Source organism: Oryctolagus cuniculus, chromosome 18 (assembly GCF_051225735.1).
Source record: "Oryctolagus cuniculus isolate XC-2025 breed Fujian yellow rabbit chromosome 18, ASM5122573v1, whole genome shotgun sequence".
Taxonomy (NCBI): Eukaryota; Metazoa; Chordata; class Mammalia; order Lagomorpha; family Leporidae; genus Oryctolagus; species Oryctolagus cuniculus.
The window spans coordinates 2,503,975-2,574,437 of record NC_142884.1 but is presented as its reverse complement, the minus strand read 5'-3'; the positions used below and the strand labels follow the sequence as shown (position 1 = coordinate 2,574,437).

The 70,463-nt window shown below is 44.5% G+C and overlaps 3 protein-coding genes and 1 long non-coding RNA gene across 13 annotated transcripts in view; 2 read left to right on the top strand and 2 right to left on the bottom strand.

Annotated features, from left to right (window-relative positions):
- The window catches only part of LOC100344275 (vomeronasal type-2 receptor 116), a 14,203-nt gene extending 2,089 nt beyond the window's left edge, over nt 1-12,114 (bottom strand). Inside the window, 6 exon segments of the mRNA XM_017338510.4 lie at nt 1,118-1,241; nt 1,943-2,170; nt 5,820-6,562; nt 6,565-6,619; nt 7,347-7,638; nt 11,960-12,114. Of these exon segments, the coding sequence (XP_017193999.4) occupies nt 1,118-1,241; nt 1,943-2,170; nt 5,820-6,562; nt 6,565-6,619; nt 7,347-7,638; nt 11,960-12,114 (1,597 nt within the window).
- Nucleotides 12,115-18,253: 6,139 nt separating this feature from the next.
- Nucleotides 18,254-19,058, bottom strand: LOC149120694 (uncharacterized). The gene is made up of 2 exons (XR_016225133.1): nt 18,772-19,058; nt 18,254-18,550 (listed from the first exon to the last, which is right to left on the bottom strand). It is a non-coding gene; the product is annotated as an uncharacterized LOC149120694 (long non-coding RNA).
- An 89-nt stretch (nt 19,059-19,147) lies between these two features.
- On the top strand, nt 19,148-35,472 carry ZNF471 (zinc finger protein 471). Of its 6 annotated transcripts, XM_089319958.1 has the most exons (6): nt 19,148-19,448; nt 23,385-23,471; nt 27,098-27,224; nt 29,853-29,948; nt 31,243-32,231; nt 34,933-35,472. In XM_089319958.1, the coding sequence occupies exons 2-6, from the start codon at nt 23,439-23,441 to the stop codon at nt 35,077-35,079; spliced, it is 1,392 nt and encodes a 463-aa protein (XP_089176084.1). In that variant the 5' UTR covers nt 19,148-19,448; nt 23,385-23,438; the 3' UTR covers nt 35,080-35,472. The 6 variants fall into 6 exon arrangements, with proteins under 6 accessions (XP_089176084.1, XP_069919552.2, XP_069919549.2 ...); XM_070063447.2 differs by lacking the exon at nt 34,933-35,472 and having other exon boundaries at nt 19,150-19,448; nt 31,243-34,751; XM_070063450.2 differs by lacking the exon at nt 34,933-35,472 and having other exon boundaries at nt 19,150-19,448; nt 31,206-34,751.
- Nucleotides 35,473-36,320: 848 nt separating this feature from the next.
- ZFP28 (ZFP28 zinc finger protein) lies at nt 36,321-65,303 on the top strand. Of its 5 annotated transcripts, none has more exons than XM_089319922.1 (8): nt 36,321-36,967; nt 38,228-38,313; nt 47,809-47,935; nt 48,084-48,179; nt 49,791-49,945; nt 50,540-50,651; nt 50,967-51,101; nt 58,759-65,303. In XM_089319922.1, exons 2-8 carry the CDS (start codon nt 38,284-38,286, stop codon nt 60,456-60,458), a joined length of 2,355 nt encoding a protein of 784 aa, XP_089176048.1. In that variant the 5' UTR covers nt 36,321-36,967; nt 38,228-38,283; the 3' UTR covers nt 60,459-65,303. The 5 variants fall into 5 exon arrangements, with proteins under 5 accessions (XP_089176048.1, XP_069919509.2, XP_089176047.1 ...); XM_070063408.2 differs by lacking the exon at nt 36,321-36,967 and adding an exon at nt 37,604-37,929 and having other exon boundaries at nt 50,967-51,062; XM_089319921.1 differs by lacking the exon at nt 36,321-36,967 and adding an exon at nt 37,604-37,929.
- The last annotated feature ends 5,160 nt before the right edge of the window (nt 65,304-70,463 follow it).

The window sequence follows — 70,463 nt, the reverse complement described above, 5'->3', positions numbered from 1 at the left end:
TTAACCATAGACTGACATTGCCAAGGACAGGCCAGGCCGAAGTCAGGAACCTAGAAGTGAATTCAGATCTCTCAGATGGGTGGCAGGGATCTGAGTACTCAAGTAATTATCTACTTCTTTCCGGGGCATGCATGATAGGAAGCGGGGGTGGGGGGATAGCCTGTGCCAGAGCTGGTCAAGCTGCTGCCCACAATGCTGGCATGCTCTATGCCTGTACCAGTGCCAGCTGCTCCACTTCCAATCCAGCTACCAGCTAATGTGCCTGGAATATCAGAAGAAGAGGACTCAAGTATTGGGCCCCTGGCACCTGCATGGGAGACCTGGATGGAGTTCCAGCCTCCTGGCTTCAGCATGACCCAGTCCTGGCCCTTATGGAGTGAATCAATGAATGGAAGACTTCTTTCTTTGTCTCTCCCTCTCCCTCTCTCTCTGCAACTCTGCTTTTCCAGTAGATAAAGAAATTTGAAACACGCACTGCAGCACAGAGCTGGCATGGAAGTGGAGGAGATGAGACTGGAACCAAGCATTCTGGTAGAAATGCACACATGTCAACATGAGTTAGCAGCTGTGCCCAACTCCCACTGGAGGTCTCTCTCTTCTAGGGTACTTCTTTCATTTAGACTATTTTCCCATGGCCAATCCCTATGTCCTGATTTCTAGCTGTGGACACTGGGAGAGTAAGCAGTCTCTCCCACACTCTGTTCCCTTTCAGGAAAGCTTGCATGTGTTCTGTGGTAAGTGCTGGCACCTGTTGTAGGGGAATAAAAGAATGCTGGGGTAGGCCGCTTAAAAAATAAATTAATAAAAACAGGGACCATTGTACCTGAGTGCCTACAGTCATGACTACACAGAGGCAAACAATGGGGTGAAACAGGCCAGAGTTTGGATTCACTTGCATCCCTCATGACCAATATGAGTGAGCAGGCAAAGGACAGTCAGGCTGAGATTGGTTCTCAGAAGCCTTCAAGTCCTCAACACATGATTTCACTACGCTCTTTCTCTCAAGACCCCAACAAATTTCAAATTTGCATCTCATGCTGTGCTTTCATGGTAGTCATAAGCCCAATTAAATTTAACTTAAATTAATGAAAACTACAGAGAATCTTCAATTCTGTACCTGTCTCATTAGAAATCTCATTCTCTGGACAAGGGGTACAGTCAAAGCAACAGGCAGCCTGTCCCTCCTGGTGGGTTTTCCTGAATCCTGGGCCACAGCTCTCACTGCACACAGAACGGGGAATCTAAAACAAATCAGAGAGTCTTGAGAAGTGTCATCATGGTTATCTGATTCTGTTCCCACTGTGCATTGTCAGAATATCCAGGTGGACAAGAAATCGGCACACTCCATTCGTGGCCTGGGCACTCTGTTTCAGCAGGTGACACTCAGTTATCCACAGGGAAACATTTTCTTGGACATTCAGTGGAAATCACCAGAGTAAGCAAAATGGCAGTGCAGAAGGGAAGTTGGCATGCACTTGTGTGCTGCTCTGCCATGCTCTCAGGACCTGCAGAATTCCCAGCATGGAGCTCTGTACTGAAGATCTCTCTGTAAGCACAAACTGGCATACTTTTGGAAAAGACTTATTTATTTATTGGAAAGGCACAGTTACAGGGAGAGAATGAGAGAGAGACACAGACAGACAGACAGACAGACATGTTCCATACTCTGGTTCACTCCCCAGACATTTGCAATGGCCAGAGCTGAACCGATCCAAAGTCAGGAGCCAGAGCTTCTTCCGGGTCCCCTACAAGGATCAGAAGCCCAAGCACTTAGGCCATCTTCTGCTGCGTGCCCAGGTGCATTATCAGGGAGCTGGATTGGAAAAGGAGCAGCAGGGACTTGAACTGACTCTCACGTGGAATGCCAGTGCTGCAAGTAGTACCTGTACCCCCTATGCCACAGTGCCAGCCACAAACCTGGTATTTCAACTGTGCAACTGACCTCTTTAAACTCCACATTCCACTCTATCATCTCCTCAGATATGGAAAGACGGTGACCATGTGGAGCCCGTGGTGAAAACTTTCCAACCTTCACCTGGAGGTGAAGGCCTTGAGGGAAATTCCAGTAGTTGAGAATGTCATAGTCTTTCCTAAAAACTCGTTCCTGATCCAGATTCACTTCATCACCAACACTGTTGTCAAATTTGATGTTCTTCAGAAAGGAGTTAAGCTTAAAAACAAAGGAAAGGAAGCACACTTACATAATTGTGTATTCAATTTAGATAGAGGAATCTCTGATTAAAGTCAAACTATTGAAGCTCATCAGAATTCTTGGTTTAAATTGTTACTGTTTAAAAATTGTTAAAATTATAATTATTAAATGGATAATACATTTGTAGCACATGGTTAAGGAGACTACATATGAAATGCACTATATACATCATATATGTGTCTTGTTGTGTATTACAATACACAGTCTGATAGTGGAAATATTACAGAATTAAAATGATATTGTCATCCTTAACTACTAGAAGCTCATAATTGTAATTATCTGTGTAAACTGGCTCTCTGTGGAGAAAACGAAGTTAAAATGACATCTTTGGTGGTTCCTGAATCCAGTCCGGCTGGCCTCCTCAGAAAAAGAAGGAGTCTGGACACAGTGTACACACAGGGAAGACCCTAGGAACACAGAGGGGTAGCATAGCCTTCTGGAAGTCGAGGAGGCCGACCTCAGAAGAAATCAACCCTAATGGCAACTTGGTTGTGGGGAGCAATCCGGACTAGACTAAGTTACTCGAATTAAGACTTATTCTATGCATCTGCTCTCCCACAATGTGGCGTTGGGAGAGAAGTAAACAGCTTCCGCACAGCTGCCTCCAGTTCAGCTAATAAACTGTAGGACTTGCTCCTGATTGGAGGAGAGCAGCGTACTCGGCGTGTGGGCAGCCGAGTTAGGATTGGCGGAGGAGGACTATAAAGGAGGAGAGAGACGGCATGCACCAGGAACATCTATGGGGAACATCTAGCTGAAGGAACACCTGTGCAGCCCCCGAGACGAGCCGGCCAGCGGTGTGCCGCTCCCCTGCGGAAGTGGGGAATGTGGCCAGGGGGAACTGCCCTTCCACGGAGGTGGAAGGGATAGTAGCCAACCCGGGAAGAACCAGCAGCAAACCCGGGGAGGGCCGAGCAGACGAAAGAACAGCGCAGGGTCCTGTGTCGTTCCTCCACGAAGAGGGGGAGCGACATAATGGTGCCGTGACTCGGATAGGAAACCTAGGACGGATAGGAAACTTAGGAGGGAAGAAACGGGAAGAAGCAGGAAAATACCGGAGAGAGAGACTAGCGAAGAGCCTAGGGGAAAGCCGGACGAGAAAGGTGCCGGAAGAAGCTATTGAAAGCCTAGGCATAGACTTGGATATGGACTGTGGGAAAGAAGTTAGGATTGAAAGCGAAAGTGAAAGCTTTCATAGACTCGGATGCGGACTATGGCGGGGAAGCTAGGAGATTGAAAGCGAAAGTGAAACCTGGAGGAGGCTTGGACTCGGATACGGACTGTGGGAAAGAAGTTAGGATTTAAAGTGAAAGCAAGAAGAAACTTAGACTCAGATACGGACTGCAGGTTGAAAGTGAAAGTGAAACCTATAAGAAACTTAGACTTGGATACGGACTGTGGGGAGAGGCCAGGAGAAATGAGGGAGGAATATTGTTGGAAGAAAACTTAGGGAAACACACCGGGTAGAGAAAAATGTTAGGGAGGATGAAGCCGCGAGTGCAGGCCAAGCCATCTTGGAATTCTTCAAGTCACCCTGGGGAGCAAGAGGCGAAGATCTGGAACCAGAGGCAGAGACGTGGGCCGCCAGGATTCGCCAGGTTAGTCCGGGGAACTTGGACTGAATGCCGGTGGTGGCGGAAACATTCGCGGAAGCCGCCGCGTGCAGAGAGAGCACGGGGCATTGGCGCGAGGCCGTGGTGCGGGCGTGAAGTGCGTGGAGACCGCGGAGCGTGCGCGCAGAGCCGGGAACCCGCCGGCGGGGCGAGGCGCCGGGAAGCCGCGCAGAGCCGTGAAGCTGCCGCGGGGCGAGGCGCCGGGAAGCCGCGCAAAGCCGGGAAGCCGCGCAGATCGGAGAAGCGCGGGCTGAAGAGGCTCAGAGCCAGGAAGCCGCCGAGAAGCAGTCTCGGGGCGGCCGCCGGGAAGCCGCAGGGATAAGAGAAACAGAAGTTTAGAAGTAAAGTGAGAGAAATAGGAATGCTGGAAGATGGAAGTAGAATGGGAGAAATAGGAATGCCCGGACATAGAGAAATAGAGAAATAGAAAGGCCTCCCCACAACATGGCAATTAGAAAGCTTGGGTTCGGTCTGCCCGATAAGTGAGGCGATGAGCACCTGCGGGCAGCTAGCAGCTTATGCGCCGCAGGTCACCGAAGACAGGCACGAATTAACATCAGTAAGGCTTCCCCACAATACAACAATATTAGGCTTGGATTCGGTCTGCCTGATTTAAGGCGGTAAGCACCAGCAAGCAGCTCGACCAGAGTATGAGCTGCAGGTCACCGAAGATAGGCACGAACCAACACTAATAAGTCTCCCCCACAATAAGGCAATGAGAAGGCTTGGATTCGGTTTGCCTGATAGGTCTTGTAAGTCCCCTGCAGGCAGAGCAGAGCATGCGCTGCAGGGCACCGAATACAGGCACGCATCAGCGCCTAAAAACCTCCTCACAACATGGCGAAGAGAGGACCCGGATTCGGTTTTCCTGATTGATAGGACTTGTAAGAGCCTGTGGCAACGCTAGCAAGTAGAGCAGAGTGTGTGCCGTGGGACACCGAAGACAGGCGCGTATCAACGCCAAAAAATAAAAAGAAAGGGGGATCTGTGGGGAGCAATCCGGACTAGACTAAGTTACTCGAATTAAGACTTATTCTATGCATCTGCTCTCCCACAATGTGGCGTTGGGAGAGAAGTAAACAGCTTCCGCACAGCTGCCTCCAGTTCAGCTAATAAACTGTAGGACTTGCTCCTGATTGGAGGAGAGCAGCGTACTCGGCGTGTGGGCAGCCGAGTTAGGATTGGCGGAGGAGGACTATAAAGGAGGAGAGAGACGGCATGCACCAGGAACATCTATGGGGAACATCTAGCTGAAGGAACACCTGTGCAGCCCCCGAGACGAGCCGGCCAGCGGTGTGCCGCTCCCCTGCGGAAGTGGGGAATGTGGCCAGGGGGAACTGCCCTTCCACGGAGGTGGAAGGGATAGTAGCCAACCCGGGAAGAACCAGCAGCAAACCCAGGGAGGGCCGAGCAGACGAAAGAACAGCGCAGGGTCCTGTGTCGTTCCTCCACGAAGAGGGGGAGCGACACTTGGTCATAGACTTCACCCACCAGAGGCATAAGGCAAGAAATTTTTTCTTTAAACTACCCAGTCTATACTATGAAACATGAATATGATCACTGTATATGGAATTCAGAAACCTCTCTATAATAAAGTTAAATTCCTCACCACCCACTTATTAGAGCTTGGTTACCTTCTATGCAAATTTACATAATAACATTTACTGCCTAAAACACTTGCAGAATTCCTTAAGGTCAGTTTTATTAGCCTTGCTGGTGCCTGGCATCATGTTGTCATGAACAGACTAGCTTCCCAGCTTCTGTAATGCCACTCAGTGTAAAATTCCTCAGTGCTAGAAGAGCTATAGATGTGGCACACTGAAAATGCCAGGGAATAATGGCCACACGTGCTGCATATTTTGTAACAACAGAGCTCTCTGTCATTCCCATCAAACCCTAAAGCAATTCACCATGTAGCTAAGTGTGAGCACAGACTCTGTACTGTGATAGGTCAACAAGGAACACAGCAAAGCTGCCTGGAGAAGATACAGTACCTGCCAGGGGTACATCATCAACCCATCTCCATTCCACACTGGCTGCACCTCTACCCGCTGAAGAAGCGTTTCATGAAGGGTGTGGGCCATGGCATACACAGCATTGTAGATGTGGTAACTCCCTTCAGACATGCTCATGTCAAAGACGTGCACTGGCAGATCCTCCAGAGAGGCATTCACAGAACAGCCCTGCAACGTCTCACAGTCAGACTTTGAAATCGAGCAGGGAACGTAAAGAAACCAAAATTTAGTGAGATAAAAGTCTTCTGGGTACACAGATGGATTCACTGTCTTGAGAAAATGCTTGAAACCAGGGATTTCATTGTGGGAGTGTGAAAAACTCAAAGTCCCATGGAATGTGTCCATCATGAGCTCCACATCACTGGTGATGAAATCCCATTGTGATGTCGTGATCCACACTTTCCAAGTCACAAGGAGCCCATATTTTGAGAAACTCAGGCTCATTAATGAGTTTGTGTCACCATAAATGACCACTACACTTGCAGTTGATTCTAAGATTCTAAAGTAGTAGTGCCAATCAGATGGTGCATTCCTCTTGCCCATGACAGAGAGCATTTCCACAAAGGCCACACAGATCTCGTTCTTGTTCATTTCATCTCTTATATCCCACAGGAATTGAATGCCCCTGGTGTCCTCAGCGATGACCAACCCCACCCACGTCCAGTGGAAATGCAGCATCAAGGACACCATGCCCAGGGCCAGAGATGATTCCCTGGGAGCTTCTGGTAGGTAAACTGATGATTTTCTCCCAGAATTTGATCAAAAGGACCATAGGTGAGCTAGAGTGAAAATGAGTTCTGCAGAAGCAAGACCTCAGAACGTATTGCAGGGAAGCACCACACTCCATGCACACCCTTGGCTCTAAGATTTCATTCAGTAACTGCAGGATGTTGATTGGAGGAAGTGTTGGAAGACAATTAATAGGACGTCACTCTCCCTACGAGTGTTACTGGAAGACTGAGAAAGCTTTGCAGCTCAGCACTTCAAGGTATCACAGTGCATAGACAATTATTTCTTGCTGCCTTTTACCCATAACCTCCTCTCCACCAGCAAAGTTGTGGTGGGGCAGCTCTATGTGTGCCTGTTTGGTTCCTGGCTGCTCCACATATGAACCAGCTCCCTGCTAATGTGCCTGGGAAAGCAAGGAAAATGGCCCATGTCCTTGGGTCCTGGCCACCCACATGGGAGACCCAGCAGAAACTCCTGGCTCCTGGCTTCAACCTGCCCATACCGTGGCTGTTGTGGACATTTGGGGAGTGAACCAGCAGATGAAAGACGTTCTCTCTCTCTCTCCTCTCTCTCTCTCTGTAGCTCTCTTTCCCCTTCTCTGTAACTCTGCCTTTTTAATAAAGCAATATATAAAAGGAAAAGTCCAATGAAGACACACACACAAACATACACAGTTATATTCTGGTGCTTTGAAAACACATAAACCCATTCACTTCTTATACTCTTGAAGCCACCTAAGAAGGCACCTGAAGAGGAAAGACATTTTTCTCCTCTTACCTGAGGGAATTTGTAGAGTTCCAACAGCACCCCTATCTGTGCTGAAATCGCCCCTGTGTTTCCTGTAATGACTGCCACAGACTTGCTTTTCCTCACACAGGTGTAATTAGGAATGGCCTTGCCCACGGCAGACAACCAGGTCAGGGTGCTCTCCAGGGTCTTCCATTCACTATGGATGGCGTTGTAGAGACCAAATCCCAGGGACACGTTGGGTAACAGGTGTGGGCTCCTGTTGACCTCTTCAATGGCAAATATAAAGGCCAGAAGGTACTGGTAACTTTTAAGTTGTAACCTGCAAGAAAGCATACCCAGACCTCACAAACAAGTTCATACCTTGTTCTTTGGAAACATCTGCTGTATACTCAAGTCATTCATTCCAAGAAAATCAATGCAGTGTTGGGGGCATTGTGGAAAATAATTAAAACTCACAAAAGGAGAAATGTCTTTACCAGATGCACTATGATAATTATGAATTAGAAAGAATATTTGATGTCCTCTGACCCTCACATTTAAGGTAAATGTGTCAGTGGAATTACTTTAATAAGTGCAATAAAACAGCCGACTCCATGGCTCACTAGGCTAATCCTCCGCCTTGCAGCGCTGGCACACCAGGTTCGAGTCCCGGTCAGGGTGCCGGATTCTGTCCCAGTTGCCCCTCTTCCAGGCCAGCTCTCAGCTGTGGCCAGGGAGAACAGTGGAGGATGGCCCAAGTACTTGGGCCCTGCACCCCATGGGAGACCAGGATAAGCACCTGGCTCCTGCCTTTGGATCAGCGTGGTGCACCGGCCACAGTGCGCCAGCCGTGGTGGCCATTGGAGGGTGAACCAACGGCAAAGGAAGACCTTTCTCTCTGTCTCTCTCTCACTGTCCACTCTGCCTTCCAAAAAAAAAAAGTGCAATAAAACAGACCAGTAAAATGGCCTTGAAAATATTTCTGCATTTGTAACAAAGCTTATATTTTATTTCAGTGGGGAAAAGTCGTCTAATCCTACAGATTAAACATGTGGAACATTTAGCCAAGTTAAATTCTTACTTCACAGATTAAACAAAACCAAATTTTAGTTGTTTCAAGGTACTTAAATTAAACATATACCTTTCTCTGACCCAAAAAGCCAGAGGAACAAAAGAAATTATGTATATCCTTTATTCTACATGCAAATTTATGGTACTTTCTGTGCTATCAAGATAACAAAAATACACAAATTGACACAAAAAATGTGAAATACTTGCTGGACATATACACATAACTCTTGTACAAATATATAAACTCAGGCCGGTGCTGCTGCTCACTAGGCTAATCCTCCACTGGCAGCACCAGCACCCCGGGTTCTTGTCCTGGTTGGGATGCCGGATTCTGTCCTGGTTGCTCCTTTTCCGGTCCAGCTCTCTGCCGTGGCCTGGGAAAGCAGGGGAGGATGGCCCAAGTGCTTGGGCCCTACACCAGCATAGGAGGCAAGGAGGGAGCACCTGGTTCCTGGCTTCGGATCAGCGCAGCGCACTGGCCGTAGCAGCCATTTTGGGGAGTGAACCAACGGAAGGAAGACCTTTCTGTCTTTCTCTCACTGTCTAATTCTGCCTATCAAAAGAAAAATAAAAAACAAACAAACATATAAACTGATCTCATAGAAACAAAAAGTGTGTGAGAAGGGCATCTAATCTAAAGATTACACAATACCCAATCCCACATTAAACTACTAAAGTGTAATTCCTGGCCCAAGCTCCTGCCTCCATCTTCATCTTAATGCAGACCTTGGGAGGCACCAGTGATGGTTCAAGTAATCGGGTTCCAGCCACACACTTAGGAGGCTTGGCTTAAGTTCTGCACTCCCAACTTCAGAACCCTGGATATAGTGGGTGGGAATAGATCAGTGAATGGGAGTACGCTCTCTATGCCTGTCTCTCAAACAGATTTTTATAAAGAAAGCAACACATTTGAGACTAACAGACGTAGGTTAAGGGAATAAAGGTAGGTCATGAGTAATCAGTCCTAAGTTAGGAACTACATGATAAAAAATAACAAAGGTAACCGACAGTATTTATGGTTCTCCCCTCATCATGTATCAGATTTGGTGAACATAAAATGAGTAATGACTTCCTGTAAGTACAGAATATGGATACTCATAAGTGTTCCTAGTGAGCATGTCAAACAGTGCATCTAGGAAGACTTAGTCTATTTGTGAAAAGTCAGAAGGAAGCTTGCTGTCCTCACTGCTCTATTAAGAGTTCATTTCCTGCACTCTCAGTGTGCAAAGATGTATCACCAAGTATGCTGCTGATACTTTTATTTATAAAACACCAAAAATGTCACTCAAGGGACTGGCATTGTGGTGCAGTGTGTAAAGCTCACCTGTAATGCTGGCACCCGTATGAGTGCCGGTTCTAGTCCTGGCTGCTCCACTTCAGATCCAGCTCTCTGCTATGGCCTGGGAAAGCAGCAGAAGATGCCCCAAGTCCTTGGGCCCTTGTACCCATGTGGGAGGCCCAGAGGAGCCTCCTAACTCCAGGCTTCCATCTGGCAAGCCCTGGCTGTTGCAGCCATTGGAGAGTGAATCATCAGATGGACGATTCTCTCTCTCTCTCTCTCCCCCTCTCCCTCTCCCTCTCCTCTCTCTCTCTTTTAACTCTGCTTTTCAAATAAAATAAATCTTCTTTAAAAAGTTACCCTATTATCCAAAAAGTATGTTGGACTAACTCTAAAATTGATAACATTAATGTTTATTGTTACAACACATACTTATGGTATGATGTTAGATAATAAAACCATACTAGGGGCCCGGCGCCATGGCTCACTTGGTTAATACTCTGCCTGTAGCACTGGAATCCCATATGGGCACCGAGTTCTAGTCCCAGTTGCTCCTCCTCTGGTCCAGCTCTCTGCTGTGGCCCAGGAAGGCAGTGGAGAATGGCCCAAGTGTTTGGGCCCCTACACCCGCATGGGAGGCCAGGAGGAAGCACCTGGCTCCTGGCTTCAGATCGACACAGGTCCAACCGTAGTGGCCATTTGGGGGATGAACCAATGGAAGGAAGACCTTTCTCTCTGTCTCTCTCTCTGTCTGTAAGTCTACCTGTAAAATGAATAAATAAAAAGTCTTAACAAAAAAAAAAAAAAAGAAAAGAAAACCATACTAAAGGAATTGTATTGAAAGCCACCCTGTTTTGGTTCATTATTGATATGTATATGTAGAAGATTAGATAAAAGTTTCCTATAATTTCAAGAAGATTATTGGAGCTCCAGGAGGCCTTGAGATGAACATGACCCTTCCTCAGGCATCCTCCTAGACCATGAGAGAGCGTCCTAAGGTCTCTCTGGTGGCTTGGACAAATCACTCATCTCTTCTGCCATCATACAACCCTGTCCAAGTCTAGACCAGTACAGGAAAGCACTCTGCTTTAGCTTTCTCGGATCCTCAACCAAGCCCCAGCACAATGCCAGCATCAGCAGCCACAGCACAACCTAAGAAGTACTTAAACATAATTCCACAGCAGTAGTAACAGCAACAACAACAACGTTATTTTAAAGGGCCCTCTGGGAGATACATGGAGGAGAAAGGATAGGAAGACATGGAAAAAAAGCTAATGATTGATGAACTATAAAGGGAAACCTAGAGAACATAGTAGCACATTGGAACAGAGCATGTCATGTCACCAAAAACACTGCAGCTCTTCCTTACAAAGATGCTTCTCCGTCTTCCCCCAAAACACTTTGATTGTGTCCTATGGAGAATTCTTATGGTGATGGATGGCCAAAGAAAGAAAAACAACACCCCAAACCAAAGCAGCAACAAAGGATAGCTGGAAACACCTCCCAACACACACAATAATTATATCAGGGATAAATTCAAAGGCCAGGGATACAGGAATGACACACACATCATTAAATACAAAAGAGAAGAAATTCAAGTCCCAGCACTATGAGAGCAGCTACATGGAAGCAATAACAGCTAGGGGAGCAGTGCTGTGTTCCTCGCCGGACTTCCAGCACTGCAGGTACACAGACCTCAGGCAGGAAGTGTATAAATGGATTCTAGAACTTTACAGCTCAAAGGACTTTAGCAGGCATCTGTTCCTGCTAGGGGCAAGACTTGGGATGTCTTGGTCTCTGTGCTAGCTGACAGCATTGAACACCTGTGGGAAAGGAACTCTGACAATTGCATGATACCCAATGGAAGGGAACTTTTGCTCCAGGCTCTTCTGCTATCCTATCAGCCAAAGTCTGGCATTGAAGTACTTGACTTGACACCATTTCAGGGATAACCACCAAAGTGAGACTACCGTTCAAATCCCAGGGTCTGAGTCTCTCTTTGTTTATACCCAGCCATGGGGGAAAGAAAGAACTGTGGGCATGGACTCCAGGCGAAGGGGCGAGGGTTGCAGGAATAGAAGGTAGACAGAATCTAAGCAAGAGGAGTTACTTTCTCTTCAGCTTTGAGGAACCCTGGCTACTGGGAGCAGGCACAATATTTAAACTCTGAGCATTGTGATACATAAGGGCAGGAAAGGTGCAGGGAGATTCATGGCATAGTTGACCTACTGCACGGTGTCTTTTTCAAAATCATCTGGAGATAAGTAGAGTTGGGTTTTCAAAAATAATCAAAGACAAATAAGAAATTTACCTGTCAAAATATAGTTCCTTCAATGCCTTTGGTTTGATAGCCAATTCATGGAGATTTGTATTATGTTGAAATAAATAAAGTGGGAAAAACCCTCCAACAATCAGATCCCCATCCTTGAGCAGCCGGGTCTTCATGCGGGTAACGCAGGAGAGCATCTCTAAGCTGCCAAGAGAGAGTGGGAAATGCAGGAGCAGAAGAAGGAAAGTACCAGCCAGCATGCCCAAATTGTCTTTAGAGACCGCAGCCAGAGACCCAGGCATGTGGATCAAGCAAGTGCAGATGCAGCTCACATTAACTACCCTGGGCTGGGATGAAGCAGCAGGTGCCCAACACACAGTTGTGGAAAAAGAGGACAATGTGTTTCAGACAACTGTCCAGGTCTGGGCAGTCCTGAGTACAGGATGCAGGAGTATTTAAGATGTGACTATTTCTTAGAACCTTAACAACACTTGGATATTAGGAAGCCATCTCACAAAAATCCCCCAGATAGGAGACCTGGGGCCATGTTGCCCTGAGCTCATGCATCTGCGTCTTGGTTCCCAGTGAAAAACACAAATGAAAAAACATGTTTGGAGTTTGCTACATCAAGCCCTCATGTGTCAATGTCTTAGACCCTTGGGCATCAAGCCTCCAGGACTGTGGTTTCCCTGAGCCAGAGGCTGTTTGGCCATGTTGTGTCCTCAACAGGTTGAAGCCGTGTTTGGGCTTTGAAGGGTCCTGAGTGAAGTGAGAAGTGAGGAGGGCTCCTGGGTCAGCAGAGTACTTCCCGGCATCCCACTCTCTGAGTCAAGGTAGAGGGCATGTCTGAGCCAAGGTGGCCTCACACCCAAAGTGTCTCAGTTCACTGGTCACTACAAGAAAATACCAGGAAATAGGAAGCTTAAAAAGTCAGAAAATTACTGTCACCTGTTTTAGAGACTGGAATTGCTGGCAGCTGTAGTCCCCCTGTGTGCTCAACCCTGGATTCACTGATGGTGCCTTCTCACTGTGCCCTCACACTGGGTCGGGGTCACAAGCTCCCAGGGGCCTGGTTTTTCAGGGCATGGATTCTGCTCTTCAAGACCCTGCACTGATGTCCTAATCACCTCCCCAGGAGGTCTCTGGGACATCCACCAGTATGTGGGACTTCCGCCAGATTTTTACATATGAGTTTGAGGAACACAATCATTCAGACAATAGCACAAGATGCATTGCAGCCCCACAACAATCCTCACTGTTCTTTTTTTTTTTTTTTTTTTTTTTGACAGGCAGAGTGGACAGTGAGAGAGAGAGAGACAGAGAGAAAGGTCCTCCTTTTTCCGTTGGTTCACCCTCAATGGCCGCCGCAACTAGCATGCTGCAGCCGGCGCACCACACTGATCTGAAGCCAGGAGCCAGGAGCCAGGAGCCAGGTGCTTCCTCTTGGTATCCCATGAGGGTGCAGGGCCCAAGGGCTTGGGCCATCCTCCACTGCACTCCTATGCCACAGCAGAGTACTGGACTGGAAGAGGGGCAACCAGGACAGAATCCAGTGCCCTGACCGGGACTAGAACCTGGGATGCCAGCACAGCAGGCAGAATATTACTCTATTGAGCCCCAGCACCGGCCTTTCATTGTTCTTGTTCCCAGAAACTGCCATGTTGATGTAAGGAAATGGGTTTCCAATAGGTCTTGGTCAGCGAGGAAATAAACATATCTTTCTCTTCATTTTCTTTTAATGTTCTGTCCCTTGACATTTTAAAGAAGGTGGTGGGTGTACACACACCATTTTTTCAGCTGAGTGATCCTTACATTGAATTTGCTGTTCTAGCATTCAGGGCTGGAATCTTTCTCCGAGTGTCACAGAATGAGCACATGTTCATCTAACACTCATTGGTGTTCACTTTGATCCCTGTGACAAGGTGCTGTCCATTTCCCTATCTATTTGTTCATTTCTCTATTATTTCATAACTTTCCCCTAGCAATATATAGTCATTCTGTGAGGAGACACTTCAAGAGATATAAACATCCTACCTACTTCATCAAATTTTCTAAGACCAGATTTTTCATCCATAACTTGGAACCCAAATCAGTGTTTACTATGATTATTTAAATGTTCCAACTCCAACATTCTCTCCACATATACAGGCAACATACTATAGGAAGCAGCATCCCTCCCTGTCGGTCTTTATTCATTTGTTAATTAATTTACTTTGTAAAGTCAAGAGCTCTTCATTATCTATGAAATTGACTGATGGTTAAATCTTGGTGCTCAGTGTTCCCAATGTTTAACCACCAGGAAATCCTTCAAGCTGTCTTTTGTGTTTTCTGTCATGTGCTCCTTACTTTTTTTTTAGATTTATTTATTCATTTGAAAGGCAGAATTAAAGAGAGGAAGAGAGAGAGAGAGAGGTCCTCCAACCACTGATCCACTCTCCATATGGTTGCAATGGCTGGAACTGTGCTGATCTGAAGCCAGGAACTTTCCCCGTGTTTCCCATGTAGGTGCCGGGACCAAGCACTTGGGCCATCTTCCACTGCTTTCCCAGGCCACAGCAGAATGCTGGATCAAAGAGGAGCAGCAGAGACTCGATGGTGCTCACATGGGATGCTGGCCCTACAGGCAGCGGCCCTACCCACCACACAAGAGTGCTGGTCCCTCCCAACTTTTTTTAAGAGCAATTTCTGATTTTATGGGATAACATGATGTTCCAGAATCACCTTATGTATGGCCTGACCCATACCTCAGATCAAGAATTGTGGAGGACTGTGGTTGCCTTCAGTGTAGGATGAAATGATACATCAAGATTGGGCATTAAGCTCACTCAGTGTTACTAGAGTGAATTGTTCTCTGCCTTTCAACAACAGCTAGGAAATATGTCCACGTGTCTGCTAAATGAACAGACACGTGTGTTTACAGACATAAACCCTTTTAGAGTTGTTTTTAAACTCAAAGAAAGTATTTTCATTTGTATATCAAAGACTCTAGGAAGTGATGCTTTGAGATGTTTTGAGATGGAAGATCCTTTTGTGTATGTACTTTCTTTTTTCTGGCGATTTGTAGCCATTGCTAAGAAAACCCAGGGCTGACATTATGGTGTAGCAGGTTAAGCCAACATCTGTAAAGCTGGCATCCCATATGGGTGCCGGTTTGAGTCCTGGCTGCTCCACTTCCGATCCAGCTCTTTGCTAATCGCCAGGAAGACAACAGAAGACGGCTTAAGGGCTTGGGCCCTTGACACCCATGTGGGAGACCCAGAAACAGCTCCCAGATCCTGACTTTGGCCTCGCCTATCCCACCTTAGCTGTTCCATACATCTGGGGAGTGAACCAGCCAATGGAAGATATCTCTCTCTCTCTCTCTCTCTCTCTCTCTCTCTCTCCTATGCTCTCTATCTCTGCCTTTCTTTTTTTAAGATTTTTTATTTATTTATTTGAAAGTCAGAGTTACAGAGAGAGAGGAGAAGTAGAGAGAAGAGAGAGAGAGGTCTTCTATCTGATGGTTCACTCCCCAGTTGGCCACAATGGCTAGAGCTGTGCTGATCCGAAGCCAGCAGCCAGGAGCTGTTTCTGGGTCTCCCACATGGGTGCAGGGGCCCAAGGACTTGGGCCATCTTCTGTTCTACTGCTTTCCCAGGCCATAGCAGAGAACTGGATTGGAAGTGGAGCAGCTGGGTCTCGAATCAGCACCCATTTGGAATGCCAGCACTTCAGGCCAGGGAGTTAACCCACTGCACCACAGCACCAGACCTCTATCTCTGCCTTTCAAATAAGTAAATAAAGCTCAAAAAATCCCAAAGATGTTATGCTATTTCTATATATGTTGACAACTTAGCGTGGTTTTCTTTGTAGCATAATATGTAATCAATGGTCATTAATTTTCCATGTTATTATTATTATTTAAAGATTTATTTATTTATTTCAAAGAGTTAGAGAGAGAGAGAGAGATCTTCCCTCTGCTGGTTTATTCCCTGCATTGCTGCAGTGGCTGAGGCTGGGCCAGGACAAAGTCAGGGGTCAGAGCCTCTTCTAGGTCTCCCATATAGGTACAGGTGCCCAAGCAGTCCGGCCATCCTCCGCTCAAGTACCTGAGTCCTCTTCTGCTGCCTTTCTAAGCACATTATCATGAATGTTCATCAGAAGCAGAGTAGCCAGGCCTTGAACCAGTATTCCCATACAGGAATCCGCTTAGTATCACTGAGGGTTTGGTTCCAAGACCTGCTGTAAGTTAAGAAATGCACAGGTAAAATGGCATAATGCTTGCCTGTAACCTACGCATATCCTTCCACATATTTTAAATCTCTCTAAATTATTACTTATAATACCTAGGGCCGGCGCCGCGGCTCACTAGGCTAATCCTCTGCCTAGCGGCGCCGGCACACCGGGTTCTAGTCCCGGTCAGGGCGCCGGATTCTGTCCCGGTTGCCCCTCTTCCAGGCCAGCTCTCTGCTGTGGCCCAGGAGTGCAGTGGAGGATGGCCCAGGTGCTTGGGTCCTGCACCCCATGGGAGACCAGGAAAAGCACCTGGCTCCTGGCTCCTGCCATCGGATCAGCGTGGTGCGCCGGCCGCAGCGCGCTGCCCGCGGCGGCCATTGGAGGGTAAACCAACGGCAAAGGAAGACCTTTCTCTCTGTCTCTCTCTCTCACTGTCCACTCTGCCTGTCAAAAAAAAAATACCTAATACAATATAAATTCTACATATGTAGTTGTTTTATTATATCATTTAGGGAATAGTGGCAAGAAAAAAGTACCTATTGAGTACAGATGCGGCCATTGTTGGCCTAACTATGTTGAATATAAAACATATATATATATATATCATATATAGCTATATGTATTGGTTTTGGACCACATTTCCTATAACCTTTGTAATTTCCTAAGTCACTGGAAGAATAAGTATTTTCTGTTAAAATATTTGGCCTTTTCTCCTAGGTTCCTGAAATAACCCCTTGCATAGTCCCAGAGCAACAAAGATAAAAGTCAGTCTTTTGCAATTGCTACAAGTGCGCTCCTTTCAACCACACCTGAGTTAACTGTTGGAAGTGCGTAGAAACCATCCTAACCTCAGATGTGGCATGTTTGCCAGGGGGACCAAGAGGTGCAGAGGTTGCGACTCACAGCCTTACCCACTCCACCTCCAGGGAGGAAGGTGGTGCTGAAAGTGACCCATGATCCAATTGTGTTGCCTATGTAATGAAACCTCTGTACAAATTAAAACAAAAACTAGAAGACTGAGATCAAGAGGTTTCCAGAAAGGTGAACAACATAGCCAGGTCCAGGGAGTGTAGAACACCTTAACTCCCTGGGATGGAAGCTCTCAGGCCTCAGCTTGCATGTCTCTTCATCTGGCTGTTCATTTGTGTCCTTTAAAATATACTTTATCATAAATTGGTGAATGTAAGCATATGCATCCCCGAGTTCTGTGAACTACCCTAGCAAATTATTGAGCCCAAAGAGGGGGTCATAGGAACCTCAGTTTATAGCCTATCAGCCACCTGCAAAGATAAAACGTGGAGTTTGGCTGGCACCATGGCTCACTAGGCTAATCCTCCAACTGTGGCCCCGGCACCCCGGGTTCTAATCCCGGTCCGGGCGCCGGATTCTGTCCCAGTTGCTCCTCTCCCAGTCCAGCTCTCTGCTGTGGCTTGGGAGTGCAGTGGAGGATGGCCCAAGTCCTTGGGCCCTGCACCCGCATGGGAGACCAGGAGAAGCACCTGGCTCCTGGCTTAGGATCAGCGCGGTGAACCAACAGAAAAGGAAGACCTTTCTCTCTGTCTCTCTCTCTCTCACTATTCACTCTGCCTGTCAAGCAAAAAAAAAAAAAAAAAAAAAAAAAAAGTGGAACTTGAGATTGGCATCAGAACTGGGGGAGGTGGGGCAGTAGTCTTGTGGGGCTGAGTCCTCAACCTGTGGGATCTGCTTCTGCCTCCAGGTAGACAGTGTAGACAGTGTAGACACACAGCCAGTGTTCCCTGCAGAAAGACTTTCTTAACAACTTCTTTATTTATTTGAAAGTCAGAGTAAAACAGAGAGAGAGAGAGACAGATTGAGAGAGAGGAAGAGAGAATCTTCCTTCTGCTGGTTCACTCCCCAGATGCACATAACGCCTGGGGCTGGGGCTGGGCCAGGTGAAGTCAGGTGCTAGGAGCCTCTTCCAATTTCCTTATGGGTGACTGGGGCTCAGACACTTGGACCATCTTCCACTGCTTTTCCCAGGCCATTAGCAGGGACCTGGATCGGCAGTGGAGCAGCCAGGACACGAGCCGACGTCCATGTGGGATGCCCGCTTGGCAGGCGGCAGCTCAATCCGCTATGCCACAATGCCAGCCCCAGAAAGACTTTTTAAAACATATTTATTTTCATTTTATTTAAAAGGCAGAGAGACAGGCAGGCACACAGAAAGAATGCCCATCTCTTGCTGCACCATGGCAGGTCCAAGTGGAAGCTAAGGTCTGGGAACTCTGGGTGTCCCATATGGGCGGCATGGGCAGAAGACTGGAATCAGGAGCTGGCTCCAGGATGGGCACGAGCAGGAAACTGGAATCAGGAGCAGAGCTGGGATTTGAGTGAGGCACTCTGATATGCCATACGGGAGTCCCAGGAGCTGTGCCAAACGCCGGGCCCTAGAAGTGACTTTTAAGATGTCAAAACATCAAATTATATAGAAAATAGGAAAAAAAAAAAAAAAAAAAAACCAGCACCGCGCACGGTTCCCTGCACTTCCACTCCTTGTAGCATTGCTTTCTCTGATTTGTGGTCCGCCCCTTCCACCTGAACAGAAGCACGGAACTGCGTCTGTTCTCTGCTGTGCCCCCCAAGTCAGGCGCTAGTCCCCAAACCGGGACCATTTCCACCGTGAGGAGGCGCAGCCCGGGGTCCCGTCCCAGCGGCGTGGCTCCCAACACGTCCATCTGGACACTGTGGCGTGCCCATTTTGCAGGTGAAAAAGGCACGAATTGGCTGGAGTCACGGGTGCCCCGGCACAATTCGGGTTCCCAGCCGCTTCGGGACGGCGAGGTCCCAAAGCCGCACCCAGGGGCGCGCGGGCGCTCAGCCCCCGCAGCCCGCGGAACGCGGTAACCAGGGACGCCTAAGGTCTGCGGGAGACCGGAGCTGGACAGCGTACTCTCTACGCATGCGCGCCCTGCCGCCCTTCCCGCCCGGCCCTCGAAATCCTGGGCCCCGCCCCCTCTGCGCGATCGACTACTGCGGTCCGGGCAAAGCCGCCTGAAGACACGCCCCTCTCCGCTAAGCCACGCCCACCCGCTGGCGTCCTCGTCTTTCCCCGCCTCCTCCAGGCGCCTGCGCACTGTAGGTTCCGGCGTCGGCTCCTGACGCCTGTGGGCTGAGTGTGTGGCTTCCGGACGGGGCTAGGGAGCCGCCGTGCGCGGTCTGGGAGTCGGAACCCGGGGATCTGCCGCGCAGGCTGCTCTGACCCGGGCTCAGGGAGCCCCGGGGGCTCCCGCCGTCTCCGGGCCGACATTTCCTGGAGGCTTGCGCGGCGCCGCGGAGGCCCGGCTCCGATCGGCAGGTGACTGGGACGGCTGGAGCGGGGATGTGTGCCTGTGCGTGACCGTGGGGGTCCGGAGTGAGACCAGGGCGAGGTGGTGTCAGCGAGAGTGCCCAGTGAGCGCGAGAGACGGCCGTGTGTGAAAGTCCGGTCCGTGTGTGAGGCTGGGGGGGGGGGCGAGTGTGTGTGTGTGTGTGTGTGTGTGTGTGTGTGTGAGAGGGAGACCCGTAGAGGTGAGTGTGAGAGCGCGGACTGGGAGAGTCCAGTGCGAGACCGAAGTCTGTGGGTGTGAATGTGCACAGCAAAGGGAAGGCTGTGTCTCCGTGATGACTGTGCAGCGCTCACACAGGTGTTGTTTGGGAGTGCACAGACAGCTCCTGAAATGCTTCTCATCTCCAGGCTGCGGCTGTTTTCTGTACTAGTGGTTGCTGTTGGCTCGCATCTCCTTGGTGGCGACTAGTTACAGGAAAGACTAAGGTAGGATTAGAAGGGTTAGGACTTTCAGCCCCACCTCTTCCCTGCCTCTGGGAGGGGAGAGGGGCCGAAGGTTAACATGATCACCAGAGACCAGTGATTGAACCAATAATGCTCACGGAATGAAACTTCCATAGAAATTCCGAAGGGTTGAGTTCGGAGACCTTTCAGGTAGCTGAACATACAGGGGTTCCTGGAGGATTGTGTGTCCTTTCCCACAAAGCCTTGCTCTATGCATCTCTTCATCTGTATCCATTGTAATGCCCTTTATAAAAAATCAGCAAACCTAAGTGTTGCTTTGAGTTCCGTAAGCCTCTAGCGGATTAATCACACTCAGGGAGGGAGTCTTAGAAACTGACTTATAGCCGATTAGTGAGAAGTACAGGTAGAATAATTTGGGATTCACTCTTGGCATAATGGGGGGGGGGGCAGTCTTGGGGACTGAGCCCTTAACCTGTGGGATCGGACATTATCTGCTAATGCATAATGTCAGAATTGAATTGAGTTAGGGGATGCCTAGCTGGAGGTTGCTGTAGGATTGATTGCTGGAAAAACTCCCAGGTATCTGGTATCGTAAGTGTTCTGTGTTGTAAGAGGAGAAGCGGAGCTTGTTTTTCCTTTATATCGTCCGTGTGTATTTCAGAGACTGGATTGTGAAAATTGAGAGTGGTACTGAGCTCTGTATGCAAAGGAGAAATTGCTACGCTTGTATGTGAAAAAGCAGCAACTATGTGAGGCTCCCTGGAGAGCCTGGGAGAGTGTGTGTGTGTGTGTATGACCACAATACTGGACTGGGAGAGTTCAGTTAGTGTGAGAGAGACACCAGTGAAACAGGAGGGTGTCTGTCTGGCCTGTGAGATTGTGTGAAAGTGTGTGTGCATCCCAGCACAACAGACTGGAGTGCTACAGTCAGTATGTCTATTGTGTGTGTGAGAAACCAGATGGAACATGAAAGACAGGATGCGTTTGCCTCTATGTGTGAGAGACTAGAGTATGTGGAAATCAGTGTATCTCTGAAAGATACTATTGAGTATGTGTGTGAAAGGCTGCCATGTTTTTGTGTGTGAGGAGAGGGGTTGTGTGAGATGAAAATGGATGAGAAAAAGACTGCGTGAACCAGGGTGTTTCACCAGAAGGCTTCATAAGTGTGGGTGTGTGAGCGAGAGGTAAGGAGCAATGCGGTGTGGGTGTGTGTGAGAGAGTAAGGGTCAGGAATATATGGGAATCTGTTTGTAAGTCACCGCAAATACTTGTACCCAGAGCCTTTCTGAGACCATGGCTCATGTGACTGTGTATGGTCTGCTTGTGATTATATCTTCTATGTGATCAGGAAGTATGAGGGTACTTCAGGAAGTTCTAAAAAAATAGAATTCGAAGATGTCTACTTTAGTGCCAAAATTTTATTTAAAGATTTATTTATTTGAAAGAGTTACAGAGAAAGAGAGAGAGAGATCAATCTTCCATCCACTTGTTCGCTCCCCAGATGGCCACACAGCCAGGGTTAGGCCAGGCTGAAGCCAGGAGTTTCATCCGGGTCTCCCACATGGGTAGCAGGGGCCCAAAATACTTGGGCCATTTTCTGCTGTTTTTCCCAAGCCATTAGCTGGTAGCTGGATACAAAGTGGAGCAGCTGGGACACAGACAAGTGCCTATTTGGGATGCTTGCATTGCAGACAGCAGCTTTACCTGCTACATCACAAGGCCATCACCCCTCCCCCCACCACCAAATTTTTAAGCCCATGCATACAAGCGGTTTTCAGAAGGTTATGGAAAAATGTGTACTATGAAAAATATGCATGAATCTCAGTATTTTGGGCACAAAATGAGCTTACCTTTTTATTCTATTTTTCTACAAACTTGAAGTACTCTCATATATGAGGATCTTTTGTTAGTATCTGTGTCATCTTTATGCTTGAAATTTTGTCACTGTATGGCTGAGATGTGTATGGGGAGACTATCTGGAAGACTGATAGTGTTGGATTCTTTATGTGTAGAGCTGTTTGGAATTTTGAGTTGCTGGAATGAGAATCCTGGAATAGAATTACCTGCTTCCAGGCTAAGAGTCCCGTTAAGAAGCAAAAGCTGAGGTGACTGGAGATCCTGACTAGAATAGGGAACACCCTCAAGTCTAAGTGCAGCAAGGGAAGTAAAGGAGCTGAGGACAGAAAGAAGGTTGCAGAACTGTGCTAAAGGTTGCACTGTTCCAAAGTAAGAGCAGAGTGAAGGACCTTGGAACAAGGGGAGAGAAGGCCGCCTCTGGTGGTATTTAGGAGTCAGGTTTTTGGTTTTTTTTTGTTTTGTTTTGTTTTTGTTTTTTTTTTTTTTAGATTACTTATTTATTTGAAAGTCAGAATTACACAAAGAGAGAAGGAGAGGCAGAGAGAGAGAGAGAGGTCTTCTATCTGCTGATTCACTCCCCAGTTGGCTGCAATGGCTGGAGCTGTGCTGATTCAGAGCCAGGAGCTTTTTCTGGGTCTCCCACATGGGTGCAGGGGCCCAAGGACTTGGGCCATCTTCCACCGCTGTTCCAGGCCATAGCAGAGAGCGAGATAAGAAGTAGAGCAACCAGGACTTGAACCAGCACTCATATGGTATGCTGCCACTACGGGCGGTGGCTTTACCCATTATGCCATAGCACCAGCCCCAGGAGTCAGGTTTTTTGACCTGTAGACTGTCAGAACTTGAAAGGCTCAGAAATAGGAATCTCTCCACCTTTACCTATAATATATAGGAAGTGATTATTTCAAAAATAAATTAACGTAATCTATTCCAAGTACCTACTACTTTCTTTTTTCTTTATTCCTTCCTTTCTTCTTTCCTTCCTTTTCTTCCTTTCTTCCTTTTATTTCCCTTCCCTTCCTCAATCCCTTCCCTCTTTCCTTTCCTTTCTTTTCTTTTATTTTCTTTCCCCTTCCCCTCCCCTCTCCTTTCCTTCCCTTCCCTCTTCTTTTCTTCTTTCTCATCTGACAGAGATTTACAGTATTCCTAGTTCACTCCCCAAATGTCCATAACAGCTGGGCCTGTGCAAGGATGAAATCACGAGCCAGGACCTCAGTCCAGCTCTCCCATGTGAATGGCAGGGACCCAGGTATTTGAACCATCATCTGCTGCCTCCCAGGATACACATTAGCAGCAAATGGAATTGGAATCGAGGCCAGGACTCAAATCCAGGCTTTCCACCATGGGATGTAGGCATCCTTAGCAGTGTCATCACTGTTAACACCAAATGCCCATCCTCTTATTTTTATTTGTAATAAAACCAAATAATGAGACAGCAACTTTTGAGAAAAAAATAAATTTAGATCATATAAGAAACAGAGGTATAGACTATACCCCCTCAGTAGTCACAATTGCCCATCATCACCCAGTGATGTGTGCATGGGACAAAGAAGGCTGAGAAGAAGGGTAAGACAAACTTTAGACTGGTGATCTGATTGTGCAGGGTGAAGGCCTCAACTCTCACTGTCCTTTCTCTTCTTCCAGCCTTGCATTCACAGGACACTGCTATCTTCAAGAGAGAAACCAAGAGAAAACAGAATGGCTGTTGAGCTAGTGAAAACCATGCCTCAGGTTGGTTGGTCTTTCTTTTCTTCCTCTTGAAAGTTTCTTGCTGCTTATGACTTGGTAATTGTTTTTCTTTTGAGCATTTGCTTTTGAACATTCTCTGATTGGGCAAGAGCCCAATTCCTACTTCTCTGAGTAACCACCCAGTGGGTGTGTAATAGCTGAAGATGATGAGTATGTACATTTTCGGTTCAGTGTTTACCATTGTGAAAAGATTCAGTTTGTCGTAATTGGAATAGAGGTACGGCAGTGTAAGTGAGATGGGTTCCATGTTTAATGTGCATACCTCTGTCCTTAATCTGGAGCCTGCAGTTGGCATTGAAAGTAGGGCGAGGTCATGTGAAACGAAGCCCTCACTCTGTGGGGTCTGATACTTTCTCCAGCTAGCTAGTGTCAGAATTGAATTGAATTAGAGGATACCCAGCTGGCATTTTCTGTAGAATTGATTGGTTGTTGGTGGGCAGAAATCCCCACACATCTTGATGACCAGAGGTCAAAGAACTATTTTGTGGTGTTAGACTATAGGAGAGCTGTGGCATAGCAGGTAAAGCTGCCTTCCTGTAGTGTTAGCATCTCTTATGGGCGCTGGTTCAAGTCCCAGCTGCTCTACTTCCAACCCAGCTCTCTGCTATGGCCTGGGAAAGCAGTAGAAGATGACCCAAGTCCTTGGGCCCCTGCACCCATGTGGGAGACCTGGAAGAAGCTCCTGGCTCCTGGCTTCAGATTGGCACAGCTCCGACCGTTGCAGCCAGTTGTGGAGTAAACCAGCAGATGGAAAACCTCTCTCTTTCTCTCTGCCTCCTTCTCTCTGAGTAACTCTGACTTTCAAATAAATAAATCTTAAAAAAAATAGGAGAAACTGTCGTATCCTGTCACTCATCCTTGAATTCTTAACTTCCATTTTTCTCTACCTCAACAGTCATTTTGCCTTCTCTTGGTTTCTCTCTTGAAGATAGCAGTGTAATTAATCAGTTCTGTAATGGCCTTAGTTTTTTTCTTGGCTTCTAAGTACAACTAGTGATTTCCTGTTGAAACCTAGCCCATTTTCATAGATTTATTTTATGTATTTATTATAAATATGTGTCTATAATAAATGTATGCTTTTTTAAAAGATTTATTTATTTATTTGGAAGGCAGAGTTACAGAGAGACAGAGAGAAAGAGAAAGAGAAAGGTCTTCCATCCACTGATTCACTCCCCAAATGGTCGCAACAGGCTGGAGCTGCACCAATCCAAAGCCAGGAGCCAGGAGCTTCCCCCGGGTCTCCCACACGGGTGCAGGAGCCCAAGGGTTTGGGCCATCATGTATTGTTTTCCCAGACCATAGTAGAGAGCTGGATCAGAAGAGGAGCAGCTGGAATTCAAACCAGTGCCCATATGGGATGCCATCACTACAGGCGGCAGCTTTACCCACTATGCCATAGTGCCAGCCCCAAAAAATCATGTATGTTTTTGAAATCATTACATTATATGCTATTTATGTTATGTCTTGATTTACTTCATGCCAGAATAGACTTAAATTTTGTCCATTTTTTAATGGAAGACTTGTAACATAAATGAAAGTAGAGGGACAAGTTTAGTGAAATTCCCCTGCTCCCTTTAATCATTACCAACCAGGACAGACTTTGCTAATGTTTGTTTTTAATTTCACATCTTCCCAGGGTTATGTATATTTACAAATGAAAGAAAAATTGTTACATCCATCAATTTTGTAGTTTCACTAGATCAATTTTAGAATACCTTCTTAGCAGGCTGAGACTGAATATTGTAACTATACTGAAGATTCTTAAATTCAGTACCCACTTCAATTCCCTTCTGGTGTACTGTGGTATACTAGGAAGTTAAAAACTGCATTATGCAAGCTCCCTTGCAAATAGGGTTCTATGTATGATTTACATACCCTAAGTGAAGGCTTCTGATACAAGATGTAGAAAGCAGAAGTAACAGGAATCAGAGATTGTGTGCAGTGAGATAGGATGTTAGGAACAGCATATTGGTAGAGGAGTTCAGTTCTTCTGGGGCAACACTGGCTGAAGTGCTATTGGTCAGATCACCCAGCATATTATGAGTGATACTGGGGAATGGGATTTTTGTTTGTTTTATTTATTTGAAAGACAGAGAGGTAGAAAGATCTTTCATCTGCTGGTTCTCTCCCCAAATGTCTTCAATGGGAGGTCCTGGGCCAGGCTAAAGCTGGGAGCCAGGAACTCAATCCAGATCTCCACTATGGGTAGCAGGGACCCAACTACTTGAGCCATCACCTTAGGGTGCACTTTAGCAGGAAGCAGGACTCAAACCGAGCACTCCTATACAGATGTTCTTAGCCAAACACCCAACCCCACAAAATAAGATATTTTGGAGGTGAGGAAACAAAATGTTGGTATAATTTTTTTTCTGACAGTATTATATCCAAACCTGGTTTTTCTGGAAATCCTGTAAGTTACCTGATTTAGAATTCATTTCATTGATTATAGGATTAACAGCTAAAAAAAAAAAAAAATAATCACTGGCTATGCATGTATATGGATAGATAACACATAAACATTTGGGAAAGGGTAATATAGATACTAAATTACTAACCCACAAGCACTAGCATCAGTAGCACTCAAATTAATTTTCCTATGACCAAATTATACCAATTATTGGAAAGAATGTGAGCACCATTTTCTTGCATTGATAAATTCATCTCATAATTTTGTAAGAACGTGTGGAATGATGGTTTTCAACCACCTGTCTAGAAGCTGAAAACTAGAACTCAGGAAAACCAGTAGTTCACAGTGAAGCTTAAAATTTTTTGTAATGTCTTTATGTGAAAAATAAACATTTTTCAGAAGGTATGTACATCTACTAAAGTCTCATACATTGAGTATCTTTACATTATATCTTTGTTCTATTATTGTTTAAGAGCAAATTAAGATATCTACATAGCTTTGCTTCTATAGTTAGTTCTCAATATATTTGGTAACCTTGCAAATCAGGCACTGAATTTAAGACGACTTTTGTTTCCAAAGGAAATAAGCTTGACGATGAGAAATTACCCATAATACTTACAAAAAAATTTCTTGCAACCTGCTGATTATCATAACTGGACATCAGCTTTTTTCTTAGAATGTTTAAATCTTTCATTTCGACAAGTCAAAGTATATATTGCTTTGTATTCAAAGTCAGTATACAAGTTGCAGGGTTGCACGCCTATGCCACATGATCTCATATTACTTTAAGCTCACTTGAGTATAGCATGCAAGTTGTAAATGGCACAGCATAAAAAAAAATGCATTCTGAATGTATTTGTTATTTGTATTGTTTTAGGAAAAAATTGGCCACATCATTTTAGTGTTCTTTTGGTTCTTCCCTGCCTCCCAAAAAACATTGGGATCCCATAGAGGATCTTTTGCAAAGGATCAATTTAGATGTACTTGTCTTCTTGGGGTTTTCTCGGTTGAGCCACAGGTATATGCCCTCAACTGAAGCCCTGTTTACTTCCCTGTGGCTGACCACCCATATTTCCCCATGCCACAAAGTAGAGATCATCACCATTGTATACCAGGCAGTTTAACACTTCAGTAAGTAAGTACTTTAACTTGGAGTCATGTGTGGACATGGTTGGTCAAGAAAGTATTTGTGTCATTTCAGGACTTGTTGACATTCAAGGATGTGGCAATATGCTTTTCCCAAGAGGAATGGGAATGGCTGAACCCTGCTCAGAGGCATTTATACAGCAGTGTGATGCTGGAGAACTATCAGAACCTGGTATCACTGGGTAAGGACCTTTTTCCCCATGCGTAATTGAGAGTCTACCTTATAAGACCATTTACATTTTTATTTATTGAACTGCTTTTATTACGTATGAGTCAGAATGGAATCTGGGAAACAAAGAGAATCTTCAGAGATTTGTTGAAAATTTCAAATTTAGAGTCTCTAAATTTGAGACATAATGGATATTCCATTGCTATATTCTCTTGGCACTTGAGAACACAGGACATGATGTAAATCTTAACAATCTGTGTGTTTCATCGTTCAGTCTGTCCTGCAGTATTATTGTTATCACGACTAGGCAGTAACAAGTTTGCTAAGAATGTAGCTAAATTACTATAAAGCCAGATTACTGCTTTTTTTTTTTTAAAGATTTTTTTTTGGGGTGGGGGGGAACAGGCAGAGTGGACAGTGAAAGAGAGAGAGACAGAGAGAAAGGTCTTCCTTTGCCCTTGGTTCACCCTCCAATGGCTGCGGTGGCCAGCACGCTGCAGCCGGCGCATCACACTGATCCGAAGGCAGGAGCCAGGTGCTTCTCCTGGTCTCCCATGGGGTGCAGGGCCCAAACACTTGGGCCATCCTCCACTGTTCTCCCTGGCCACAGCCGAGAGCTGGCCTGGAAAAGGGGCAACCGGGACAGAATCCGGCACCCCGACCGGGACTAGAACCCGGTGTGCCGGAGCCGCAAGGCGGAGGATTAGCCTAGTGAGCCGCGGCGCCGGCCAAGATTTATTTATTTATTTGAAAGTCAGAGTTACACAGAAAGAGAAGGAGAGGCAGAGAGAGAGAGAGGTCTTCCATCTGCTGGTTCACTCCCCAGTTGGCCACAATGGCTGGTCTGCACCAATCCAAAGCCAGGAGCCAGGAGCTTCTTCCAGGCCTCCCACATGGGTGCAGGGGCCCAAGGGCTTAACAAAACAAATAAGATGAGTATAGAGTCAGTGAGCTTAAAGTCAATCGAAAATTAAGCCAATAGAAATTACTTCATGTGAAAAACAGAGGAAAAAAAGGTTTTAAAATGTGAACAAATGACTAAGGAGCCTAGGGAGATTACTGACGCCATAAACAAGAGTGTCAAATTGTTAAATCAACAACAGGAGTCACTGTGTACTTAACTTCTCATGTGGGATCTGTCCTTAGTGTGTTGTCCAGTGTGAAGTAATGCTATAACTAGTACTGAAACAGTATTTTACACTTTGTGTTTCTGTGTGGGTGCAAACTGATGAAATCTTTACTTAATATATACTGAATTGATCTTCTGTATACAAAGATAATTGAAAATGAATCTTGATGTGAATGGAATGGGAGAGGGAGCGGGAGATGGGAGGGGTGTGGGAGGGAGGGAAATTATGGGGGGGGCATTGTAATCCATTAACTGTACTTTAAAAATTTATATTTACTAAATAAAAAAAATGGAAAAAAAAAAAGTGAACAAATCCTGTTACCAAAGGATTTAGTTTTGGTGTAAATGACGTCCCAAAAAGATGAGAGAGCAGAAAAACAACTTTGAAGAAATAATCACCAAAAGTTTCTATATTTGGTGAAAGACATAAAATACAGTTTTAAGAACTGCAATACAACACAAATAGGATAAAAAACCTCTCTAGAGAACAAAAAGCTGGCTTAGTGAGTGAGGTGCCCCAGAAGTTAGTTAGCATGTTAGCTTCCCTAAGAGTGGAAACTTGAAGCCATTTGCATAGTTTGTGTTTGACTGATTTACTTATTGCAATTTAACAAAGACACAGATTTTAAAAAGCAATATTCTGGGAGCCAGTGCTGTGGCATAGGAAGTCAAGCCGCTGATTGCAGTGCCGGCCAGTTTGAGACGCAGTTGCTCCACTTCCAATCCAGCTTTTTGGTATGACCTGGGAAAGCAGTAGAAGATGGCCCAAGTCCTTGGGCCCCTGCACCCATGTGGGAGACCCAGAGGAAGCTCCTGGCTCCTGGCTCCTGGCTTCAGATCCGCACAGCTCCAGCCATTGCAGCCAATTGGGAGTGAACCATCAGATGGAAGACCTCGCTCTGTCTCTCTCTCTCTGTGTCTCTATCTCTGTCTCTCTGTGTGTGTGTGTGTATAACTCTGACTTTCAAAAAATAATAAATCTTTTTTAAAAAATCCTATCTGCTAATTTCAGGGTCTGTATTATTCAATGTGTATATCCATGCCTTTTCTTCTGAATATAACTCATTTTTTCCTGTTTCTTATGACTAGTAATTTTGGCTTTTATCATAAACACTGTAAATAAAGCATTCTAGAGATGAGATTTTGTCATATTCCTCTGAACAATATTGTTTTTAGTTTTTATTTTTTTAAAGCAGGAATTTAATGACTCAAACTCAAAGTCTCTCTAAGGGCCCTTTAAAATACATAATTTAGTATTTTCTGATTAGCCTCAGAAAATGCTGGTCTAGATTTCTGTTCCCCAGCCCCTTAGAAAATAGATTAACTTTTATAGAGTTCACTCCTAGCAGTCCAGCTAGAATATTCCAGAGTTTTAAGTAATTTATCCTTCAAATATGTTTCTCTCTTTATCAAATCATTCCTAGAATTTCATTGCATCAGAATTAAGGAACTGGCTTATACTGCTGAAATGACCCAAAATATGGCCCATTCTCATATTTTCTTTATATGTAGGAGTTTGCATTTCTAAGCCATTTATGATCTCCTTATTGGAGCAAGGGAAAGAGCCTTGGAAGATGAAAAGTGAGATGACAAGAACCTCATTATCTGGTGAGTATAGGAGAACCAAATAGGGAAATCCTTTCTAGACAATGACTCAGCTTCTCAGAAATTCTTCTCTAGCCTTACATGCCTGTGGGGACAAATATGTGAAGCTTTACTAACTCAGCATCTTCTCTTCTGCTTAACTCCTTTCTAATAACGCATTTTGTAAAAATTCTTATCCAGCTCCTTCCCATTCCCTCACTCCCTTTACCATGAAGATTCAGGATTTCTTAAGCCTTTTCTTCATCCTGGATTTGATGCTGGTTACAACTCATATTGTTTAAAATCTTTCTTTGCTTTTCTGATGCAAATAGGAAAAACTCAAACTAGCACATTCTACATGATCAGCCTCATTTTAATTCTCTAACTTCATACTCTTACTTTTTAGCTTTTCGTTAGAGTTTAGTCCAGTTCTTTAAACCAAGTGAGGTACCCAGGTATGTTTCAAGTAAATTGTAGGTGTCCCAGGGCACTGAATCTCTCAACCTAGGAAAGACCAAATGGGTGTAGAGGAGTCTTGAGTTCCAAGTTTGGTTAACTCAGGACCACACACAGTATCGTGTTCTTCCCAAGGGAAGTTGCAGTGTATAAGTTATATGATTGCTGGGGTCTCTACAGATTTTTGAGCAGTAGTAATGATACCCTGGTGTTGAAACAAAGTTAACCTGGCTATGTATGAAAGAAAATAAATGAGTAGTGGGAGAGATTAGAGGAAGAGAGCTTAATTTACAGTCTTTTAGTTAATACAGGTATAAAATAACATTACTTTTACAGATTACTTTTCCAGGACCTCATTGTCCTATACTTGGTTTCCTTAATCACTTTTACATTTTAAAAAACAAATTTTTATTTGGGATGCAGAGAGACAGAGAGAGCACTCCAAACTTGATCACCTCAAATGCTTGGATTGACCGGAGTTTGGCCAGGAATAAAGGCAGGAGCCAGGAACCCAATCCAGATCTCTTATGTCATTACTGCTGCCGCTTAGGATCTGCATTAGCAGGAAGCTGGAGTCAGGAGCCAGAGCTGGAAATTGAACCCAGGTGTCTTATTGTGGGAAGTGGGCATTTTAATCAGTATCCGAATGGCTGTGCTAAACACCTACCACTTAATCACTTTTCCCATGTTCTTTTATAAGTTCTCATTATCTGGGATCTCCTTGTATATTTCCCACTTGAGATTTCCTGGGCATAATAGATGTTGTGGGATTCATTAAATAGCTTTGAATCCCCTTCCTCACTTTAGTTGTTTCATTTGTTACAGCTCATGATAATGGAAATTGTTCTCATACATCTTTCAGATGGAGAACCTCTGCATGAGACACAAGGGTCATCTCTGAAGCAGTTCATGTGTGATGCTATGTTAATGGAAGAGATTACCAGCTTTGGGCTTGAGTGTTCCACTTATGGAAGAAATGAGAAATGTAAAGACCTTTTTGGAAGGCAGATTGGAGATCAACAGACAATTAGCAGGCAAGAAGTAGTCACTCATAAAGAAGCCTTCACTAAGGAAACAGTCCGCAAGTACACCAGATCTCGGAAATTTGTCCATATGGACAATATAGAAGACAGTGTTTACAATCACAAGTCAAATAAGAGAGGCTTTTCCAAAAACTCCAAGGTACTAAAATACAAGAAAGTCTATGCGGGAAAGAAACTGTTTAAATGTATTGAATGTGAGAAAACCTTCACCCACAGCTCATCCGTTACTGTTCATCAGAGGATTCATACTGGTGAAAAACCATATGAATGTAAGGAATGTGGAAAAGCCTTCAAACAAAGTCATCACCTTGCTCAACACTGCAGAACACACACTGGAGAGAAACTGTTTAAATGTAAGGAATGTGGGAAAGCCTTCAGGCAACCAGCACACCTCGTTCAGCATCAGAAGATTCACACTGAAGAGAAACCCTATGAGTGTAAGGAATGTGGAAAAGCTTTCAGAGACAGCTCATCCTTTGCTCAACATCAGAGATGTCACGCTGGCAAACTACCCTATGAATGTAGTGAGTGTGGGAAAGCCTTCAGATACAACATGCCCCTTATCTCCCATATTAGGCGTTTCCATACTGGAGAGAAACCTTTTGATTGCATTGATTGTGGGAAGGCCTTCAAATGTAATGTGTGTGGAAAGTCTTCCCGCAGTGGTTTTTCCATGACCGTACATCAGAGAATTCACACAGGAGAGAAACCTTATGAATGTGATGTTTGTGGGAAAGCCTTTAGCCATCGTATGTCCCTCATTGGTCATCAAAGAGTACATTCTGGGGAGAAACCTTATGAATGTAAGGTATGTGGGAAAGCCTTTAGGCAAAGTACACATCTTGCTATTCATTTGAGAATTCATACTGGTGAAAAACCCTATGAGTGTAAGGAATGTGGAAAAGCTTTTAGAGACAGTTCCCAGCTGGCTGCTCATCAGAGAATTCATACTGGAGAGAAACCTTATGAATGTAAGCAGTGTGGGAAGGCTTTCAGACAGAGGGCGTATCTTGTAAATCATGAGAAAATTCATACAGGCGAGAAGCCGTATGAGTGTGAGCAGTGTGGTAAAGCCTTCAGCCATACTGCCAGCCTCATAAGGCATAAGAGAATTCATACTGGAGAGAAACCCTATAAGTGTGCTGAATGTGGGAAGGCTTTTGCTGACACATCTACCCGCGCTCAGCATCAAAGACTTCATACTGGTGAAAAGCCCTATATATGTGTTAAATGTGGAAAGGCATTTAGAACAAATACACATCTTAATTGTCATCAAAGATGTCATACTAGAAAGAAACCTTAAATGTAATGCTCATAGCAAAGCCTTTAACCATTGTTAGTCCTTTACTGAAAAACCGTTTGACTATTAGGAACATCTTCAACCAGATTGGACACTTTATGTGGAAGATTTTACACTGGCGAGAGATCTTAGTGGAAGGAATGTGGAAAAGTCTTTAGAAGAAGCACTCACATTGTTCATTGTTAGTTCGTGTTATCTTCTGAGGCGTCTGTTTCTTTCCTGCTACCCACTCCTGTGGATGTATCTACTAAATATTCGTGGAATTCACCTGCTGCTTTTGATTCCATTGGCCTTGTCCAAAAGATACTCATTTCACTATCCCAGTCAACTGTAACTGTTCTGTCACACCTTCTTTTTTCCCTTTTCAAGTTCATTTTTCACATTAGAACCACAGTGATCTTTTAAAAATATGAGTAGTTCTATTACTTTCAAAACTCTTGTTGCTAAATTTTAAAACTCTTTGATGCACATAAAGTGTTTAGCACCATGACTGTTACTGTCTTTAGGTGGAGAGCACCCCTCTAGTAATTAGGAAAGACATCTGCACACAGCACACCTGGAGGCCACAAATTCAGAGTTCAGGGAATACATGGAGATAGCAAGGGACATATGGGCAAATGCACTAGGGTATTATCCACAGATTTCCCTGTTGATTTCCAGGAGCTAATACTGTGACTGAAAAGTCACTGTGGCATATTTCCACAGGCCACTTAGGCCACTTTAAATCTGTGTGCAAACTCCTTGAGCGCTCTCTTTAAAGGAGGTAGTAGAAAGTTGATAGCCCAGTCTGCTAAGTGAGAAAGATGTTTCTAAGTTTGTATCTCTGGGCCAGCACCATGGCTTGCTTTGCTAATCCTCTGCCTGTGGCGCCGGCACCCCATGTTCTAGTCCTGGTTGGGGTGCCAGATTCTGTCCTGGTTGCTCCTCTTCCACTACAGCTCTCTGCTGTGGCCTGGGAGTGCAGTGGAGGATGGCCCAAGTGCTTGCGCCCTGTACCCACATGGGAGACCAGGAGGAGGCACCTGACTCCTGGCTTCGGATTGGTGCAGCACCAGCCATAGCGGCCATTAGGGGAGTAAACCAACGGAAGGAAGACCTTTCTCTCTGTCTCTCTCTCACTGTCTTAACTCTACCTGTCAAAAAAAAAAAAAAAAGTCTAAGTTTGTATCTCTGGCCACTAGCCTGACTTATCTGGGTATGTATAGAATTGGCAAGTGTTAAGTATGAGCCTTGATTCTGGTAGGGAAAAGTTAAAACGTCTACTTAAAATGCTGAGACAATATAAAATTCTAAGAATTCACTGTTTCATACTGAATGCTTGACAGATGTGAAGATCGTGGTTCTTCAGAGTATTTAAAATTTATTTTTAAACAGTGAACTCTAGAAAGCAGTGTATCTATACTAGGGGTTTTGGAATTGAACATCTTAAGGTGGATGATGATTAGCACATATGATATGTTTAAACTTTAATATAACAATGTAGTGGCTTTCTCATGACTAATGCTTTTTTCCCTGTTGATGAGGAAATCTGACCTGATACATAGAGCATGATTTGAGATGTAGCCAGAACTCTGGCCATGACTGAATTTTCTGGGAAGAATAGATGCATAATTATTTAGTCAAGGCAAACAGAAATTACCACTATTTAACTAAAGAAATAGAGAACTTGAGTGGTGTATTCCTATTTCAGGACCTACGTTCACAGATTTTAAATTCCAAGGATCCATTATGTTGTTTTGGAATATAGAACAAAGATTAAAGTGTCCTAGTATCAAACTGAGGAAAATAAAATTACAGATGAATATACTCAGGATTTTATATATAGTAAAGAAATAATTAACCTTTATGGACAGAATAGAACTTTTGAATAAACAAAGTAATTTATTCCTGGAAGTTTGTTTCAATATTGTAAAGGTGTCGGTAAATTTACTCAATTCCAACTACAATGTAATTGCAAAATATGTTGACATTTCTGAAAACCATATAGAATGGTAGTTGGCAAGCATAATAAAAAATTTTTAAATGTCATATACCCATGAGTTTAGTATGTTACAAAAGTGACATTTTCGATGTGTTAGTGGGAAAGACATAATTAAATGATCTTTGACAAGTATAGATGATTTGCCGAGTGGTTAAAATGTAGGTTTGATTGCCTATGTCTAGTATCAGAGTGCTTGGGTTTGAGTCCTGGCTCTGTTCCCAATTACAGCTTTGTGAAGTGATAATGCAGACCCTTGGATTCAGCAGGTGGATGGCTCAGTACTTGGGTCCCTACCACCCATGTGGGAGAACCGGATTGAGTTCTTGGCTCCTGGTGTCAACCTGGCCCAGCCCTGGGCCATTACAGGCAAGTTAAGTGAACAAGGGGGTGGGAACAGTGTCTCTCCTTCTCTGTGTCTGAACCTCTCAAAACAATGAATATTTTTAAAATGACCTTTGATAGTTATCCAACTGGAAATAGCTTCACATTTTACCTCTCCTAGAGAAGTTCCTTCAGTATACATTAAAGACCTAGTAGGAATCAATACTGTCAGATGCCACATAATATTTCAGGCAATGGCACAGCATACAATGGTGGCACCAGTAGCTGTCAGCACATTTCTCAGAATGTGTCTCTACCAAGTGACACATGGCTTTTAATATTATAGAAGAGAATATAGAATATTGCTATCCCTAACCACTGATAGGTTCAAGAAAGCTTTGGTAGGCAGGAAATTCCAGAAGCCAGGAGGGAGAATGACAGGAAGGATCATGTATGTAAGATTTAAGCCTTTTCCATGGAATGATACAGTATGTAAAGCTAAAAGGGGTGCAGTAGGCAGAGAGTTTAAACATCAAAAGGATATAGTTCTTATTAAATTAGCTGTTGGAAAGCAGGACAAGGTGCATAGTCTGGCAAACCATATCAATAGGCAGCTCTTGGAAAAAGAAACCAAAATAGATAAAATAGAAATTCTGAACCTCAGCGATGTTCATATAAATGTATTTTTTAAAGATTTATCTGAAAGAGTTACAGAGAGAGGTAGAGCCAGAGAGAGAGAAAGGTCTTCCGTCCACTGGTTGACTTCCCAATTGGCCACAATGGCTGGAGCTGCACCGATCAGGAGCCAGGAGCTGCTTCTGGATCTCCCACGCGGGTGCAGGGGCCCAAGGACTTGGGCCATCTTCTGTCATTTTCCCAGGCCATAGCAGAGAGCTGGGTCGGAAATGGAGCAGCTGGGACTCAAACTGGCACCCATATGGGATGCTGGCACTGCAGGCTGGGGCTTTAACCCACTGTACCACAGCTCCAGCTCCTATAAGTGCATATTTTAAAGTCCTTCCCACTCTAACAGACACCAGCAGAATATGAGTATCTAAAGGTTAGATAATGCCAGTATTGTCCTATACATGAGAAGCCATATTTTAATATAAGGATACATTAGAGGAAAACCACTTGGAAGGGCAACGTGATGTGTTAATATTATGAATGTAATCACCTTTGCCATATTTCCATATCTAGTAACTTCTTGAAAAGCAACTACAGAAGCAGATACATAATCACATTTATTATAGAACTGTGAAAAATTTGGAACAGAACCAGTAAATTTACCACATCAACTATGGAAAGTTGAATAGGTTATTCTGCAGTCACTGGAAAGAGATATTCACACAAATATCTTGCTATATATGAACTGAAAATAATTTTCATAACTAATATTGCATACAAGAACCATAAAGTTAAAATTCTAAGACTACATAGAAATATGTCAGAAAACGTGAAAATGGGAACTACATAAACAACTATGCACACAAAAAATCCTCTGGGCATCTGGATGAGTGGCTCTTTTCGTCATTCCATGAGGTTGTTGCCGTCTGTTAAAGGCTACACAGATTTTCCTTGAGACGCCGGCAAGCGTTGAATATGAGTCATCCTTTGACCATGACTTCAAGACGGGATGTAGATTTTTGCTGCTTTGCTCCCTAGACGTGATGTGACTCGTGTTCCTGCCACGCTATATCTGATAATGGTACTTTCATTTTAAAGTTCTTTTGCCGTCAACCAAAGGACCAGTAGGGAAATTAGCATTATTTATTTAATGAGTTTCAGGCAAGACATCCTTGGGGAATGCGGATGGTTATTTGGTCACTGGGTGCCACAGAACCACGGCTAGGACTGCTGGTTTGGAAGAGCGGATGCTAAGGAGGTAGCTGGCAGCGTTTGCCACAGCGACTGGAACTCAGTCCAGCTCTGAGCCTCTTCGGTGAGACTCCAGCGGCGGAGGGGAAATGCAGACCTTGTGTAGCTCAGTCATCCTGGGTTCCATCCTTGGTCACATCACCGAGGTCACGAGACTTGAGCAAAATGAAGCCCCGGCACTGGGTGTGAGGTCAGCGCTCTCAGCTGTGGTGACGAGGCCCCCCACGGCTCTGCAGGCCGCCCAGGGGACAGCTCTAAATATGAATGAGGGGCCCTCCAAAAGGTCGTCTGAGGACGCCTCGTCTACTCCCCTAGAGCACACCGATTTGGCACGTGTCTCAGTGGCAAATGCCCGCGGGGAGCCAGGGTCCAGGCCTCGCCGCCGCAGGCGTCCACCTTCTCCAGCCCTGCCGCTGCGCCTGCACGCCCCAAACCCAGCTCCGACTCCCAGGAGCCCTTGGGATGCGGCTGTGTATCCGGCGTCGACAGCCTGGCGGGAGGCAGCCCCAGTGCGGGAGCCGCGGACTTCGCTCCGTGGGCGCCTTGCAGACGGCCTGCCGCGTCGCCGCTCCGGCTAGGGACTACGTTTCCCGGCGGGCGTCGCGCAGCCCCGGCTAGGGACTACGTTTCCCGGCGGGCGTCGCGCACAGGGCCCGCCCGCTTCCGGCGGCGAGGGCTGTGGGGCGGGAGCCGGGGGCGGGGCGGGGCGCGGCCCCGCGGGTGGCGGGCTTGCGGGAGCGCGGGCGGGCGCCCGGCTCTGGGCGCGGCCGCGGGTGTGGCCGGGGGGTGTGTCTGCGGGTGACCGCCGGGCCCCGGGGCGTGTGCGCGGCTCCGGTGACATGAGAGCCACGGCGGGCGCGAGGGCCCGTGAGGGCCCCCGCACAAAGCCCAGACCGGGTCGCGGCCCAGCGGCGGGGGCTCCGGCAGCGTTGGGGGGCTCCTCCGCCCGCGGAAGGCCGCGCTCCAGGAGCGGGCTCGCGGCCGGGGAGCTGCGCGGAGCCCTGACCGCGGGGCCTGCGCTCGCAGGTGAGGCTGACAGGTGTCTGGGCTGAGCCGGGGGCGGTGCCGGGGTCGTCCTCTCGGGGTGCGGGTGGGTGGGCTTGGCGCGACCGAGGGGCTCAGCTGCCCGGGGGCCGGGGGAGTGCGAGGAGGCGGAGATGTGACCGATCAGCTGGGCCCCGGACTTGTCCAAGCTCACGCTAGCCAGACCTTCCCCGCCTGCCTGCTCCCAGGGCAAAGCGACCCCCACCCCCGGCGGCCCCTGGGAAGGGTGGGGAGCAGGTCCCACCCCTGGGTCTCTGACCTCTTCGCTCTCCCCTCGCAGCCCTGCCTTCCAGGGACCCTGCCCCCCTCCGGGACGGAGGGCGCAGGCAGGAGGCCATGGGGACCCGAGGGAAAGCCGTGTCCCAGGTGAGTGCAATGCAGGCTTGCTCTTCGGTACTTTAGTTCTCTGAGCATTTGCAGTTTCTAGCGAAGTGTGCTGGGCGCTCACGTTTCGGTGAATGATGTACTAGAGGTGTAGGCTCAGCCCGCCTGGGGCCTCCGGCCCGCCTCCTCCTCCTCCCTGGTCACCAGTGTCATTCTTCCTAGTGAAATAACCTGGCCTTCCCTCTACCCTCCCATCCGGGACTGGGGTCAGTGGACTCGTCGGGGGAACCCAGCAGCCCTTGTGCAGTACCCGGGCTGTCAGTACCAACTCCGTGCCAGCCCCTGGAGAAGTGAGTGGTTAAGCCCAGGCCTCCACCCCAGCAGCCAATGGCCTGTTGACAGTCACAGAAGCAGTGAGACGGTGGGAAAGGACAGTTCTTGTCCCAGCACTGTGGGAGTGGACTGGAAGGGGCTCCCAGCTTCTGGCTGCTCAGAGGAAGGGTAGGCCACTTAGCAAGGAGGTGATTGTAGAGCCAGGCCTTGAAGGCAAAGATGCTTGGTAGCAGAATAGAGAAGGGCAGCATTTTAGGTAGAGGAGGAACTATCTGAAAGCTGTTTTTCCCAGTTGGCTTTGTGACTTTTCCCCCCCTCCCCTCCCCTCCCCTTCCCTTTCTTTTTAAAGATTTATTTTTTTTTTTTATCTGAAAGGCAGAGTTAGAGGGAGATACAGAGAGAGAGGTCTTCCGTCTGCTGGCTGACTCCCCAGATGGCTACAACAGCTGGGGCTGGACCAGACAGAAGCCAGGAGCTTCATCTGGGTCTCCCACATGCAGGGGCCCAAATACTTGACCCCTCTTCCACTGTTTTCCCAGGCACATGAGCAGGGAGCTATATCAGAAGTGGAGCAGCCGGGACTCCGACCAGTGCCCACGTGGGATGCCGGCATTGCAGGTGGCGGCTTAACTTGCTGTGCCACTACACTGGCCCCACTTTGAGTCTTCTTGAAATACTACTAAATACGTTTGTTTCTGTCAGCTATGTCTCATGAATATGCTGCAGACGGCTCATAAGTATATGAACCAAAATGAAAAATAAAAATTTGAATCTGGCCGGCGCCGTGGCTCAATAGGCTAATCCTCCACCTTGCGGCGTCGGCACACCGGGTTCTAGTCCCGGTTGGGGCGCCGGATTCTGTCCCGGTTGCCCCTCTTCCAGGCCAGCTCTCTGCTATGGCCAGGGAGTGCAGTGGAGGATGGCCCAGCTACTTGGGCCCTGCACCCCATGGGAGACCAGGAAAAGCACCTGGATCCTGGCGCCTGCCATCGGATCAGTGCGGTGCGCCGGCTGCAGCGGCGGCCATTGGAGGGTGAACCAACGGCAAAGGAAGACCTTTCTCTCTCTGTCTCTCTCTCACTGTCCACTCTGCCTGTCAAAAATAAAAATAAAAAAAAAAAATTGAATCATGGCTGCTCTGCGCCGATCTGGCTTCCTCCTGGGGCACACCCTGGAAGGCAGTATATGGTAGCTTAGGTACCTGGATCCTTTCCATCCACCTTGGGGACCCAAACTGAGTTCTGGGCTCTGGCTTCAGCCTGGCCTAGCCCTGGTTGTCATGGGCATTTGAAGAGTGAACCAGTGGATGGAAGATCTCTGTATCTCTGCCTGTCAGATATTTTTTAAAATGTACTGGTTTCCAGTTGTACCATCCTAACCCATCTTAAGTGGATGCCTGGGCACTATATGTGGAAGTTATTTATCTCTCGGATCTGGGGGCTGGAAGTCCACGATGGGGTGATGCCATGTGTGTGGCCTCTGGACAGGGCTCCCTTGGCTGTGTCACACGTGGCAGATGGCATTCATGTGGGAGGGAGGGGCGACATGATGGGAAAGGCTTCCAGCCACCGCTCAGGGCTCGGGGGTTGTTGTGTGCTTTTTATAGCACTCGCTCTGCAGGACCGGCCAGCATCTTAACAAGACCTCCATTAGTTCTTCCTGAGGGCCGGGCTGCACTGGCCTGTCCCCCTTCCTCGGCCTCACTACCACCTGTCGCCTGAGGGATCAAATGTCCAGCACGTGGGCCCTTTAGTCACACTCAGACCGTAGTGCTGGGCCTCTGATGACTGCCACGTGGCCAGGCATGGGGCTCAATTCCAAGTCCCTTTTGACAGTCATTGGGATTGGAAGTAGCTGTGGGGATGGCTCTTTCACTGTAGAACGGCAAGGTAATGAGCGTGCTGGGCTTTGGCTATTCCCCCTAGAGCCGAGGCAGCCACAGATGTATGTATGGCCAGGGCTGTGTGCCAGTAGAACTTTACAAAAACCAGGCAGCTGCCCAAGGCTGACACTTAGCTCATTACTGGCCGCTCCCCTGGGCCCTTCCCAGCACAGTGGCGAGAGGGCTGTGTGCTCCACACTGCCCATTGGCTTCCCTGGAGGAAGGGCAGCCTCCCTGAGGGGCGGACAGAACACCACGTGTTCTGGCCCCTGTCGCCTTGGGCTTCTGCTCTCTTTCTGACCGCCTCTCCAAGAACTCAGCCTCCCGCCCCCGTTCTTCATATCCCTGTTCTGTGTTGCATTTCCTTTGACCTCTTCTCAACAGGCCATCTCTTTTCCTTAGATTTTCTGGTTTTCTTGTATCTCATTCCCATACTTCAGGAAGTTTTGCCCCAGACTCTGAAACAGAATATGTGTATTGCATGATTGTTTGAATATAGTCTGTTTGAAAGTTAGGGTCATGGGGCCGGCACTGTGGCGCAGCGGGTTAATGCCCTAGCCTGAAGCGCCAACATCCTATATGGGCGCTGGCTGGTTCGAGTCCCGGCTGCTCCATTTCTGATACATCTCTCTGCTATAGCCTGGGAAAGTAGTGGAAGATGGCCCAAGTCCTTGGGCCCCTGCACCACGTGGGAGACCCAGAGGAAGCTCCTGGCTCCTGGCTTCGGATTCGCGCAGCTGCGGCCAATTGGGGAGTGAACCATCATCCATCTCTCTCTCTCTCTCTGCCTCTCCTCTCTCTGTGTAACTCTGACGTTCAAATAAATAAATAAATCTTAAAGAAAGAAAGAGAGTAAGTTAGGGTCACACAGAGAAAGAAGCAGAGGGAGAGAGAAAGAGAGACAGAGAGTTCTTCCACCTACTGGTTCACCCCTCAATTGGCCGTAGCAAACGGAGCTGCACCGATCCAAAGTCAGGAGCCAGGAGCTTCTTCCGGGTCTCTCACACAGGTGCAGGGTCCCAAGCACTTGGGCCATCTTCTACTGCTTTCCCAGTCTATAGCAGAGAGCCGGATTGGAAGTGGAGCAGCCAGGACTCGAAGCAGTGGCCACATGGGATGCCAGCACTGCAGGTGGCAGCCCCACCCACTATGCCACAGCGAAGGCCCCTGAATATAATCTTAAAGTTCTCCTGTGGCCAGCATTTTGCTGTTTATTATAGTGTTAGAATAACCATTCTTTTTCATTTTAACTTTTCAAATTTATGTAAATGGAGCAAATTGCATGTATTTCATATATACAGTTTTTTAGAAAAATATTTATTGATTTATATGAGGGGCAGAGTTAGAGAGAGAGAGATCTTCTATCTGCTGATTCACTCCCCAAATGCCACAGTGGCTGGAGCTGGGCCGATCTAAAGCCAGGAGCTTCTTCTGTGTCTCCCAGGTGGTGCAGGGCCCAAGGGCTTGGGCCATCTTCTGTCATTTTCCCAGGCCACAGCAGAGAGCCAGATCAGAAGAGGAGCAGGTGGGACATGAACCGGCACCCATATGGAATGCCAGCACCGCAGGCAGAGGCTTAGTCTGCTATGCCACAGCGCCACCACCGTACATACCTTCCCTCCCAAATGTGAAAATATGCCTCATCCCTGATTATAATGAGAATATATTCCTAGAAGTTTTTTTTTTTTCCTTGTAGACTCGAGTTTCTTAAGCTTAGGTGAAATCAAAGTACTACTAAAATTAAACGTACGGGAAAGGCGTTTGGTGAGCCTTGGAGATGCAGCATGGGACACCTGGTTTTAGCTCCCAGCTTTGCTCCTGACGCCAGCTGCCTACCAGTGTGTGCTCTGGAAACAGCAGGTGATGGCGGGAGTGCTGGAGTCCATGACACCTGCATGGGAGACCCGGACTGAGCTCTGGCTCCTGGCTGACCTGGCCCCGCCCAGCTGTTGTGGGCATTGGGGAACCAGCCAGTGCATGGGGGATCTCTCTCTGACTCTATGCCTTTCAAATAAATAAAATGTGTAGACAGAAATTTAAAAATAAATACATAGAAAGAACAATAGTAGAGCCTCAAAAAATAGAATTCATACTTTAAGAAATAGTAAACTGAGAAAAATATTAGCAAATATTCTTTCATTCATATTTTTAAAAATTAACTGCAGGCAGGTGTTGTGGGCCAGTAGGTTAAACCTGCTTGGACACCCACATCCCATATCAGAGCCTCATTCAAGCCTCCACTGCTCTGAGCTCCTAATCCAGCTTCCCACTGATGTGCCTGGGAGGCAGCAGATGGCAGCTCAGGGACTGGGTCCTTACCACTCATGTAGGAGACCTCGGTAGCATTCCTGGCTCCTGGTAGTGGCCTGGCCAAGCCCTGGCTGTTGCGGGTATTTGAAGAGTAAAACAGTGGATGGAAGATTTCTCCTTCCCTCCCTTTTTTCCTCCCTCTGTTATTCTTCCTTTCAAATAATAAATAAGCAAATAAATCATTTTTATTTTTTTTTAAGATTTTATTTATTTATTTGAGAGATAGAGTTACAGACAGTGAGAGGGAAAGCGAGAAAGGTCTTCCCTGGTTCACTCCCCACGTGGCTGCAATGGCTGGAGCTGCACCGATCCAAAGCCAGGAGCCAGGTGGGTGCAGGGGCCCAAGATTTGGGCCATCTTCTACTGCTTTCCCAGGCCACAGCAGAGAGCTGGAATGGAAAAGGAGCAGCCGAGACTAGAACTGGCGCCCATATGGGATGTTGATGTCGCAGGTAGAAAATTAACCTACTGTGTCATGGCGCCAGCCCCAAATAAATCTTTTTTAAAAGACTCATTGAACTGATCCAAGAAAACCATTTGAATGATTTTTTTCCTATAAAATACTTTTTATTTGTCCTTTAAGATTTTAACAAAAAATATTTCTGTAAGGATAGAATTGTTTTTGCTTTTTCTCGTTTTATGTTTTTAGCATCTATGAGGAGTTGAATCACTGCGTCCAGTGCTTATTTCAGGTGCAGATTTTTTTTTAAAGATTTATTTATTTATTTGAAGGGCAGAGTTACAGAGAGGTAGAGAGAGAGAGAGAGAGAGAGAGGTCTTCCATCTGCTGGTTCACTTCCCAGATGGCTGCAACGGCCAGAGCTGCACTAATCAGGAGTCAGGAGCTTTTTCCTGGTCTCTCACGGGGGTGCAGGGGCCCAAGGACTTGAGCCATCTTCCACTGCTTTCCCAGGCCATAGCAGAGAGCTAGATGGGAAGTGGAGCAGCCGGGTCTTGAACTGGCACCCATATGGGATACCGGCACTGCAGGGGGCAGGCCCCAGGTGCAGATTCTGTACCTATGTAGTGTTTTCTCTTGATATGGTGTGAATCTTTGGAAATCTGCGTGTTTATGTCACGGCAGCATGGGTAAGAATAGGACCTGCACATTTGGGAGTGGTTTATGCCCTAAGGAAGCAGGTTGGTGTAGACATCAGCAGGAGAAGCGTGTGTTGTTTTCTAGTGGATCGTGATTCACATCAGGATGCATGGCTATCAACAAGTATCGCTGCTGTTACCGGAGTGGAACATTTTAATGAGAAAAATAGCTGGACCCCACTCAAGTAGATCTTATCAGGAGCTAGCAGTCCACATCTAGTGCTTACAGCATAGTGCCAGCACATAGCAAGGCCTTGATGCTGTTGCCGTTAGCACCCACATGCCCAAGGGGTGGTTGCAGTGCTTCACAAGCAGACCACTTAGATGGTGTGCTTTTTTTTTTTTTTTTTTTTTTGGATAGCTAGAATTACAGACAGTGAGAGGGAGAGACAGAGAGGTCTTCCATCCACTGGTTCATTCCCCAAATGGCCACAACAGTTGGAGCTGGGTCAATACAAAACCAGGAGCCAGGAGTTACTTCTGGGTCTCCCATGCAGGTGCAGGGTCCCAAGCACTTAGGCCGTCTCCCACTGCTTTCCCAGGCCGTAGCAGGGAGCTGGATCAGAGGAGGAGCAGCCAGGACTAGAACCGGTGCCCATATGGGATGCCAGCACCACAGGTGGAGGATTAACCTACTGTGCCACAGTGCCGACCCCTGGTGGGCATTTTTTAAAAGTATGTAACCTGGCCAGCTCCACGGCTCACTTGGCTAATCCTCCACCTGCGGCGCCAGCACTCTGGGTTCTAGTCCCAGCTGGGGCGCCAGATTCTGTCCCGGTTGCTCCTCTTCCAGTCCAGCTCTCTGCTGTGGCCCGGGAAGGCAGTGGAGGATGGCCTAGGTACTTGGGCCCTGCACCCGCATGGGAGACCAGGAGGGAGCACCTGGCTCCTGGCTTCGGATCGGCGCAGCACTGATCGTGGCGGCCATTAGGGGAGTAAACCAACAGAAGGAAGACCTTTCTTTCTGTCTCTCTCTCACTGTCTATAGCTCTCTCTCTCTCTCTCTCTCACTCTCACTGTCTAACTCTGCCTGGCAAAAAAATTAAAAAATAAAAAAAAATTTTAAAAAGTATATAACCTGGGACAGAACTTGGCAACCTGTGGCCTGTGAGGCAGATCTGGCCCCATCACTTTTGGGATGGCTGTCAATGGTCTTTACTTTTTTCAATCATTGAATAAATAAAGTATTTTTATGATGTGAAAATGATAAGAAATTCAATTTTGGGTCCAAAAATAAAGTTTCATTGGAGCACAGCATCATGCTCGCTTATTTATGTGCTGTCTTGGTGGTACACTGGCGAAGTTGAGTATTTGTGTCAGCGGCTGTGTGGCCCTAAACCCTGAAATACCTGCCTTCTGGCCCTTTCCAGAGACGCCTTGCTGACCTCTGACGTGGACCAGGGCCTGTGCTGCCCCGGTCAAGTCCTGGCTCGGCAGTTCATTGCCTTTATGATGTGCCATATTTCCTCTCTATAAGGTGGTGATAGTGACCATGCCAACTGTTAACATTGTCCTGCAGATGAAATAAGCTCATAAATAAATATATAGGATTGTGTCTGGAATGCTGTAAGTGCTGTCAGCTATTACTGTGTTGCTGCTGTTGTTTATGGTGACGTGTTTGCCAACAGCAATCATTGATTCTGTACATAAAGAGCTGTCTGCATAAACAGAAAATATCTTAGGGTGCATGGGTATTGTTAATGTGCAGTTTTTGGCTATTTTGTGCAAGTGTTATAGAAGGGGTGGCTACATCGTGTGGGGCTCTTCAGTCTCCAGCCAAAAAGATTTCTCCATGAGCAGTTTCTCATTTTAGTTGTAAAACCCTTTGACTTGTCCTTACACTATTCTATTAAAAATGTCTTCAAAGTTAAAGATTAAGTTAAAGAACATGGACTCTTGTATCATTCAGCAGATCTAAACCTCAAAGGGACTTCTGTTTCTAGCAGAATAATGAGATTTGTTAACTAAAAGATTTGCCTATGGGTCTGTGTTGTGACTTGTCAAGGTATTCAATTTAGGTTTGGTGCTGTCAAATGTGGGGTAGCCAGCGACACTCAGATTGGAAGGGTGAGCAGATGAAGTTTAGCACTCACAAATCCCAGGGAGAAGAGAGAGACGTGTGAGGCCAGGCCCATGGGAAGGGATGGGTGGCTTCTAGAAGACATGTGCGTAACAGTTGGGGAACTGCAGGAAGAGGGAGGCCTTGGAGGGCCAGAGCCTTTACCGGGGTCCATGGTATTGCTTAGGTGGGCTCCCTGAGGCAGTGCTGGATTGACTGATCTGAGGAGAGTGTGCAGTTAAGTGAGAGACCTTGGAGGCTACATTCTCAGGTTTATACGACTTAAGGCAGAAGTCAGGTAAGTTGATCAAGAGGTTCAGGACGTGGTTCCTTACTTATCTAGAACACAGTAATGGGGATGGGGTGGAAACTACCCACTCTATGTGGGTCAAGGGTGACAGGCCAGGGGCAGGCCAGCAGGCTGGATGCCGAGGCCGCATCAGTGTAAGCCTGAGTCAGGAAGGTGAGCATTGGCGTTCGTTCAGCACTGACATCATCATGCCTTGCCATCAGTACATGTGTGTATGTGATTGCTGTGTGTGCGTTAGCATTGAGTATATATTGTCGTGCTGTGTACATGTGTGTGTATTACCTCACTGAAGCCACATCGCAGTCTGTGAGTTTAGTGTTGTTGACTTTTTCCACTTTTCGGAGCCAACTGAGGTTTTGGAGCTAGTGAATACTGGAATCTGAATTGCACCTCTCGGGCAGTCTGACCTGTTTGCTTGTTGATTTAAGTATAAACCCCACTGCTACCAATCATTTAAATCTACTTTCTGTTAGCCATGGATTTCTGAGTCAGTCAGATTGGAAGTGACTAAATGTTAGAAATGTATTGGACAGTCTCAGAGCTGTGTGCTGGAAGGGTGACAGTGAGGCAGCACACCCATCTGTTAGCAACGCCCCAGCCCGCCAGTGTGCGCCCACGGTTCCTTCCTGTGCTTCCCGGCTCCCAAGGTGACACCTGGGCTCTTAAAGGCACTTTGTGAGTTCAATACCTTATCATCTTTTTCATTCTTATCACACACTTATTTTTTTTTTTTTTTTTTTTTTTTTTTTTTTTTTTTTTGGGAAAAAGTAGCGCCAGGGCTTTTGTTTTTATGAACATCTAGTGAGCACTTCAAGTAAGAGAAGCCCTTAGAACTCAGTCCGGGGATGAGTTGTGTCCCCTTTGAGGCGCATCTCCAGGTTTATTTCCCATTCTTGTTTGCTCCCGGTCGTGCCCGTGTCTCCAGGTTGCACATTGTTCAAGTACCTGCTGTGCAAGAGCAACTTAGCCTTCATTCTTTGTTGTTTCTATTTGCTGTCAAATAATTTTGTTTGTGTGTTCACCTCCACAAAACTGCAAGTTCTCCAAGGAACGGCCCTTTGCTCATCTGGAGGTTGTGACATAATGAAGCTAGCTGAGCAGTTGCTAGCAATCTGTAGATCACTAAACGAATGATCCCTATCCTGAATGACCACCGTGTCGCTTCTCTCGGGCAGTGCCCTAACAAACTGTGGCAGCCTGGCCATCTCCAACCACAGGCTTCTGTTTCTGAGATCGGGGTGTGGGCAGGTTCGGTTTCCCCGGGGCTGCTCTCCTTGGCTTCCTGACGGCAACATCTTCCCGGTGTCCTCACATGGCCTTTGCACTCTGCGTGCCCATCCCTGGTGTCTAAAAGACACCAGTCAGGTTAGACAGGGATGCACCCATGTGGCCTCATGTGACTTTAGCTCCTCAAAGGCTCATTCTCTAAACACAGTGACATCCGAAAGGACCGGGCTTGGGACTTCAACTCCGGAATTCAGGGGATGCAGTTCTGTAGGAGCTCTCCAGTCGTGAGGGAGTAAGAACATGCTTGTGTCATTGCAGAGCTTGGTGGAATTTGGAGATGTGGCCATAGATTTCTCCCAAGAGGAGTGGGAGTGGCTGAACCCCGCTCAGAGGACGCTGTACCGGAAGGTGATGTTGGAGAACTACAGGAACCTGGCATCGCTGGGTAAGGGCGCTCCTGTCCTCGAACCTACCCTGTCAGGCTGCTGCCGTGCCCGAGAAGTCCTCCTCTCCTTTATCTGTCAGCTAAGGGGTCCACCCCGTGGTCTGGACAGACCCACAGCGTGACCACCTCCTATTTCTTATGTATCCAGGACTTTGTGGTTCTAAGCCTGCGGTGATCTCATCTTTGGAACAAGGAAAAGAGCCCTGGGCAGTGAAGAGAAAGGTGGCAAGAGGCTGGAGCCCAGGTGAGTGTGGAGAAGTGACTGGGTGGGCAAAACCACTGCCTCAGACATGCAGCATCACCATGACTCCTCCTGAGCCTACAGACCTGGAGGCCAATCCAAGGCCTCTTTAGCATGAGCCTGGCTCTTTCCTTAACTATGCTCCCTTCCTTCTGAAGATGACTTATTTTCCTCTACTCTGTATCCCATATGTTCCTGGCTCCTCCTCCCTTTGTCATGGAGTCATCTCTTTAAAAATATCTTTAAAAATGTTTTTGACTGATTCTGATGTAGCTTTTGCTGTCTTATTTGTCTGATGAATGGCTGTTTCATGTATGGACTTATGTTTTCACTAGTGCTGAGTTTTGGCTTTGAGTAAGGCTGTCAGGTGCTGGTTGGTAATCTGAACATAAGCTGTTAAAGAAAGCATTGCACAGAGAGATGAGTCATGTTTATGCAACTTAAATGGAGTAGAAACTGATATTCTATGGATGGCAAGTGCATATAGGGACTTTGGGGGAAAAAAGTAAAATTATTCCCAGTTTTAAGCTGGAGAAATAAGAAATGAGACTGGAATCTTGAGCAGAAGCATGAGGAGATGGGCAGATGAGGAGATGAGTTTGGGTGGATTGTGATACTTTGGGGGTCAAGTGTATTTCCCAGTGTCTACAGGCAGAGTGCAGTTGGGTTATTGGCTGTCAGGAGAAAAGCACACTGACTCTGATTTGATGGAATATTCTTACAGATATTGCGGTGATATTTATACTGTTTGGGAGTACAGAGATTTCAACCACAGCATTATTTCTGGAACAGCAAATAATCAAGTAAGACAAGGAATCAGAATTGAAGATTTCCTTTGGAGATTTTATTATAATAGGAAATGGTAACATTTCTGAAGAATTGAGCATATTTAAAGGCCTCTTTGTTCCAGTTTTACCTCAGGGGCAAGTTTGTGTTGACAGAATAGGACAGGTTGCTCACAGTTCTGGGTCACGTGAGCCATCGTGTCACACAAGAAGACAAGGATGATACGTTGGTGAAGGTTTTCAGTTTAACGTCTCATTAGATCACGTGCTTTGAGCTAGTTTTACGAGACAGACTCTTTTTTTTCTCCTACAGAACGTCCATCTGTTGTTGAGATTCTGCTTAGTCGAACAAAGACATGCTTTTAAGGGCAGGATCTGGGCTTTTTTTCTTAACATTCTAACAAAAAAGGAGGCATGTACAGCTAGAGGTGAAATTTTTGCTAGATAAAGTGAAGAAGGACTCAAAGGCATTTTACTTTATAAAGCTTCAATAATCAAATCATACAGGAGTTTTTCTTTAGAGCCTCTCCTTCCTATTTGTTTATATCAGCAGCACTTTATCTTAGATTCAGGTGTTGTCAGCTCTTGATTTTCAATTTCCTTTTCCTAGTGTGCGGTTCAGCATTTAGGTGGGAAAGCTCATGTTGCATCCTTTAGGAATGTAGCCACACAGATTTAGGAGTATATGGTTATTGAATATTGCTGGTCATATAAAAATGCTTCCAAAATGACATGCTTTTTAGAGTTTTAATTCATCTAGTTACATTTTGATAGCTTTCTTCTGCCTAACACATGAGAGATATTTGCTTGCTTTCTTAATATCTTTCAGACTTGAAGACTGTGAAGGAAAGTAAGAAGTTTCCTCCAAAGAGGGACTTTTGTGAAGAAAGGTTACCCCAGGCAGCGAGGACAGCGAGACTCGGAAACTGCAGTCTGGAATACTCTATGTTGGGGGACTATGATGATCTATTTGAGACACGACCGGTAAGTCAGGAGGTAAACTGTAGGTAACAAAAAATACGCTTCATAAAACAACCACAAAAGCCCAGCCCTTTAGGACTGCAGTGACTCCAGGGAATTTCCACTTGCATACAAGATCTCCAATAGGCACAGTACCCCTCTAGAGGAAAGAGTTACATAAGCTTGATAAGCATTAGAAATGCAGGGAAAAATTTCATTATAATGATGATAAACACACCTGTGTAAATCATAAATATTTGACTTGTTGTACGTGAGAGAAAGCTTTAAGCAGCATCTCAACCCTTCCTTTTCATTTAAGAGTTCACACAAAAGGAAACCCCTGCAGACTTACCGAAAAATGTGACAAAGCATCAGACAGCACTAAAAAATTCATGCTGCTGTGAGGTCATTCTCTTCCACAAAATTACAAATTCTCCCCAGAATAAACAGTTTCTCCTGTTTTCTCTTTTATTTTTTTCCCCCAAAACATGTATGATGTAATTAGGCCTGACCTGGATCACTCAGAACCTAAGAGTGCCTGTTTCACACTGTGCAGACACAGCTTGCTGGCCTGGTTTGTGAGTGTGTTTTGATCCAGAACATGTCTGTGTCACCCAGGGCTTGGGGAGTGTCACGGATATGGCCCTAGACTCCTCCCAGCTGGACCCAGCGCAGAGAAGCCTCTGGAAGAGTGCAGTGTGGGAGAACCACAGTGACCTGGGGTCTCCAGGTAAGGAGGTCCCTCTCCTGAATCTAAGTCTGTCTTGGGGAGGCCCCATATTCATACCTCGATGTTGAGTTCTGGAGGAGGAAGGGGGGTCTTCCCAAGTGCTGGCCTGAATTTCTGCTCCCAGTTACTGAGGTAACAGCTTGGCATTTGTGGAGTTGAAAGTTGGTATCAACATCTCTGATACTTCCAGATCCCTCTCACCTGTCTTCCTGCATTTTCTTGCAATGACACTTTCCCATCAAAACCAAGGAACTTGCTCCTGAATTTTGGAAAGCAGAGAGGATGACCACATCCTGTCTCTTTTCACTCATGCAGAACATTGTGCTTCCAAGCCCGATTTCGTCTCGTTACTGGAGGAAGGGAAGGAGCCCTGGATGGGGAGGAGAGATGTGAGAGGAGGCCTGTTCTCACGTGAGTGTGCGAGAGCCTGGTGTGGAAAAGCCAGTGCAGGTGAGAGTGTAGTTTTCATCAGAGAGGCTGAGCCCTCATTTTTGTGCAGTAGGAACCTTCAGAGTCCTCCAGGTCTGCAGAGAAAATCACACTCTGACACTGCAAAATCAATTCTTCCTTTTTTGTCCCCTTCTCTAATCATAACTCATGGCGATGGAGTGTTCTCTTTTCTTGGCACTGGGACACGCATCAGCCAGCCTCTTAGTTCCTTAAGGGACCTCTTGCTGACCCTGATGTACTTTTTTTTTTTTTTTTGACAGGCAGAGTGGACAGTGAGAGACAGAGACAGAGAGAAAGGTCTTCCTTTTTGCCGTTGGTTCACCTTCCAATGGCTGCTGTGGCCAGCACGCTGCAGCCGGCTCATCGCACTGATCCGAAGGCAGGAGCCAGGTGCTTCTCCTGGTCTCCCATGGGGTGCAGGGCCCAAGCACTTGGGCCATCCTCCACTGCCCTCCCAGCCATAGCAGAGAGCTGGCCTGGAAGAGGGGCAACCAGGACAGAATCCGGTGCCCCGACCGGGACTAGAACCCGGTGTGCCGGCGCCGCTAGGTGGAGGATTAGCCTATTGAGCCACGGCACCAGCCCCTGATGTACTTTTGAGTTATTTTCCAAAGACCGAGTCTTCTTTGTCTCAGTGACTCGTTCACTGTATGATATGTCCATTCTGTAAGAACAACAAATGGAGAGTTATGCAAATGAGCCACTCTGCTTGGTATTGGCAAGCAATGGGAGAAGGGGAGAATATACGCATAGATGTAAACTATCAGAGTTGCTCTGATGGAGAGGATGAGAACATGCTTATGGAGAACTTGCATGAACTGGAGTTTGCAAATTTCAAATAGGGCCTTAGGAGATGTTCTCTGCAGTGACTCCTATGTGTCAGTAGAACAGGCTAGGCAGAGGTTGTATTGCAAGCAGACAGTGATACACAAGGGAAAGAAAAGAAATTTTCTTCAAAAGTAATGCTCTCTAAAAAATGAAATCCCATCACTTATTTGTAAAAAGATGGAAAACCATGACCCATGATCACAACATGTTAAATGTTGTGACAGCTTTGGACTCTCTGAAGTGGTATGACATATTTTTTGCAAGTAGAAATTACAATTTGAATATCCCTTATCAGAAATGCTTGTACCAGAAGTATTTCAGATTTCTGAGTTTTTCAGATTTTAGAATATTTGTGCAGCCTTTATTGGTTGAGCATTCTTAGTTCAAAAATTTAAAATTCTTCATAATCTAAAACTTTTTAGCCTTTTTGTCAACGCTTAACATGTTTTGGATTTTTAGTTTTCAGATTAGGAATGCTCAACTTGGATAGCTACTATATTCAGTCATATGTGCAGATGTGTTTCATATGCAATCCGTGTTGCATGCATGTTGCTCACTTGGTTTACTTCATGTTTCTTGGTATTAAAGATTAACAGGACAGGTTTCTTTGTCAGTGAAAATGGTACATATTGGGATTGTTTGTCCCTTTATGTGAGCATCTACTAGTCTATGAAAGTTTGATTTGTTTTTTAGTGACTATGGCAACAGTTAGATATACTGATTTAATGACATCCTCGAAGCATTGGGTGTTTACAATCCAAATTTTGTGCATTATTTAGTCAAAGACTAAATAGACTAAATTTTTTGTTTTATTATGAAAGAGATTGAATAGTTTACCCTAAATTTGGGTTTTTTCCTTTCCTCTATTCTTGAATATTTTCTTAAAAGCCCCAATAACTTTTATAAATAAGTATGCTAACAGTATTGTTTCAAATCATTTTTACATATTATAATAATTTTTCTTTTAATTAGGTTTTTCAAAATTGTGATATGTAAAATAATTTTAAAATTTTGTTTAGTCTGTTATTCCAATTATGCTATCTACTGTATATGTCCTTAGAAATGTGATACATATATCACATACATATAGACCATGTAGCTTTATAATATATATATATACCATAATTCATTCAAATAATCTGCTACTGAGAATATTTGAACATTTATGTCTTTTCCAATTTTTACCTATAATTAACATAAAATATATTCCTAGATGAATTTGCTGGGGCAAAATATACATATCTAAACATTACATGGATATTTTATTATAACATTGGTGAAGAATATGTGAAAATACCTGTTTCTAGACATCATTACAAATTTGGATATTTTATAGTTTTGCCAAGTTGTTGGGTGAAAAGCATGTTTTTTTTTTATTTATTTATTTGAAAGTCAGAATTAGAGAGAGAGAGAGAAAGAGAGAGGTCTTCTATCCGCTGGTTTACTCCCCAGTTGGCTGATCTGAAGCCAGGAACCAGGAGCTTCTTCCGGATCTCCCATGTGAGTGCAGGGCTTGGGCCATCTTCCACTGCTTTCCCAGGCCATAACAGAGAGCTGGATGGGAAGTGGAGCAGCCAGGACTCGAACCGGCACCCATATGGAATGCCGGCACTGCAGGCAATGGCTTAACCCACTAAGCTACAGCACCAGTCCTGGAAAAGCATGTTTTATTGCATTTCCCTGGCTACTTGTGATGTTGAGAATGTAGATATTTGAATTCACTTAGTGGGGAGGCATTGTGGCACAGTGGGTTAAGTTTCTGCTTATGACACTCACATCCCATATTTGAGAGTGCCAATTTGATTCTCAGTTCCTCTGGTTCTCTGGTCCAGCCTCCTGCTGATGCCCCTGGGAGGCAGCAGGTTATTCCTGGAGTGTGTGGGACCCTGCCACCCGAGTGTGAGACCAGGGTGGAATTCCAGGCACCTGACTGGCCTGTCCCAGCCCCAGCTGTTGCAAGCATTTGAGGAGTGAACCAGCAGATGAAGATCTCTCTCTCTCGATCTCTCGATCTCTGTGTGTGTGTGTGTGTGTGTGTGTGTGTGTGTTTCTTCTATCTCTGTCACTCTGCCTTTCAAGTAGATGAAAATAAACATTTAAAAAAAAATTTTTAAATATGTTTGTCATTCTCATTTGGACCACATAACAAATCTCTTTAGCCTGTTTCTGGTACTATTTAATTCTTTCTCTCTCCCTCCTTACTTTCCCTTCTTTTCTGTAATTCTCCCCTTTCTTCCTTACCTGTTGCTTTATCTGTATTTTGCTGCATGGGCTTGTTGTCTTCACTTATTTTTACTGTGGAAAATTACACATAATATAAAATTCAACCATTGAAAGTGCATGGGCATTAAGCACACTCACAGGGTGCACAACCATCACTACTATCCAGTTCCCGAAAAGTTTTCTCACTCCAAAAGGAAACCCCATATCCATCATGCATTCTGGATGTGATGTGAGTCAGAGTTCAGCTGCATTCTTTCGAATGTGAATATCCAGTTGTCCCAACACTATTTATGGAAGAGATTATTCTTTCCCTCATTGAATAGTTTTGGAACCCTGGTTGAAAATCAGTTGTTTCTCCTAAGAAGATATAAATGACCAATAAATGTGGGGAAAATGCTAATGTCACTAATCACCAGGGAAGTACAAATAAAACCACAGTGAGGTATTGCCTCATACCTGTCAGGTTGGCTGTTTTCAAAGCAAATGGAAAAAAAGGTAACAAGTGTTAAGATGTGGAGACATTGATACCCCTGAACACTCCTGAAGGGAATGCAAAAGGCTGCATTTGCAATGAGAAATTTTTTGAAGATTTATTTATTTATTTATTTGAAAGGCAGAATTATAGGGAAGCAGGGGGTGGGGGACAGTGAGAACCTCCTGGTTCACTCCCCAAAGTGCCCGCAATAGCCAGGGCTAGGCCACTGCGAAGTCAGGAGCCTGGGTTTCACTAAATCTGTCATGTGGGCTGCAGAGACCTAAATACCTGAGCCATCATCTACTCCCTCCCTGGATGCACATTATCTGGAAGCTGGAATGGAAGTGGAGGAGTTGGGATTTGAACCAGCACTCTGATGTAGGATACAGGAGTCCTAGGAAGTATCTTAACTGCTGCAGCAAATGCTGCTCCTGTTATTTCTATGTGAATTTTAATATCATCTTTTCCAATTGAGGTTTTGATAGGAATCAACATTGAATCTGTACAGTATTTGTGTTTCCCAAATATTTGACTTTCTCCATCACCTTCCTAAAATCTATTTCCCTGCATATATATTTAATAGTGTATAGCTATACATGCACAAAATTCTGATATATGCCAAATGACTTAACAAAAGGACTTAAGGCATAATCACCCCCATGAGCTTATAGTCTGAGATTATAGATATGATTATTCAGTAGTATATGAGTATAATTAAATATAATATGATGCTCATTATTATAAAAAATGTCTTAAAAAGAAAATGATATAGTCATCTCAATAGATGCAGGAAAAGTATTTCACAAAATTCAGTATCCTTTCATGATAAAATCCTCAACACATTAGATATAAAGAATTGTACCTCAACACAATAAAGGCCAAATATGACAAGCCTATTGCTAACATCATACTTAACAGTGAAAAGCTACATTTTCTTTTAAGATCAGGAACAAGACAAAGATGTTTACTTTCAACATTTCTGTTCAACATAGCACTGGGTGTCCTAGCCAGAGCAGTTACACAGGAGAAAGAAACATAAGGTATCTAAATCAGACAACAAGTAAAATAGTTTGTGTAAATTATATGATCCTATATGTAGAAAAGCCTTAAAGAAACCCCCTCACCAAAATTGCTAGAACTAATAAATGGGTTCATCAGTTGCAGAATACAAAATCAACATGCCAATTCAGTTACATTTTTATGATAACAATGAATTATCCAAAAAGACATCTAGAATGCAATCCCATTTACAATAACAATGAACAAAATGAAATACTTAGGAACAAATTTAACCAAGAAGGTGAAAGTCGGGAATGCTAAAAACTATAAAATGTTGATGAAAGAGTTTGAAGAAAGTAGCACAGAGAGATGGAAAGATGTCCTGGGTTCTTGGATTGGAAGAATTTATATCCTGAAGATGTCCATAATACCATTGTAGATACAATGTAATCCTTATCAAAATTCCAATGGTATTTTTGATAGAAATAGGAAAAAAAATCCTGAAATATGTATGGAACTTCAGAAGACTCCAAATAGCTAAAGTAATTTTGAGCAAGATGAACAAAGCTAGAAGAATCACACTTCCTGACATTTCCAAATTGTAGTAACCCAAGTTCCATGTTACTGACATAAAAACACAAGATATATAAATTAGTGGAATAGAATAGGAAGCCCAGAAGTAAACCTATGCATATAAAGTCAACCAATCTTTGACAAAAATGTTAAGAGTACACAAGAAGAAAAGAATTGTGTCTTCAATATATAGTGTTGGGAAAACCGGGTATCTACATACCAAAATAAATTTATAGTTCTATCTTACACTGTACATAAAATTCAACTCAAAATGGATTAAAATAAGACTCAGAAACTTTAAAAGTACACAGAAATATGGAAGAAAAGCTCAATCATATTGTTCTTGGCAATGATTTTCTGGATATGGCACCAAAAGCACAGGCAACAAAAGCAAAAAGAAACAAGTGGTGCTATGTAAAACATTTTTTTTACAGCAAAGGAAACAGTCAAAAAGGTTGTGAAATGGGAGAAACTTTTACAAACCATGCATCCAATAATATAAAAATAATATAAAAAATATAAGGAACTCATAAAATAATAGCAAAAAAGAAAAACTAGAATTTTAAAGCGACAGATGGCCTGAATGGACATTTTCCCAAAGACGACATACAAATGGCAAACACGTACATGAAAAGTTGCTCAGCATCACTGACCATCAGGGAAATGAAGTCAAAGTCACAATGAGGTAACTGCTCATAAATGCTGGGACAGCTATTATCAAAAGTTAAGAAATAAGTGTTGGAGATATGGAGAAAGGGAAACCTCATGCACTGCTGATGGGAATGTAAATTTGTACAACCATTATGGAGAACACTTTGGAGGTTTCTCAATAAAAGTAAAAATAAAGCTACTCTATGCTCTAGCAGCCCAGTAGTGGATATATATCCAGAAGAAATTGGTACCTCGAGGAGATACCAGTACGCCCATATTCCCTGCGGCATTAGTCACAGTAGCCAGAGTTCACAGTGACAGACAAACAGGTAAAATATGGTATGTAACTACAACATACATATATGTTTTATATATGTGTGTGTGTAACATTTATAGCATATATATCTATAAGTAGGTATATGAATGCAATGGCATCAATTTGGCCTTAAAAATAGTCTTGCCATTTGCAACATAGAGACATTAGGCTCAGTAACATAAACCAGACATGGAAAGACAGGTATTGTATGGGAGATCTACAAAAGCCAAACTTGGGGTTAAGAGTAGAAGGTTGATTACCAAGGGTCAGGGGCTGTGAGAAATGGGGAGATATTGGTTGAAGGGTACGAACTTTAGTTATAAGACTAATAAGTTCTGGAGACTTAACATATAGCATTGGGGCTAAGTTAATAATGTATTGTACACTTTTCTGAGAGTAGATCTTGACTCATCTCACCACACACAGAAAATAATAAATATACGGAGTGATAAATAAGTTACAGTGCTTGAGTGTAACAATCATTTCACAATGTATGCATATATCTAAACATGTTGTACACCTTACATATATACAAGTTTAGTTTGACAAGTTTTCCTCTATAAAGCTGGAAAAAATGTTTATTTCAAAAAAAATAAATAAATAACTTTCAAGGCCCTAGTAAGAAATGGTCAGCAAAGTGAGGATTTTTTCAGGCTTGTGGAAATAAGTAGAAAAGTGATTCATGTGATTATTGAGCTTCAGCAGTCCATTGGCAGTGTAGCTTTCATTCAGATGCAATGCACCAAATAAAATATCATTAATAGAAACAGCCTTGGAGCTGGCACCATGGCTCACTTGGTTAATCCTCCGCCTGCGGCGCCAACATACTATATGGGCGCTGGGTTCTAATCTCGGTTGCTCCTCTTCCAGGCCAGCTCTCTGCTGTGGCCTGGGAGGGCAGTGGAGGATGGCCCAAGTGTTTGGGCCCCTGCACCCGCATGGGAGACCAGGAGGAAGCACCTGGCTCCTGGCTTCGGATCAGTGCAGCACCGGGGCCATTTAGGGGGTGAACCAACGGAAGGAAGACCTTTCTCTCTGTCTCTCTATCTATCTGTCAAATAAATAAATAAATGAAAAAGAAACAAAAGACATTAAAAAAAGTTTTCAGTCACAAGAAATGTGGATAATTTTAAAAAAATAGAAACAGCCTTTTCTGGTTATAACAAAGTAAGTGGGCTTTCAGGTAATGCTAATGAGCGTCAAGGAATACAAAGTCTTTAGCGTGCTTGGTGTGCTCCTTTAAACAGCTGTCGTGATGTAACGGCTCTGCATTCAGTGGTGTCTGCTCTGGCTTCCAAGGCAGGGTGGATGCAGTGAGAGGAAGATAAGGGCAGAGACTGTCACAGCCTATGAACTTGGCCTGTTCTGGTATTTATTCTGCATAGACCTTTTCACCTACTTACCTCCGCTAGGTGCCTGTGTGAATTCAGTCTGCAGTCTTACACCATACAATCCATGTTTAAGTGTAATAGCTCATAGAGGTGCAAAATATATGACCATAGTGAATTAATTCATCAACTTTCCTTTTATCAGATGCCTTTTTTCCCCTAACAAATGATAAAGGAAATACCTGTTTTCTTGATGTGTTTCAGGCCAACAATCTGTAAAGGAGACTCAGGAATTATTTCCAAAGCAGGACTCATGTGCTGAAAGGATAACGGACAGAACTTCACACACTAAACTTGAATGTTCCAATTTCAGAGAACACTGGGATTCTGAGTGTGTGTTTGGAAAGACGTTAGTAAGTCAAGAGACACAGTTCAGGCAAGAGACCATTACTCCTAACAAAACCCACTCTAAGGAGAGTGTGTATAACAAATCTGGAAAGTGTTTCCACTTAGACAATTCAGAAGAGAGACTTCACAATCCCGACTCAATTAAAATTTTCCCAAAAAGTTCAGCAGTAATAAAACAAACAGGAATCTATGCAGGAAAGAAGCTTTTCAAATGTAATGAATGTAAGAAAACTTTTACCCAGAGCTCGTCCCTTACTGTTCACCAGAGAATTCATACTGGAGAGAAACCCTATAAATGTAATGACTGTGGAAAGGCCTTTAGTGATGGTTCCTCCTTCGCACGCCATCAGAGATGTCACACTGGCAAGAAGCCCTATGAATGCATTGAGTGTGGGAAGGCTTTTATACAGAACACGTCCCTTATCCGTCACTGGAGATACTATCACACTGGGGAGAAACCTTTTGACTGCATTGATTGTGGGAAAGCCTTCAGTGATCATATAGGGCTTAATCAACACAGGAGAATTCATACTGGAGAGAAACCTTACACATGTGATGTTTGTCACAAGTCCTTTAGGTATGGCTCATCCCTTACTGTACATCAGAGGATTCACACCGGGGAGAAACCGTATGAATGTGATGTTTGCAGGAAAGCCTTCAGCCATCATGCGTCTCTCACTCAACATCAAAGAGTACATTCTGGAGAAAAGCCTTTTAAGTGTAAAGAGTGTGGGAAGGCTTTTAGGCAGAATATACACCTTGCTAGTCATTTAAGGATTCATACCGGGGAGAAACCTTTCGAATGTGGGGAGTGTGGGAAGTCCTTCAGCATCAGTTCACAGCTTGCCACTCATCAGAGGATTCATACTGGAGAGAAGCCCTATGAATGTAAGGTTTGTAGTAAAGCCTTTACACAGAAGGCTCACCTTGCACAGCATCAGAAAACTCATACAGGAGAGAAACCCTATGAATGTAAGGAGTGTGGTAAAGCCTTCAGCCAGACCACACACCTCATTCAACATCAGAGAGTACATACTGGAGAGAAACCGTATAAATGCATGGAATGTGGGAAGGCCTTTGGTGATAACTCATCATGTACTCAACATCAAAGACTCCACACCGGCCAAAGACCTTATGAATGTATTGAATGTGGAAAGGCCTTCAAGACAAAGTCATCCCTTATTTGTCACCGCAGGAGTCATACTGGAGAGAAGCCGTATGAATGTAGTGCATGTGGCAAGGCCTTCAGCCATCGCCAGTCCCTTAGTGTGCATCAGAGAATCCATTCTGGAAAGAAACCGTATGAATGTAAGGAATGTAGGAAAACCTTCATCCAGATTGGACACCTCAATCAGCATAAGAGAGTTCATACTGGAGAGCGACCCTACAACTATAAGAAAAGTAGAAGAGCCTTCAGGCAAACTGTGCACTTTGCTCACCATCAGCGAATGCACACTGCAGAGCCCTCGACACGCCCTTCTTTACCTTCCACATCAAGTTCTGTGGATCTGTTTCCCAAATTTCTCTGGAATCCATCCTCACTTCCATCAGCGTAGTCTGAAGACCACATCATTTCAGACAGACTACTCCAATACTTTGGAAACTGATCTCCCTGCCCTTTTGTTTTATTCTATTTTGTCCCTTACATTGCAGGCAGACTGACTTTTTAGATGTAATTGTATTTAATTCACTCATAAAAAACTGTGTTGAAATCTTTTAAATTGCTTAGTGTGTAAGATTTGCTTAACATGGTTACTGGGCCATATTAAGTGTTCAGTAAGTTTAGCTCTTAAAAAAAACTATTGTTTAGAGCATTGAAAAGTTAGCATAGTCAGCTCTGATTTTTAAAAAACTGACGTAATAGGGTGAGGCAAGGAGAAACCAGATTTGAGATCAAGAACTGGAGTTTTTGAGGTAGTTGTTAAGGTTTTGCCATGTTGTTTTGAGATTTGATAACACAGCACTGAGTTGATGTTGGCCCTTTCCATTGGGTCTTCATGAATATAAACTGATGTGAACTTGGTGGTGAGAAAATTTAGCTTTACTATATACATTTGATGGCAGTCTTAGAAACTCTAGTGAACACAAATGAGTAGGCCATTAGGACAAATGAATTAAAACAACCAGAAATATGTAAGGTTTACAACTACTGACATGCTACTGAAGAAGTAGAAAGGTTGTCAAGATTTGATCTCTTTGAAGTCACTTGGCTTATGAATAAATTATATTTAACTTTGAGGTACACTGATTTAGGTTAACAAACTGACTTATGACCAAAGTCTCACCAGCTGTTCTTGTATAGTTCATGGGTAATTTTTTAAAAAATTTTTCAAAAGGTTGTAAAAATGAATATTTTCAACATAATTATATGAAGTTTAATTCTGTGTATTTAAATAAAATTTTATTGACATAGAGCTACACATTTCATTTACATATCATCTACATCCTGCTTTCAGGCCAAAATGACAAAGTTGAGCTGTTCTGACAGAGACCATGTGGCCCAGAAGCCAAAAATGTCTACTGTCTCTGATCCTTTTCAGTAAGATGCTGCCACTCCCTGTTGTAGACCACAGGTCAACAGACTAAAGATACAGGGCCAAATTCTGTCTACTACCTGGTTTTGTAAATGGAGCTTTCCTGAGCTAAAGCCATGATCATTTGTTTACCTATTGTCTGTGGCTGTTTAGACCACTGTGACAAAGTTGAGTAGTTGCAACAGAGACTGTGTGGCCTGTAATATTTACTATTCGTTCATAGAATATTTACCAACTTCTGCTCTGGAGTAGAGGAGAATATACAAATAGTTCTAGTTTTATGGTAATAAGAAGTCTCTGACATTAAAAAAGACAAACTAAAATAATTTATAAATAGAGATTAAAGAAGACTATTAAGCTATATTGAAAGATAGAAAATATGCCCAAAAAGGGAAGTGATATTTTTCTAGAAGAAATGCTCAATACTATTAATGTTTGTACATTGTTATTCCAGAGTCCCAGTAGAATATGTTTACTTTGATGGCTTTATTTGAAACAACGTAATTAGACAAGAATAGCAGGGAAACTTTTGAATGTTTTCTTTGCATATGAGATTTGGTATTACAGTATTGGCATTTTAGTGTTGGGGAGACAGTGGAGTTATCTACCTCCCTTCACTAAAAAAAAAAAAAGAAAAGTAGAAGCACATTTGTACCTTACAGAAAATATAGGAAAATTGTATTAACTGTCTCTAATTATGAAATAATATGTTGAAAGCAAACACAGGAAAGAGGAAGCTTTACTCAAACAGCATGTGGGGTTCTAAAAGTATAAAAGAAGAGAGTAAGTGACCTTGCAAAGTAAAATCTCTGACCTGGTGTTAAGTACCAAAACCACAACAGCTGACAGAAAATGTTTGCAATTTACATAAAAGAATATGCCCTTTGGGAAAGGGATATCACATGCAAGGCAGTGGGGAAGACTGGGACTGCATATTAAGAGTTATGTCACAGCTAAAGAATTCAAATGAATACGGATGATTTGTGAAGTTCTGAACCTCATTGATCAGAAAAATATCGATTAAAACAAGTTTTTTTGGTTTCTTGGTGGCTCAAAATCTAAAATTTGTTTTAAGATCCAGTTCTGGTGTCAGTGTGGGGGAACAAGTACTTATTTATCGTTAGCAGTGTAAATTTTTCTTCTACATTTTTGTCTGACAATATGGCATGTTCTGCCAACATTATAAACATGCATTCCTTTTGAAACAGTAATTTCAGATCTAGGAACTTTATCCCATTGGAATAAATATATATAATTGTTACAGAGTTGTTTTAATTACAAGTAAGAATTTAGTATTCTGCCAAGCAGATTACTTTAACTGTGATTATTCAACACTGTATTATGCAGTTAGTAGAAAGAAGTTAATCTCCAAATATGTATCTGTGGACAGTTGTCCACAATGTTTGAAATGAAATATGTGATTTTCTGAACCTTTTGTGTAAAGTGATTTTTTAGTCGGAGTCAACATTAATATCAAATGTGTGTGTCTCTGTGCATGAGCATATGTATTGAAATCTGCTTTTGTCTTTAAGACATCCGTTTTTCCTAGCTTTTTGTGAGCACTTTCCTTTTCTCCTATATTTGGATGAATTGACAGTCCCGTGTAACTCCAGTTAAATTAAACAGATTTTTTCATTCTTTGTATTTTGATTGGAAATGCAGGGATAGGAGTATGACCAGGATTCAGCTTTATGAGGATGTTTGCTGTTCGTGTTCATTTTGATTGGTTGAAGCCCAGCTGTGTCACTCTGAAATGGAAGTAGTTTGAATTGCATCATGCTTTGGCATCAACCTAAAGATTTCTGCATTTGTCACGGGAATCCATTGACGTGTTTCCTGCTTTCTTATATACTGGTTTTGTTCTGTTCTTTAAATCAGTTTGCTACTTGGTACTTTTCTAGTATTTCATTTTTAAGTTAGTCAGGTTCTTTTGTTTTCAACCAAAGAAAGCTAGTCAGTACAGATATTCATACTGGAACATGTCCACCAAGCTGTAAAGAAACAGCATTATGGAATGGTAGCAATGCTTAATCCTATTTTGTACTATGAAAGGATATTTATTATAGAAGAACTATATGCCAATTGTGCATTAGGGGTCATACAGCTCCCACCAAAAACAAAAGGTGATGCAGAGTGCTTCCTCTGAAAGTTTATATGCTATTTATAATGAAATTGGATAGTTATAGGGCCACTTGAAATTCTGACCATAAGCAAGAAATTGAAATCATGACAATATCTGTGGGGCTGGCATCATGGTGCCGCCTGCGAAGCTGGCATCCTGTATTGAGTGCCAGTTCAAGTCCAGCTGCTTCACTTCCCATCCAGCTCTCTGCTGCAGTGTCTGGGAAAGCAGTGGAAGATGGCCCAACTGGTTATAGTTCCAGGCTCCTGGCTTTGGATCAGCACAGCTCCAGCCGTTGTGGCCAACTGAGGAATGAACCAGCAGATGGAAGACCTTTCTCTCCCTCATTATTTGTAACTCTTTCAAATACATAGATCTTAAAAAATAAAAGAAGAAAAAGAAAGAAAACTCTTACTAGCATGGGACTACAATAGGTGAAAACCAAACACAAGGATAGGTGCAGTTAGTTGCTGAGCTGTGATCCTACTGAATTCCCAACTTTGCCACTTCTCTTAAGTAATCGGATGTGGCTGTCAGGAAGGATTCAAGGATCTTAGAAAACTTTGACTCCTTCTTTTAACGCAAAAGTCCCTTGTGTCTAAAAATGTAATTGTCCTTTCTTACCCTCACCATTATTGCTTGGCCATTAACTAAAAACAAAAATTGAATATAACCTGTGTTTTAAATTACAGGATATGGAGAAGATTGATCTCATCTAGAAATATTTACCAGTTATGCCATCAAAACCTTAGGCAACATTTTTAAAAACATGTTTTGGGAATTAAAAATTATTTTTACAAGATCCCAGCAGGGCCCCACTGTAGCTTTTCCATGGCCCTTTGACATAAAAGAAGCATGAATATCTTTAAAATGTCCCCAGTGTCTTATCCTGTAGGTGTTGGGACTTCTTAACGAGACTGGATGCACTTTTAAAGGGTATCTGATTTCTGTAGAAACTATGGAATGTGTAGTAGCTAAATTACAGGGCAGCAGTTAACTATGAGAAGAAAGTGAGACACAATAAAGCCCCCTGAAGCCCCAGAATGTACTGATTTATGATATTTTCACTGTATGTAACAGTCCCCAGGATTGAAGCTGCTCTAACATTTTGTTTAATGAAAAACACTCCATGGCATGGATCCAATTCTCACATGGACTTGAATCAATTGTAGTTGGACTGGGTATTCTTCTTTTGTTGTTGTTGTTGTTGTTGTTGTTTTGACAGGCAGATTTAGACAGAGAGAGAGAGAGACAGAAAGGTCTTCCTTTCCGTTGGTTCACCCCCCCAAATGGCCGCTGCAGCCAGTGCAGTGTGCTGATCCGAAGCCAGGAGCCAGGTGCTTCCTCCTGGTCTCCCATGCGGGTGCAAGGCCCAAGCATTTGGGCCATCCTCCACTGCCTTCCCAGGCCACAGCAGAGAGCTGGACTGGAAGAGGAGCAACCAGGACAGAATCTGGTGCCCCGACCGGGACAGGAACGCAGGGTGCTGGCACTGCAGGTGGAGGATTAGCCTAGTAAGCCATGGTGCCAGCCTGGACTGGGTATTCTTGAATGATTGTAATTAAAATCACTGAACATTTCCACTGGGATTCCTAAACTTGTCTTTATGCAGAGTAAGGGCTTATGGAGGAATTATGTAAGGGCACCTTCCAGCAGGTCTGTTGAGACTGAAAATCCACAGTTTATTTCCCCAGGGCCTGGATATAATGTGTTAACTCTATCCTTGATATATGACTTGATGATCACTAAATCTGTGCTTTTTCTGTTGTCTGGAATTGATTCTGGGATATTGCTGCCCAGGCACAGCCAGCATTTTCTGATCACCCTTGCTTCCAGTTGTGCCACTAGGCTAATTTGCATTGATGCGGTGTAAATAGAAGTGATACGTTATTTGGAGCTTGGTTATTAAGAACAGGATTGTGACCCAACTGGGAGAAGGATCATAATAGAATGGAATGGCAAAGCTGAAAGATGGAAGAAGTCTTGAGTCTCTAAACTGCTATTTGAAGGAAAGCTTCCAGTCATCCAGAAATGCCAGCAATGGATTACTATGTGAGTGAGAAATAAACATATTATTTAAAGGCATTGATATTGGATTTTAATTGTAATATCAGCTACTATAATTCTCATCAGTGGCGTTTTTGACTGTGGATAGAATCCCCATTTTAAGTTGTTGAGTCATAAAGTAGGAGCTTTGGGTTATTCTTCTATTGTGTGTGACAATTTATGCAAAATGCAGGAGCTTAAAACAGATAGTTGTTTATTTCAAGTTTTCTTTGGATAAGGAATTCTGAAGTATGGCTTAACTGGTTGCCTTTGGCTCAGGGTCTCTCACAGGCTGCAATCAAGTTTTGGTGTAACTGTTGGCAAATTGTAATTCCTGACAGGCCTTTGGCTGGACACATCAGTTTCTTCCACGTGGGCCTCTCTATAGGGCAGCTCAAAGATGGCAAGGGACTTCCTTGCCCATGATGGGAACTTGGAGCCTTGTAACCTTGTGTTAGTCATGACATCCCCTGTCTTTGTATTTAATTAGGTCCTGACTACTTTGAAAGGGAGAGAATTGCAAAAGGGCATGAACAACAGGAGGCAGGGATTTTTTTTTTAAAGATAGATAGATTTATTTATTTATTTATTTATTTGAAAGTCAGAGAGTTACACAGAAAGAGAAGGAGAGGCAGAGAGAGAGATCTTCCATCCACCAGTTCATTCCCCAGTTGGCCACAACTGCTGGAGCTGCGCCGATCCGAAGCCAGGAGCTTCCTCTGGGTCTCCCATGTAGATGCAGGAGCCCAAGGACTTGGTCCATCTTCTACTGCTTTCCCAGGGCATAGCAGAGAGCTGGATGGGAAGTGGAGCATTTGCAACTTGAACCGGTGCCCATATGAGATGCCGGCACTGCAGGCAGCGGTTTTACCCGCTATGCCACAGCGCTGGCCCTGGCAGGGATCTTTGGTAACCGTCTTACTGGTGGCCTACCATAATTTGGCCTCTGGCCTCCCAAAGTTCATTTCCTTTAAAACATGCAAATATACTTCCCCAATTCCAAGGCCTTTCCCAGAGTTTCACTTTACTAAAGTATTAGGTAAAAACAAAAAAACTGTGTCATCTAAAATAGGTCCAGGTACTGATAAGGCTCACAAGGTATTGTTTTTCTGTCTGCAGACCTTTGAAAATAAAAAACAAGTTATCTCTTCCCATATGCCCTCTGCCAGCATAATGGAATAACTGATCCACAGCAGTTCTGAAATATGTCCCAGTGTTTGGAAGGTCCTTAGCTAGGTCTCAGGCCTGTGAGTGGTTTTCTTTTTCTTTTTTCTTTTTTTTTTTTTTTTTTGACAGGCAGAGTGGACAGTGAGAGAGACAGAGAGAAAGGTCTTCCTTTGCCGTTGGTTCACCCTCCAATGGCTGCCGCAGCCGGCGCACTGTGGCTGGCGCACCACGCTGATCCGATGGCAGGAGCCAGGTGCTTCTCCTGGTCTCCCATGGGGTGCAGGGCCCAAGCACTTGGGCCATCCTCCACTGCCTTCCCTGGCCACAGCAGAGAGCTGGCCTGGAAGAGGGGCAACTGGGACAGAATCCGGTGCCCCAACCGGGACTAGAACCCGGTGTGCCGGCACCGCAAGGCGGAGGATTAGCCTAGTGAGCTGCGGCGCCGGCATGAGTGGTTTTCTATCCTCTGTACTCTTGGTTCTGTCCTCTGAATCACCCTTTTTTTTTTCTTTCATAAAATATGTTTGCAGCTCAGTAGTTTTCTGATACTAAACTTTTGGGAATCTCATGGTTTCTCTTCATTTTATATTGTCTCTGCCCTTTCCACTCCAGATTGGCAGTGTTTAAGCTAACCTGATTTTCTTGAAAACTTTGTGGGCTTCATGTGTATCTCTTGAGTTCATGGCATTGTGTAAAACCCAAAGCCATCGATATCTTTGAGATGAGTTGAGTAGAGGCTTAATTATTTGAACAACAGTATCTGTGAGGGTTCCCCATAATCTCTACAAAGCTTGTGTGTCATTAAGTGGAAGTGGTACGCTGAGACATTGTCTTTGCTCTTCCTGAGGTTCTAACAGAAGTTTACAGTCCTATCCTTAGTTTTCTCTGTCTTACTTTGCCCAGTAGTACTTCTGGATTTTATCTTTGCTTGGAAGCCATTCCTTTTTTTTTTTTTTTTTTTGACAGGCAGAGTGGACAGTGAGAGAGAGAGACAGAGAGAAAGGTCCTCCTTTGCCGTTGGTTCACCCTCCAATGGCCGCTGCGGCTGGCGCGCTGCAGCTGGCGCACCGCGCTGATCCGATGGCAGGAGCCAGGTGCTTCCTCCTGGTCTCCCATGGGGTGCAGGGCCCAAGCATTTGGGCCATCCTCCATTGCCTTCCCAGGCCACAGCAGAGAGCTGGCCTGGAAGAGGGGCAACCGGGAAAGAATCCGGCACCCCGACCGGGACTAGAACCCGGTGTGCTGGCGCCGCTAGGTGGAGGATTAGCCTAGTGAGCCATGGCACCGGCCCAGAAGCCATTTCTTGACATCAGCATTCTTTGTGCTCTACTGGGGCTGAGAAATTTCAAAACCCTAATGTCTTGGGCTCTTGTTAACAGGCCTTCACGCATTTTATCTCTCTTCTCTTTCATATTTCTGTAAGCAACGATAAGGGAGCAAAATGCAGTACATGCAACGCATTGCTTGAAAATCTCCCTAGCTAGATAACCCATTTGTTTCTTCTTCCCACGTTAACTTAATAGGCTTGCTAAACTTTGGGCACATAACAAGGACTCCCTTTCCTCAAGTTTCTAATACAACTTTTCTCACTATTCTTTAAGCCTTCACAGCACCTAATTTCTAAAATTTTGGGATAATCCCTTCTGTGTGCATACAGAGATGCTTGGGGTGGACTCCAAGCATCCCTGCAAAGGTTGAGAGAACTGAGTAAATGTTTCAGCACTACCTGCCTCAGGGAGGTACAGTTTGGAGACTGAATTCAACCAAATAAACTGCTCATTAAAATTAACATCTGTCCTCAGAGGAGCAAAACAGAGTCTCTACAATGTATTTGTATAATAAAAAATCCATTTGTGTGTTAAAGATTGTTAGATATGTTAAAATAAGAAAACATAAGCTATAATCAAGGGAAAAAAGACAATCAAGACCAGTCCTGAGAAAAATATTGGAATTAGCAACAAGACTGATAAAGCCCCCCTGCTATAACTATTCTGAATGATGTAAAGGAATATATGCTATCAAAATATGAGCAGATGAGAATTTCAGCAAACGAATAAATCAGTTGAAGTAGAAATTCTAAAACAGATACAATATCTAAAAATAGAACTTCACTAGATAAGTTTTTATAGCAAATTGGATATCGCAGAAGATTCAATGAAGTTGAATATAAATAAATAGAAATTATCTGATTGGTAAGAGAGAAAAGATTGAAAGAAATTGGAAGGATTGAATGTGATTTATGATAATGCCAAAAGATCTAGCATACAAGTAATTGGAGTTATAAAAGGAGAGGGAAAGAGACTACAAAACATGTTTGAATAATATCCAGAAATTTCCCAATTTTAATGAAAAGTATTTTTTTCCACATTAAAAAATATCATAAAACCCCAAGCAAGGTAAATAGCAAAACTATACCTGGGCACATCATTATGAGTCTGCTTAAACCCAAAGATAAAATGAAGACCTTGAAAATAGCCAAAGAAAAATGATGTATTAAAAACAGGATCAAATGATATGGGTTATGACTGGCTTTTCATTATCACAGAGGACAGTGGAATTGCAAGTTGGTTTGTTTTTCAATATACTGGTGGGTTAAAAAACGTTATAACCTGGAATTCTACATCCAGAGAGAACATCCTTCAACAGTGAAAGTAAAATAAAGACATTTTTAGGTAAACAAGAGGGATGAATTTGTTGTTAGCAAGCTACATGACAAAGAAGTGTTAAAAGGAAGTTCCTCAGACTTGTGGTAATTATTAAGTTACAACTCAGATCTTCAGGAAGGAATGAAGAGCACTAGAAATGCTAAGTATGTAAGTAAATATAAAAAGTTAATATTTATTCTCTCAGTTTTTTACAGCCTGTTTAAAACATGAACATAGTCAAAATTACAACAGGTTGTGGTATTGTGGAATTTATAGTGTGTATAGATGACATTGACGTATCTGTTTTACATTAACCATAGCTTAAATAGAACTGTATGGAGGCAGTATGCTTACATTTCATGTGAAAGATATACAATGTTAACTTCAAATACATTGAAAAGTTAAAGATGCATATTATAATTTCTTGAGAAATCACTAAAATACACTAAATGTGACAGAAATGTAAAACGGGGATAGTCAGCATTTTCTCTTTGACATTACTTTTTGGCTGGGGTCTTGGCCTTCTTGTTTTCTATTTGCTCATAAAATATCTACGGTTATTAAACAGTCTTGTGTCTTGCAGCTTCCCAGATGTAATCCAAGTTGTTATGACCCCAGAGCCCATTGGTGTGGTAGTGAGGTTGTCAGAGAGGAAGCGTTCTATAATCTTACTATCAACTCTCATTTTCAAGTGGCTTAGCCTTTCTCTGTCCTACCCTTACTGAGACACGCTAGAAGGGCTGTAGCTGGCCTGTTGCCTTTCCCTCAGGTCCAGTGAGACTCCAGTAAATTTTCCTTGAATGCAGGCATTTATTATGGAGAATTTTCTGTGTGTACCTTAAAATGGTTACTATTCCCTTCCCCTTGGCCGAAACTTATGGAGATATTTCCCCCAGTCTTCACTGTGAGAACCTGATGGTTCTGGAAGCAAAATGTGTGGAAGTGTGGGGACACCTCTAAGACTAGGCCCCAGGAGTTAACTCACAAGTGAGTCCACACTAAGCCTCTAATAATTCATCAAAATTACTGATTAAAATTCCTGCCAGC

Excerpts from the sequence above, each read along its gene's own strand:
- ZFP28 (XM_089319921.1), top strand. The coding sequence starts at position 37,743 with ATGAGAGCCACGGCGGGCGCGAGGGCCCGTGAGGGCCCCCGCACAAAG. Across the intron at positions 38,314-47,808 it reads GAGGGAAAGCCGTGTCCCAG|AGCTTGGTGGAATTTGGAGA; the intron begins GTGAGTGCAATG and ends GTGTCATTGCAG. Across the intron at positions 49,946-50,539 it reads ATCTATTTGAGACACGACCG|GGCTTGGGGAGTGTCACGGA; the intron begins GTAAGTCAGGAG and ends TGTGTCACCCAG.
- ZNF471 (XM_070063447.2), top strand. The coding sequence starts at position 23,439 with ATGGCTGTTGAGCTAGTGAAAACCATGCCTCAG. Across the intron at positions 23,472-27,097 it reads TAGTGAAAACCATGCCTCAG|GACTTGTTGACATTCAAGGA; the intron begins GTTGGTTGGTCT and ends GTGTCATTTCAG. Across the intron at positions 29,949-31,242 it reads GACAAGAACCTCATTATCTG|ATGGAGAACCTCTGCATGAG; the intron begins GTGAGTATAGGA and ends TACATCTTTCAG.